At 32.8% G+C, this 72,089-nt stretch overlaps 1 protein-coding gene across 1 annotated transcript; it reads right to left on the bottom strand.

The window, feature by feature from the left end:
* Positions 1-19,167: 19,167 nt before the first annotated feature.
* Positions 19,168-58,040, bottom strand: IRX6 (Iroquois-class homeodomain protein IRX-6; the record flags this gene model as incomplete). The annotated part of the gene is made up of 4 exons (XM_012937891.2): positions 19,168-20,441; positions 23,680-24,779; positions 35,332-37,190; positions 57,987-58,040. The coding sequence occupies 4 exons, from the start codon at positions 58,038-58,040 to the stop codon at positions 19,168-19,170; spliced, it is 4,287 nt and encodes a 1,428-aa protein (XP_012793345.2).
* Between the last annotated feature and the right edge of the window lie 14,049 nt (positions 58,041-72,089).

Raw genomic sequence — 72,089 nt, 5'->3', positions numbered from 1 at the left:
CTCGTACGCTCACCCGCTTGCTTTTCGGCACTACTCTTTCATGCTTGTTTAACGTTCCTATAATTTTGATTATATGTGGGTAGTGCAATAGTAAACGTAATCAGCACTTCATATTGGCCTTCTCATTAATACACCATTGGAGCGTTATCTAGTGACCATTATCAGGACGAACTGTATACGAAGTTTAAAAATTATATTGAATACCGACCATCACATAGTACATAAATCTTATCCCCTTTCAACATACTTCCCATTAATTTTAAATTATTTGTCTGATTTTTATTTTCATCAATGTGATAAGTTCTCTACTTGAATGCTAGATTCAGTTCTTAACCTATTCTAGCAACAACCAGGCTTTATCTACACAACGAATTGAACACAAGAGAAAAGTCGTGGAATATAGAAAAAACACTGTATTTCAAAGGTTCGTTGATGTACAGAAAATGTAAGATATTTCTAGCATTTTAGATAGTCTTCGGTTTCCGGAAAATTCTGGAATGCTAATAAACATGGTAGGAGTATAGGTTACTATGACATCAGAAGCGCATCACGTGACTCTTCTTTTTCTAAATGTTTCTTGTAAGACTTCTATTGAATGTTGATTGGATAAGATATTTCTCGGCGTTTCGAGAGAGTTTTTTGGCTTTCTTTTTTCAAGGAGTTTTCTAGATCTCTTTAACACAATGATAATATTCCACGAAGTTCATACAAGTTACATTTACTAGCTACTTCATTGTTTCATATGATAGAAATTCAATGTTCAAAAGTTTTATTGAAATAAATAATGAATATTTCTTCAATATATAATGTTCTATTTCAATAATGAATAAAGGTTTTCATTTCTAATTCATGTATACTACTTGAATTCTATGATATTTCACTCAGTTCATTTATAAATTCTAAAGATATTCATAGAATAGATTTTCCTAAATTCTAAACTTCTTGGGAAAAAAGAAGAAACACGCATACAACAAGACTAAGACTAACTTATCGAGAATATGGAATCTAAGCGTTTTGTTCTATGTAGACGTCGCCCACTGTCTAAATTCTTCGTCTTGTATTTAGCATTAGTTCCGGGTTCCATAAATGACAGTTAATTTATAATTCATATAAGTTGGTGTGCTCGTCTGTGTGAGTGAATGTGTGTATGTGTCCATTTTTAGAAATATTTTCTTCACAAATAGTTCCGTTAGTCTGAATCGGAAATAAGTTTGGCTTGAAAATTGGGGCCGAATCACATATATATACTGTTGATAATGATTATATCAAGTATGTATGTTTATATATATAGAATGTATGTAAATCACTGATGTACCTACACATACATACACTATAGACCCACATTAGATTTTGTGGGTATGTTTGTAATTTCCGTTTAAGATTTTTAACTGCTCACACTAGTTAACTCCCTTTTACACTGAAAACAAATACATTATTGCTTCAACTTATATACTATTATTGCTACTAAGCTAAACCGGTATTAATAGTAATAGTAATAATAATAGCATGGTAGCACACCAGCATTATTTCCTACCTTTGGAATAAAAAGCAAATCATCCTGGAGGCTATAACTATATAGTTAAATTCATTTACTTACTCATAGACCTATGTATGTGTGCATCAGTGTGTGTGTAACTGATTGGCTGGTTGAAACTTTTAGTCTAAATGTTATTTCGTCTAGTTCTTTTCTATTCATGTCTACTAACTCCCTTGTTGCTTACTTCATCTTTAGTTCTGTTTGGTTCCTCCTGTCCCCTCACCTATTATTCCCTTAGAATAGTGATAATAATAATAATACAAATAAAGACAATAGTCAGGTAACCTTTCTCCTTAAAAAAATAAACCTTTATGGGTCAAACAGGAAATATTATTGCAATAGAAAATTTGTAAGCTTTGTAAAGGTCATTACAGTAAATAGGAACTAAAGAAACGTGTAACAGATTAATATTTCGTGCTGATGTAATAAACGTGTGTATTAATCATTCAATTCAATACTAGACATTTAATCAATTTGGAAATTATTTTCAGGAATTATATCAATCAACTAGTTAAATAATTATGTTAAACTGTATATGAAAGCATACAAATTAACATCAAAACTGGAAAATGATGAAGCTACCAGTTTAACTTAGAAAAATAATTCACCATAAATCTAATCATCATCATCATCATCATCATCTCATCATCATCATCATCATCATCATCATCATCATCATCATCATCATCATCATCATCATCATCATCATCATCATCATCATCATCATCATCATCATCATCATCATCATCATCATCATCATCATCATCATCATCATCATCATCATCATCATCATCATCATCATCATCATCATCATCATCATCATCATCATCATCATCATCATCATCATCATCATCATCATCATCATCATCATCATCATCATCATCATCATCATCATCATCATCATCGTATCGTTGAACAAGTATTGTATAGATATGCCACCCAAATGTTTAATAGGATTCAATAGAAAATTCTATTTAGTTTAAAGATTATGTATTTGTTGTTGCATTGCTACAGCCTCAAGGAAATTAAGGTATTAAAAATTTAAATTTATATCTCTCTGAGTTTCAAACATAAAAATATACTTGTAGACTGACTAAAGTGATTAGTACCTGAATGATTGTTGGCTCTGGTTTAAAGTTCTAGGGAACATATATTGGTATAAACGTGGGGTATATAACTTCAAGTACTTACTTACTTACTTACTTACTTACTTACTTACTTACTTACTTACTTACTTACTTACTTACTTACTTACTTACTTACTTACTTACTTACTTACTTACTTACTTACTTACTTACTTACTTACTTACGCCTGTTACTCCCAATGGAACATAGGCTGCCGACCAGCATTCTCCAACCCACTCTGTCCTGGGCCTTCCTTTGTAGTTCATCCAACTGCTGTTCATTCTTCTCATGTCTGTCTCTATTTATCGGCGTAATTTGTCCTTTGGTCTTCAGAATTCCATGTGAGGTCTTGCTATGTGACACAGTTGGATGCTTTCCTCAATATGTGTCCTATCCACTTCCAGAACTTCTTCCTAATTTTTTCTTCCGCTGAGATCTGATTTATTCTCTCCCACAGCAGGTTGTTGCTGACAGTGTCTGGTCAACAGATCCGAAGTAGTTTGCACAGACAACTGATAATAAACACTTGTATCTTGTGGATGATTGCTTTCGTAGTTCTCCAGGTTTCCGCCCCATACAGTAGAACTGTCTTGACATTTGTATTGAAAATCCTGACCTTGGCGTTGGTTGGTAGTTGTTTTGAGTTCCGGATGTTCTTCAGTTGTAAATATGCTGCTCTTGCATTGCCGATCTGTGCCATCACATCTGAATCAGATCCACCGTGTTTATCAATGATGCTGCTCAAATATGTAAAGGTTTTTACATCTTCCAAATCTTCTCTGTCAATTGTGATTGGATTGGTGCATGCTGTGTTGTATCGGAGAATCTTGCTTTTCCCTTTGTGTATAGAGACTTACTGCTACTGAGGATGCTGCTACACTGTTCGTCTTCTCCTGCATTTGTTGTTGCATGTGTGGTAGAAGAGCCAGATCATCCGTGAAGTCTAGATCGTCCAACTGCATCCTAGATTTCCACTGTATCCCGTGCTTCCCTTCAGACGTTGACGTCTTAATGATCCAGTCGATCACCAGGAGAAAAAGAAAGGGTGAGAGTAAGCAACCTTGCCTGACATCGATCTTTACTTCAAACAAGTTTGTCAACTGTCCTCCATGCACGATTTTGCAGTTTAACCCATCATATGAATTCTGTATGATATTGACTATCTTCTGATAACTTCAAGTAGGGTAGAGGTAATACATAATAATGAATATTATAACTTTTTTAACTAGTACAAATGTACTTAATTTTAAGTTACACTTTAAGTTTAACAGAAAGTGATATTATCGGGCTACTGAAACTAACACAACTGAGATAGGGTTCGAACCTGAAACTTGTACAATAGATGGATTGTTAGAATTAAGTATTCACGTTTGGTATAGTTTTGTTCTCTGAGCTGGATGATTTAATTGCGAAGTTTTTATTATTTTTTCTTAATGACAATATCAGTACAAATTTCAGATAGAAGTGAGTTAGTTGGACTTCTCCATGAGTGCCTAACAGCTTCTTCTAATAATAGTAAATTTTGTTCGCTGCTTTCAACACTTGTTCTATCATTATACACAAATGTTTTTTGTCCTTTTTACTGATCTGATAGTTGGAATTATAGTTATGATTTTGCCAAATGATAGATAAATCGGTTTTATATTTATTTGTTTACTGATTGATGACTGACCAAAGTGTCAAGCTTATGGAAATTCTCTGATCTTCATTATATCGCTAGTAAAATTTCGATGTTTTATCTGTCAGATATGTGTCTGTATGAAATGACATGAGCTAAGATATTTCGTGGATTTAGACAACTAAATGATGTTCATACAAACGAAGATGCGGCTACTTTGTCCAAAGTAATGTCTTTCTTTGTTGAAGCAGTTTATTTAGTGGATAACATTCAAATTTTCTTCTTTTAACCATTAGGTTTGTCGTTTTGTATAAAATCGACTGAAGTGACCTTACTACCGTGTGCGCCATAACTATTTCTAATGATTTCAATTACACGAATTTGGTTTCCGATATATTGATTATATATGGGACGACAATCAAGTTTTTGGTTTGCATTTCCGACTTCTTGGTTGTTAATGTGTTTAATAAGCATTTTTTTGATGAAGTTGTATCAGTAATCGTTCATAAAATATTTTTCCCAATTTCTATTTATAGTAAACATGGTACAGTGTATTTGCTGTTTTGAATGGAATTTATGTCTATTACTGTAAGCATATTTTAAGTTGATGAAATTTCCAGATGCTTTTTTAAGTTATATTATCAACAACCTGTCTATTTATGACTACAGTCAACATCAAATAACTTTCTTATCAATATAGGGTTGTGGAGATTATTAAGTTTTTGATTAAGATCATGAACCGATCGATATAGGACTCCTCAGCAGTGCGCAACCACGATCCTGCTCACGGGCTTCGAACCCAGGGCCCTCACAACCCTGTACTGATTACTACCAGTTCTAGTGAGAAGCCGTGATCAGTGGAGTTAATCAATGTCGGGTAGAGATAGGTATCTACCTCTGTAAAATGGAAGGTGGTCGCGAAATTTTGTGGATTGGTTGAGGTTAGACATTGATTGGCTCAGTGGTCTAGAGGTTAAGCATTCGCTCGTGAAACCGAACGCCATGGGTTTGATTCCCGCGAGTGGGATCATGGATGCTCACTGCTGAAGAGTCCCACGACAGGACGAGTTGGCCGTCCAGTGCTTCCAGGTTTTCTAAACTGAATAATTATGAATTTTTCATGAGCTATTTTAAAAAGATTACAAATGACTTTGATACTGAATATTGGAAAATACAAGCAAAAACACTACAAGTATTGACCAATTTTCTTCCACATCTATTTTTTGAGAATAAAAGAAAAACGAAAGAGGGATATACTGAATTTCGGATATCATTTATTCTAATGGATGGGAAAATAGTTGTAACAGTTAAATTGATAGGAAACTTTTGTGATTGAAGATGGATATCAGATACGGACTATAAGAAATCATTCATCAAAATGAGCTTTTAAATAGTTAGATTTTGAAAATCTGTTTAATAGAAATTTGTTGCAATATTATACAATTGGTGTTGAAAATCCTGTTACTTACTTACGCCTGTTACTCCTTGTGAAGAAGCATAGGCCGCTCATCAGCATTCTCCATCCAACACTGTCCCAAGCAATCTTTCCCAGCTCTTTCCAGTTGTTATTCATCCTTTTCATATCTGTTTCTATTTCCCGACCTAATGTGTTCTTTGGCTTTCCCGTTTTCCGCTTCCCTTCAGGATTCCAAGTTAGTGCTTGTCTCGTGATGCAGTTTGATGATTTGCGTAATGTATGTCCTATCCATTTCCATCGTCTTTTCCTAATTCCCTCTTCACTTGTAAGCTGGTTTGTTCTCTCCCACAAACAGCTGTTGCTGATGGTATCCGGTCAATGGATGTTAAGTATCTTGCTTAGACAACTATTTATAAATACTTGTACCTTCTTAATGGTGGTTGTAGTAGTCCTCTTAGTTTTCCATAGTGGTCTAGCTTCAATTGACTCATGATTTCAACTATACTCAATGTTAATTTATAATCGATATGTTATTATATTAATTATTACGTAACGTATCTACTCAATGAGTATTATTTCATTATTGTAAATCATATCGATATTTATTAGTGTAAAGGTATGATGAAAAACGAATTTTAAAAAAAATTTCTTCACTTGATTCATTCCTTCTTTATTTATCAAATATAGATTTTGTCTACTTTATAATGGTTACAATGATTTTTATCATAGAACAGACTTTATTGTGGAGAAGATCTGAAGTTTGTGCTGATAATGTCGTTCAGAAGAACTATGAAAGCTCCACGACCAAACCATCCAGCTTAGAGAACAAAACTCCATCAAAATAGACTTTATTGTCTATTCTATCAAATATTCGTTTCAAATATAAAGCTTTTTTTATTTTATTTATATTCATATTTCAATGATAATTGTATATTACCCTTTTTATATAAACTTTAAATATAACAGGAAATTACAATAGCAATACTACTACTAATAATTATAGTAATGTGTTGATTTCCTTTTGAAAACTTCTATAAAATGAAATTTATACACATAAAAGATAATTACATTGTATAGCGGTTAAATGTAATATGTCCCCCCCTTAAGTCTATATATATATATAGTTGTGTTGTTATCTTAGAAACCAAAATGTACACTGATCATTGCCTAATTATATGACGGACATGTGTCAATTAATTGTAAAAATAGGAATAAAATTATTATTTTTTTAAAAAAAAGATTTAAAAAACATAATATTAGATGCAAGAAAGAAAAAGAGAGATTAAAGAAAGAAATCGATAGGATTGATTGATTATGGTATGGTGTGTGCTACTAATGTCGACAGATATAAGTAGTATGTATCATCCATCATTTGAAAGTGAAATATCTAATGTGGTAGAAGATTAAAAAGATCAAAGAAAAGAGAACAATAACACAGAATGATTAGTGTGGAATGAAGTCTGAGATGATTGATTGATAATTTACAAAATGAAATATTTACTGTATAGTCCTCAGATTTTACTCATTTGTATTCAAATACATTCGGTTGTGATTAGATGGTGGTTGGAGGTAGTCAACAGGAAACCATTACATCTCAGTCCTACAGGAGGTTAGTCACGGCTCGGATAGCTCAGTGGTAACGTCTCTGACTGTGAAGCTGGGTGACACGAGATCGAATCCGCCAGGGAGCACCAGTTCTCTCAAGATTACAGGTACACCTTGCTGACGAGTGCCAAGTAGCACGAAACCCGGGTCCACGGTTTCCTGTTGACTACCTCCAACCACCATCTAATCTCAATACATAGTGCCCGCAGTGTCGAGTCACCTAGACTGGTGGCCACATTGCAACATGATCGATAGCATTCGATCTGCACTATTAAGGACTAGACAAGCATGAGATTGATCACCACCCAGTGATCAATCAATTGTGATTACATTCGGTTGTCCTCATTTGGTATTTTCGTTCACTACAATTTGACATTCCATAATCATAAAAATATTTGTCGAACAAATCTACTTCAGACGATAAACAATAACAGTAACTAGTTCTGATGAAGAGTGGATATAAACTAAGAATTTCAAACCATATCTAGAGACTAAAGATACAACTATGAAATGTGGTCACCCATATTCAAAGGAAATTCTGTTTGTTTTTTAAAAAACCATGGATCTAAAAATTAAACTATAGATGATATACTCCGAAAAATTAATATTGACGTTTCTAAATAAAACTTTTCGACCTATGCTCCATTTGCTGTAACAAGCGTAAGTAAGTAAGTAAGTAAGTAAGTAAGTAAGTAAGTAAGTAAGTAAGTAAGTAAGTAAGTAAGTGTGTAAGTAAGTAAGTGTGTAAGTAAGTAAGTAAGTAAGTAAGTAAGTAAGTAAGTGGAGACTTTAGCTCAGGTGGATGATTCTCAGAGAACAAAACTCCATAAAAATAAGTAAGTAAATACAACTTTTGAAGCTGATAACCTTCGAGTTATTTCTTCTTCTTCTTCTTCCTGACAACTTATCTATCAGTGTGTTAAAGATGAAAGCTAACTTCCTATCTGATTGGGTTCTTTTTAAGAAATATCCTGATGAATACTTTCTGAATTTAATTCCCCTTATATATAGTAGGTAACAAAAACTGAATGTATTCTATCTCAGTACTTATTATCAGGTATAATTATTCTACTCTTATAAACTAAGAAGTACGTTCACTTATAATAACAGAAAAACGAATGGTTATAATAATCAAATGATTAAAATAAAATTGAATTCATGACGGAAAATCAACTAATCGGTAAACGAAACTTTGTTTCATTAACATGATTCAGTATGACAAATCAAAAACTGAATGGACAATTGAATATAATCAGAAGGGGTTTTTGGAGATTTTAGAAATTTCACTGATTGAAATCATGAGTCAATTGAAGCTAGACCACCATGGAAAACCTGGAAGAACTGGATGACCGTTTCGTCCTAGTGTGGGACTCCTCGGCAGTGTGCATCCACGTTACCAGTGGAGTTCAACCAGGTCTGTTGTGAGTTATCAACTCACTGAAGACAATGGTGTACAGTGGTGCAACTTCGTGGACTCATTGAAGTTAGACATTAACACCACTGGATGCCGTCCAGCTCAATGGTCTAGTTGGTTGAGCGCCTGGCACGAGACTGATAGGTCCTGGGTTCGAATCTCACGGGGTGAGGGATCGTGGATGCGCACTGCTGAGGAGTTCCATACTAGGACGAAACGTCCGTCCAGTGCTTCCAGGTTTTCCATGGTGGTCTAGCTTCAATTGACTCATGATTTCAATCAGTGAAATTGAATATAAGTTGATTACTAACCAGTTTATCAATGCAATCTGACACAATATCCAATCAAACTATTAATAATAAATTAGGAAAAGGCTTGTCTACTTAACTAATGCATTATTAATCGAGAAGTTTTAATCTATTCTATTTGTTTCAAAGAGAAAAGCATGAAACTTTGTACTTACTATGGTTTGAAAATTTCGTCAATATTTTATTCAGGATCTATATTTAGACAGTATCTATCAATGGAATTCAGAGAGTTTTTTTCCCTCTTGAAACTTGTCGTTTGAATGTACCTGGAGATCAAAATTATACTATAACTATTAACTATGGCTGCGCATCAACGGCCCAATCATGAATCAGACCAAGTACCTGAGGTCAACGTTTAGAACAGTCGTCTATATTTCTAACTACAGACAACTCATGATACTGCGTGACCAACAATCATCTCCACTAATAATGTTAGTGGTCTAACTTTATGAACTGTTGATGTATAGGATAATTCTTTTGTTGAGATTAGTTGGTGGTTGGAGGTAGTCAACAGGAAACCCTGGACCCGAGTTTCGTGCTACTTGGCACTCGTCAGCAAGGTGTACTTGTAATCTTGAGGGAACCGGTGCTCCCTGGCGGATTCGATCTCGTGTCACCCAGCTTCACAGTCAGGGACATTACCACTGAGCTATCCGAGCCGCGACTGACCTCCTGTAGGACTGAGATGTAATCACAATTGATTGATCACTGGGTGGTGATCGATGTCATGCTTGTCTAGTCTATATTAATGCAGATCGAATACTATCGATCATGTTGCAATGTGGCCACCGCCAGGGAGCACCAGTTCTCTCAAGATTACAGGTACACCTTGCTGACGAGTGCCAAGTAGCACGAAACCCGGGTCCAGGGTTTCCTGTTGACTACCTCCAACCACCATCTAATCTCAATACATAGTGCCCGCAGTGTCGAGTCACCTAGACTGGTGGCCACATTGCAACATGGTCGATAGCATTCGATAGCATTCGATCTGCACTAATAAGGACTAGACAAACATGACATTGATCGCCACCCAGTGATCAATCAATTGTGATAATTCTTGTGTTTTCGCACATCAAAAAAAGCTCAGCATGTGTCTCAACCATATGGTTCAGTTCAAGTCAGCATTCCTATTAACCAAATAACCTTCTTTTCAATATATTTACATATTAGAAATACAGGATTATAAATATTACATCATTTAAGGTAGCTACATCAGTAAATTAATTATATTCACAGTAGAATTGAGTCCATTTTAGTAACTAATTTGAGTGGCTTAGCTGATAAAACAACACACCGAATTCATGTTTATATTCAAATAAAAACATATGTAGAAGTCGACCGATATCATCTTCAGAACCATTGAAAATCAAGTCACTAAAGTACATCTCACGTAAGCCAGTGATAATGCCTAGGATTGTGACACTGAACGATCTGAATTCGCATCGACTTGGAAGAATCATTTACTTCATTGCTGTAAATTTACCTTGCTGAAAAGACTTAACTAGCTAAAAAAAAATTAGGTTCAAGGTATCCTGACTACCAAGTTAAACCACCGTCTTAGTTTAAGACTCACTTCTTTAAGGTATATACTGGCAATCTTGAATTCAAAACACATGTAGTTCCCTTTTCATATCAGTCACATAATCACCTAACCAAATAAATACAAATATCTTTATATTCAATATTGTTTAAGAATTCTAAACCTTAATACAAATGCCTACTTTAAATAAACTAAATTCACGAAATCGTTGTTAAACTTTCATTAACCTGTTGAATCACCAGATTTTCTCTTGTTATTCAACATTCAATTATTTAGTTAAAACATGTTAATTATCAAAATGAATTATGTTTATATAATTAAACAAACAATTAATTTTCAATAATCAAAACATTCATTATATAAATTCCCTTGGTATTGTTTACTTGAATTTTGCCATTGATATTTAGGATTGCAATGGATAGATAGTGGCTATCAATGGAATTTAGGACACACTTTTCATCCTATTCGGGACTCGTCAATTGAATGTACCTGCATCTCAGAAATGATAAATATAACTTCATCCCATTGTACAAGCAGGTGATTAGTAGGACTGAGTAACTAAGTAGATAACGAGATGGTTTTTGAAGCAAACGGTACTGAGTTCGAGTCCCCGAGTGAATATTAACTCTGAGACGCAGATACATCCACTTGATCAGTCCCGAATAGGACAAAACACGCATCCTGGATTCTACTGTTAACCACTTTGCTTATAAAGCTTGCGACTTCAGACAATATCGAGGCAGTCCATGCAGGATGCATACATGCCAATAAAAGACTGATCAATTTCAGTCCTAAACATCAATGGGAAGATATAAGTAAAACAATACCAAGTGAATACTTAATCTATTTTGTTAAATCTGAATACTTTTATTCATTTATTTATCATAATAATCAATAAAGTGAAGTAATGAACTTTAGATTTCGTGCAATATCGTATATTCAAATTCCAATTAAAATCTAATATATTACTAATTGATTAATTATGTAATACAAATTCATCATACTTAATTCTACTTTGAATTGAACATAAACATTTTATTTCATTATACTTTTATTACTAAGTACCCCCTTTCTAGCATTCTCTTCATTATGATTATGATTATCATCATCATCATCATCATCATCATCATCCTTATGGTTCTTTCTCAATGTAATAGCAGTTATTTTTGTTGTGATGTTACCGTTATTGTTACTGCTTTTATCAATAGCGCTTAAAGTTTATGATTTTCGAATTTCCTTCCAACCTATACTTGTATATCTATAGACCAAACTAATTCATTCATCTAGTATATAGACAACAATACAAGGAATATTATATTCTACTAGGTAGACTTTTATGAAATAGATCAAACTTATAACGAAAAACAGAAAGAAAGAAAGAGAGAAATATAGAAAGAATGAGAATAAAAGTAAATAAGTGATTCAAATGAATTTCCTGTAAAGAAAAAACCAAAAAAAAATTATAACGGAAATAAATCTAAAAAAAAAAGAACTCATAGATGGTTGAGTATATTTTTGGTCGCTTATTGTTATTTTCAATTGTCGTTGTTACAAGAAAAGGTACATGTGAGTCTCTCACTCTCCCCCCCTTTCTTTCTCTATGTGTGTGTGTATCTATGTATGTATGTGCTTACATGTGAATGTACATTCTTCTTATATGCTTATCTATTTATTCTATTCGGCAATACAAAGAACCAACATAATCAAAATGGTATTTTTTTTTAAAAAAAAAAGAATCAAATGAAAACCATCTTTAGGTACACAATATTAAATTTGGATAGAAAACAACATAAAAAAAGGAAACCCAGAAAATAAAAATAAAAAGTAGAGAAAGATGCACAATGGATAGATAGATAGATAGGTAGATAGATAAATAAAATAACAAAAAGAAAACAGAATAGAGAAATATACATATATATATATTCCACTTGAAAATCAAAATTAGCGTGACAAAGTGATTGAATCCGATCGAAATTATTTAGTGATATAACAACAATAATTCCAGGATTCATTAAAACGCAAGTATCTATCGATGCGTATGTTTACCCCCCTCCCTTCCTCTCTCTCTCGCTCTCTCTGTGTGTGTGTTTAAGTGAAGTGCAGTGCAGTGGGTGAGTGAGTGAATGAGTGAGTGAGTGAGTGACATGAAGTTTGATTCTATCTAATAATGTACAGGAAATCAGTAAAACTTTCAACAGAATTTTTAAAATTAAAACACACAAAAAAAAAAGAAAAATTAGTTAAAAATTAATTGAAATAAGTTTTCCAGTTTGTTTTTCTTCTCTCTTTCTCTCTCTCTCTACAATGAATAGATGACATAAACTAATGAATAACTTTTCTTAACATTCTTTTTCTTTTATTTTTGTTCTATTAGTTTCTATTATAGACTCTCTCCCTCCCTCCCCCTCTCTCTCTCTCTCCATATATATATATATATATATATATATATGGCCCTCCTTGAAAACAATTTGTATAATTCATAACTAATTATGATTACTTTATAGTAGTCGATAATGATTCATTATGGTCAATAAGGAAGTGAATTGTCATATCACCGCATTTCCGTCTTAATATTAACAAACTTTTAATTTTTTTAAGAAGGGATTTTAATTGACAAAATTCCTTGTAGAATATGAATAGGATTTGTGATAGTCTAGAGAATATCAAGGGGTTAAAATACAAAATTCATTTCACGTAATAATCAATTAGTTGTGTGTGTTTTTTTGTAATTGAATTACATGTAAGATTACTATAATATTCATAAATCTTCATTTTTGATAATAATCATCATGGGTTCATTAATGATTGGCTTGAAGATAGGTTTCCTGGGATTCTAGTAAGAAGTCGTGATTAGTGGAGTTCAACTCGTGTTGGGTGGAGACAGTTATTTATTACAGACAATGGATGAAGTGTTGCACATGATCATGTGTTGATTTAACTTAGACATTACTAAGTTTAGATGCCAACTCAGTAGTCTAGGGTTAAGGTATTCGCATGCAAGACCAAAGGTCATGGGTTTGAGTTCCACGTGCGGGATTGTGGATGCGCACTTACGAGGAGCTTCTTCATGATTTCTTCCTCCGCTGGATTCTAATTTGTTGCTGACAGTGTCTGGCTAACGGATCGGAAGTATTTTGCACAGAAAACTGTTAATAAACACTTGTATCTTGTGGATGATGGCTTTCGTAGTTCTCCAGGTTTCCGCTCCATACGGTGGGACTATCTAGACATTTGTATTTAAAATTCTGACTTAAGTTTTGGTTGATAGTTGTTTTGAGTTGTAGATGTTCTTCAATTGTAGATATGCTGCTCTTGCTTTGCTGATTCGCGCCTTCATATCTGCATCAAATCCACTGTCTTCATCAATGATACTGCCCAAATATGTAAAGGTTTTTACATCTTTCAAAGCTTCTCCGCTAAGTGTGATTTGATTGGTGTATACTATGTTGTATCGGAGAATCTTGCTTTCCCTTTGGTGTATGTTGTGACCTACTGTTACTGAGGCTGCTGCTATACTGGTCGCTAACTAGAAAATTAATCTGAAATAGGTAGACATTCATAAAATTGTGACAATATTAAATTGAATATTTTAAGATTGAACTACAACTCTATACAGTAGGACGAAACGGTCGTCTAGTGCTCCCAGGTTTTCAATGGTGATCTAGCTTAGATCGACTCATGAATTCAATTATTAAAATTACATACAAGAAACAATCAATCATTATTTCTATATTGTATAACTTTGTAATGAATAAAGTACTTTATACGAAAAAACGATTCAATAAAATACATATCCGATAAGTTATTCTACATTCTTATTTGTCCATTTGAACATTTCTATGTCTGGTTGTTTTTTCCTGAATATGATTTACGAATAGGTTTCATTATAAAGTGATGTTTCAGTACATTTGTATCTGGGTAACTGTGGAATCCTGAAAGTTGGTTTTGTCCAGTTCCAAACTTATCAACTGTAAGTACCTACATTGCATTATTGATATTCATATTGAAACTCAAGCTCAGCACTTTTCACTTTAATCGCCCAAATGTGAATTACTGAGTTTAGATAGTCAATAACCTGTTTAGCGAGTAACCAATATTATTTGAGAATTCTAAAAAATATCCGTTGATAGGTTATATATTTCTACGTAATATGTCACGATTTACTGTCTTCATTTAGTTTGTCAACATTAGCATCCCAGTTAGACAATATGAATAAGTAAAGGGAAGAAAGTATAGGAACGAGAGCAATAGAAAGACCTCATTTACAGTTCTTATTATAGTTTTGTAAATGAGACATTTGTCTCTCATTTTCTGAGAGGAAAAAACTGATTGAGATCATGAACCAATTGATGTTTGACTATCATTAAAAACCTGGAAGCACTGGACGGCCGTTTTGTCCTAGTATGGGACTTCTCAGCAGTGCACATACACGACCCGCTCGTGGGATTTGGACCCAACACCTATCAGTCTCGCGCACAATCGCTTAACCACTAGACCACTGAACCGGCTACTGAGGAGTCACACATTGGGATGAAACAGCCGTCCAGTGCTTTCAGGTTTTCAATGGTGGTCTAACACCAATCGATTCACGATCTCAACCAAAAACTTAATAATCTTTACAACCCTATACTGAGAAAAAATTAGTTTGACTTCTCAGAGTTGTGCAAGAATATTCGAGTGTTCAAATTATAGACATTTTGTAACTAACTTTAAATAAACGATTATAATGTACAAAGATGTGAGCAAAACTCAGAACTATATACTTTTCTTATACACGTAACTAAGACTCATTCTTGTTGTTTAATGCCAAGTCAAAATCTTATTCATGTTCGAATACTTTTGTTTGAGTCCTTCTTGAAGACTTCAAGTTATTGATTATTATCTATTCACTTTATTGATTTTCCAGATAAAATGACTGAAGTTGAAACTCTCTTCATAGTGTGAAGTTCAGTTAAATAAAGGTTATTTATAATTAACTGATCAGTATGCAGTATTCAGTGTCATTTGTTAAGTCACTTAATGTTGATCGAATTCTATTAATCATGTTTTAATGTACCGACCAGTCCAAATGACTTTAAATAGCGTGACTTATGTTGAAATGCAAGGTTATTGTCAGATGTGGTAGATAGGAAACTCTGGACCTATGTTTCGTGATATTTCTCACTCATCATTGGGGTAGACATTTAATAAAAAGGGAACAGCTGCTCTCTAGAGGATTCAGTCTCTTGTCATCTAGCTTTACAATACAAGACGTTACTATCATAGAACAACTTGTTTACAAGTTATTTTGGTCAAAAAAATCTTTTATCAGCCAGTCATCTGTACTACTTTAGTGAGAACAAATTATTATTGAACCAGCTTTGGATATACATAAAATACTGTCAGTCAGGAAGTTATGTCTTAATTAAATCAAAACTGAAATTCATCATTCTTACTTAATACTACCACATATACAACTACAAGTTCTTTTAATCAACTTGGAGTGAATGTCAATCTTTTGAATCATATCCATAACTAGTCGGTAATGTTATATACATGGTTAATAAAAAATGCATTTGAATTTATATCCATATTCTTAAAAATAACAAACATTTATATCAGTCTACGATGCGTGTTTGACTATGTGTTTGGTACATTATCATTAAAGCTTTTCATGTAATGTGTTTTAATACAGAGTGATTTGTGGAGGATATATAATTTTCATAGGTTAAATCATGAACTGATTTTAGCTATACCCTCAGTTAAAACCAAGAAACATTAGATGACTACTTCACCTTAGTGTGCGATTCCTCAGAAGTTCATATCCACGACTCCGCCATGAGAAATGAGGCCGAAGATCTTTGGTCTCCATATCAAACGCTTAATCTCCAGATCATGGATCCGACATCTAATATTGTACATGTCTATTTTCAATAAATTCTTGATATTACTCAACCATTGTCTATTGTTTCCAGCTTTTCAGTGCTAGTTCATAATTTAAACTTTGGAAACTCTGCAATCTCTACAAATCTCTTTTTGTTAATAATAATCATGTCTTCATTAGTGACCAACCTCAAGACTCAACTTGTGAGGACTCTAGTGAGAAGTTATGACCGGTAAACTTCAACCACGTCGGGTATGAGACAGTTATTCACTGTAGACAATGGATAAAAGTTGAGCAATAAATGTTAGTTAGTTGAAAAAGGTTCGATGATTGTTCTTAATATTAAGCCATGGTGTTTAAAAGTAGATACTCACTTTCAATAAATAATTCCATAATGAAAACTCTCAGCATTCTAAGATTATAAAGTACCTCCCCTGTTTATTAAACTCCGCCTGTAGCTCTTCTAGAGTTACTGCCGGTCCCAAGCCCGGGTAAAGGAGGAGGGTTGGGCATGGGGTTAACGTCCCCATCCCGTAGAAAACTAACTCGCTAAAAAAAACGCTTACCAGAAAAAATAATTCAAACCTGTTTATTAGTGCATTATTTCCGTAATTGATAAAATTCTCAGTTAATATCGGTTAATATCTCTTCTATAAAATACAGTGTCCCCTCCCCCCCCAGCACACAGTTCTGAATGAAATTTTACTCATGAACATTGAGTTTAAAGGAGATAATTGTAGCAGAAATACTGAAGTATAAAGGATCAAGTTATCTGAGTAAGACCTTCTATTCAAAAGACTGAAATATTTTCTTTAGTAAGTACCTCATTTGAGAAAGTGTAAAAGGTGAACTGCTGCTTTAAATAACTTCATTATGGATTTATCAATCTTATTGGTCCTACAAAGTGTACATGAACCAGATACATGTTCGAAACAATACTTCCTATGATTATCTGAAGGAGAATCCAAGTCAGTTACAACTCATTCCATGAATTCATAATCAACTTTAATCACATTCCGCCATAGTAACTATTATTCAAGATTATCTATCAAGTCAAAAACCAGTAAATCCTTTAAAAATTCAGCCTGTTTTAAGTGTTCCTTTATGTGTTAATAAAGAGAGTTCACTAAATTAATTTTTTATGTCCATCAATATCAAACCTGACATCTATAGGAATTCTGAAAGTTCTTCCAATTAATATTTACTCATAAATACAATGAGGTCACTAGAAAACTGGCCATTTAGGCTGTAATATAATCATCAATATCCTAACATAATTCATTGTTGTCAAGAATTAACTGTATATAAGACATACTAGTTCATAATCATGATTCGAGACAGTATAAATGTGAGTCTTGGAGAGGGCATAAATGATATCATAAATACATTTTTGTTGTTAAGACTTATTAATACAGTGGAATCGAACAGTGATAACATCATGATTTTCTTAATTTCATACGCAAAAGAAACACAGAACAAGATGATTACGGTAGAAGGGACAATATATTTAATCGTGGACACAGATAGATGAATCAATGATACGAAACTGATTATCTAGAGGAGAAGCTCCTTGCATGGAGTGAACTGGGATAAATGCACATTACTTAACTAAGTGTTTTCAGCAAACAAACCAATATAAATGCCTAATATTCATTAAAATATTCACAGATTACGTTGGAAGTGGATAATATATACATTACGGAAACCATCAAACTGCATCGTGAGGCAAGTGCTAACTTGGAATCCTGAAAGAAAACAGAAAAGTGGAAGGCCAAAGAGCACACTACATCGACAATTGGAAGGAGATATGGAAAGGATGTCTAGAAACTGGAAACAACTGGAAAGGATTGTCAAGGACTGAGTTGGATGGAGAATGCTGGTAGGCAATCTATGCTCCTCGACAAAGTGTAATAGGCGTAAGTTAGTAAATAAGTAATATAACCTTTATATTGAACCTATTCAACGATATCCTATCAGAGTTTTTGTGGATATTATAGTAATTTCGATAGTCCAACCTAGACCATCATGAAAAACCTGGAAGCACTGAATGGTCGTTTCATCCTATTATGGAACTTCTCAGCAGTGAATATCCACGATCCTATCTCATGAGATTCGAATCCAAAACCTATCAATTCATCAACAAATGATTCCTCTCTTTTTACTTTCAATCTAAAACACAAATCAGAAAATCAATCATTTTATCTGGAAATTATTTTATTATTTCATTTCTGATAACCATTGTTAAAATACTTTATGTACAAGAAATAAATTATCATAGTAATAATAATAATAATAATCAATATTCATTTTTATTGATTAAATAAACTTTATTGGTTATTGATTGATTACAAACAAACAACAGACTCAACAAAACTAAACAAATAAAAAAATGGAATAAAATAAAGATACATTTGAAAGAAGAAGAAGAAAAAGGAGAAAAAGAAAATAAGAGAACTGAAAGAAAAAAAATAACAGTACAATGTGCAGTTACAATTGTTACTTAGTAGGAAAATTGACAATTTATTGATTAGCGTATCATGTTTTTTTGTTTTGTTTTTGTCTACATGGTACTATGGTTATATCACGATTGTTATTATTATTATTACTACTATTAGTAGTAGTAGTAGTGGTGGTGGTGGCAGTAGTAGTAGTAATAGTAGTAGTAGTCGTAGTAGTAGTAGTAGTAGTAATGAGTGGATATTAATAGAGGTATTAATAAGTTATACTCTTTAATAATATTTATCTTGTAGGCATAGTATGCATTGAATTACAGATTGGTTGATAAAATGCATTATGATTTAATTCTGTATTATAAGTATTATTATTTAATCGTTCATTTGACCATAGTGTAGATGATAATGTTTGTATATCATCTTGAGTAAAATGTCGACTTGAAATATTACTAATATGATTATCAGTAGTGGTAGTAGTAGTAGTAGTACTAGTAGTAGCAGTGGTGGTGGTAGTAGTAGTAATAATAGTTTCATTCGGTTGTAATTTGGATGACATATTATTGAGACCATTATTAATTGTAGTATAATTATTATTGTTATTATTATTATTACTATCACTTGTAGTAAATGGTATTGATAATGAAGAATTAATGAACTGTTGAAATGGAATAACACTGCCACCACCACTACTACTTACTATCTGATCTGAACTCATATCTAATCGACCTTCGTCTAAACGTGTTAACTGTTTTAATTGTGATGACCATAATGAATTGATTGTTGACAATGTCATAGTAGATGCTATGGTGATTGATGTTGTACTATTTTGATTATTGACCTTTGAAATAAATGGTAATCTTTGTTGATTATTATTATTATTATCTGTAATTGAGTCAATATTAGTTCCATAATGAAAATGATTAATTTTATTTAATGTACCTGTTAATAAATCATTTGAAGTTAATAAATTAGATGATGTAATTTGTTCATAATTATCATTATTACAATTCATTCTAGATGAAAATAATTCTTTATGATTGAATAGATTAGTAAATGATAATCTATCATGATTGTTAACAGTATTGATATGATTCATTAATTGTGAATTATTACTATGATTATTGTTGTTAAGGGGAAATGATTTAGACGTTAATAAATGCATTGTATTTGGAAAATTTGTATACATTGAATTGATTGTAGTTGTTATTGTTGAAGTTGTAGTTGTTGAAGTTATTAAAGATGATGATAATGGTGAACATGTTGACGGTGATGAAGATGATAATGTTGATGATGATGAAGATGATAACAATGAAATATCTTCTGATAAATGATTCAATTTTAAATTTGTTTTATTTGAATTTATAAAATTCGTAGTGGATGATATTGGATTAAATGATGAATATACTTTATTTGATGTATCAAATCCATGAATATAGGGTGAAACATGTAAGTTTTCTTGTATATAATATGGAAATGAAATATTCTGATATGATTGTTGTCCAAATGGTATTGAATCATATTTATTCATAGATAATGATGTTGGTATCATATCTGTCCAATCTGTGAAAAAGAAAATCAACATATATTACTTATACTCTACTCATTATATGTCTTTTTTTTATAGAAATTCACTTGCATTATTTTTTTCTGGTTAGCGTTTTTTTAGCGAGTTAGTTTTCTATGAGATGGGGTCGCTAAACCCATACCCAACCCTCCTCCTTTACTCGGGCTTGGGATCGGCAGTAACTCTGGAAGAGCTACTGGAGGAGGATCAGATGAGGACGTAAAGGCGAGAATTGGCAAAACAAGGACAGCATTCCTACAATTAAAGAATATCTGAAACTCAAAACAACAGTCTGTCAGTCAATATCAAAGTCACAATCTTCAATACCAACGTCACGGCAGTTCTACTGTATAGAGCTGAAACTTGGAGAACTACTACAACCACCATTAAGAAGGTACAAGTATTTATAAATAGTTGTCTAAGCAAGATACTCAACATCCATTGACCGGATACCATCAGCAACAGTATTCTCTGGGAGAAAACAAACCAGCTTCCAGCTGAAGAGGGAATTAGGAAAAGACGATGGAAATGGATAGAACATACATTACGCAAGTCATCAAAGTGCATCACGAGACAAGCCCTAACTTGGAATCCTGAAGGGGAGCGGAAAACGGGAAGGCCAAAGAACACATTAGGTCGGGAAATAGAAGCAGATATGAAAAGGATGAATAAAAACTGGAAGGGGCAGGAAAGGATTGCTTGGGACAGTGTTGGATGGAGAATGCTGGTTAGTGGCCTATACTCCTTCACGAAAAGTAACAGGCGTAAATAAGTAAGTAAGTCATTTCCATCATAGAATATTCTAGATTCAGGTACGTGATTTAAATAATAAGAAATTATTCTTAAATAAAAATGTAGTAGTAGAGTTCCATACGAGGACCGAATATTGATCCCATGCCTTTAGGTTTTTATTAGATGTTTAACTAAAATCAGTTTATGGTTAAAAATAAGGAACAGTATTTGTCTAAATTTTCCTTGTACAAAGACAGTTAAAAATGTCAATTAATCTATCAAAAATTATCAATGGAAAATTGATAATTAGTTGTATATTGGATGAAATTTTTTCCTATGATCATTCGTATTAACCAAAGTTTGTTGAGTTCAGTAAAATGATTTTCGTGGATTAATTGAAGTTAGACATTACCACGGTTGGATGCCAGCTTAATGATTTGGAGGTTAGCGTTCGAGCGCAAGACTGATGGGTCCTGGGTTCGAATCTCACAAGGCGGGATAATGGATGCGCACTGTTGAAGATTTCCGTACTAAGACGAAACGAGCGTCCAGTGCTTCCACGTTTCTATGATGTTCTAGCTTTAATTGACTCATGAATTCAACCATTGAAATGATTTTCGTTAATTGACATATGAAGATTTTACAAGTTGGATTTAAAATTCTTTTTATTTCCATATTCACAAAGGTTTTGTCTTCTGTTACTTCACAAACTGACTAGAACTGTAAATGTAAACGACTGGATTATGTCACAATAGTAGTCTTCCTTGAAAGCCGAATCTCCTGACTTCAATATTTAATGCAATAATGGGTATACGTTGCTCGACAGTCCTAAACTAAAACAAATTATCTATTCGGTGTTGCCTGAACTTTAACGATTATTCACTTGACATCAGTTTGTTATGAATATTACTTTCAAATACATATTTCTAATTGTTAATGACTTAAATTTGGATGATATTTCTCAAAAATGAATATCCGTAGAGGCCTTATGGAGAAATAGGGAACATTGGACTAGTGTTTTGTTTTAGTATGAAAATTTATAGTGTTAAGTATCTAAACCGCCAACAGTGTTCGGATTCAGAAATTTCAAGTTATGTGCCAAGTTTTTAGACAATAGAATACTAATTTTACATTCAAGAGTTCATATTTTCCAACCTCAGTTAATTATTTTTAAATACATCATGACATTCATGTAATATCATCTTGAAGTGAATAAGAACACCAATAGGGATAACCAAAAGTATTTGAACACAAAATTACAGAATTTCTTAGTAAAATCTAAGAACCATACAATAAATACTTCATTTGCAAAATATCCATCAATTGTCTTAGACTTTATTGTTTCTTTGTTTCCACACCAAACATTCCCTAGTCTTGTTCTCTTTTCTTCTATCTTCTTAACTTTCTACGGCAAGACTCTAATTTATGGACGACCTTTGAACGAATCTTACGTGACCTTGAGAAAAATAAGCCAATCAGCAAACAGTCAGTATAGAGTCAAAATATGTTATACAAAACCAAGGAAATAAAGTGGATACACTTCTTATACGTGGTTCAAAGACTTGTCAAGGTTAGAAAGAGCTTCAGAGGTTGTAAAATCTTAATGCATGCAGTAGAGGAAATCATCCATACGGCTACAGAATAGTCGGCCTCTGGAGCCATGATAAACTCTCGTAAATTCTTTCAGCCTCAACCACATAGCTTCAATATTGTTTATGTGCACTCCGGTTGTTGAGTGCACAAAATGCTACTTGTGGATAACGACACGATGCACATAACCAAGCCTATGTAGGAGTCTGTACGCTCTCCAAACATCCGTATATATTGTAGTACCTGGCTGCATCCGATGTTACTGGTGCTTTTATCATCCAGTTCACAATAATTGTCGTACTTTGCCTTAGTTAGGAATTATATATGGGGTTTTCATCACGAACGGACATCAGCTTTAATGCCTGAAATTTATGTAGCCAAATGGATGAAAGGCTTTCGCGTCGAAGTTCGAGATCTATTATCTTATGCCTGATTGATTCGTCCACAAGTTATAGTCTCGGCGTTCTATTTGTTATAGCCGCTCAATTATCACGTTTTGTACAAAATTCCCTGTGAACTGATCGTACGTTAGCATTAGGCACTGATGTTGGCGCCGTAACCTTGAAATCTCTAGAACACTTCTGATTGGCTCGTCCATAAATTAGAGTCTCGCCACCACAATCTGATAATGAATAATTTAATCCCTGTAGCATTTAATTTCAATAGATAACTATTCTGATTGAAATCATGAACCAATTGATGTTAGATTACCATTAGAAAACCTAGAAACACTAGACTGTCGTTTCGTTCTAATATGGGACTAGCGGGATTCAAACTCAGAGCCTTCAGTTTTACAAGTGAACACTTAACCTCTAGACCATTGAACCAGCCAGCAATCAATAATGTTAATGTCTAACCTTAATCAATCCACAAAACTATTCAATGAAATAAAAAGATTTCCACTAAACTTACTTGGTATATTAGATTCAGATAAATTGACTAATTTCGTTTCAGTTGAATACAATCCAATAGAATTATTCTTATCAATTTTATTACGAAATTCATTTAAATGATTTTCAATAGAATAATTCAATTGTGATAATGATGATGATGACGATGTTGGTAATTGTAATTTATTATATTCATGATTATGCTGTTGTTGCTGTTGTGGTGGTGGTAGTGGTAGTGGTGGTTGTTGGTGGTGGTGGTGTTGCAGTATATCATGGTGTTTATGGAATGAATTCAATGAATTCAATGTACAATTCATTTTATCATATTGATCATTCATGAATACATCAAACGATACACTCATATTTGGTTGAATTGGATTCATGAATGTTGTTTCAGAAGATGATGATGACGATGAAGATGGTGGTGGATTGAATATTGAATTATTTAATTGTTCATGTTTCTTTTTATAGATTAATTCATTATTTATATGGAATTGATTTTTATTATAAGAAGATTTTATTGGGAGTTTATTAATTTTCCCATTTTGATTTAATAAATAATTTTGATAATCATTATGATTTAGAGAATCTTTTAATATAGAATGATTTCTTGATTGATTTAATGATATATCCTCATCGTCATCATCATCATCATCATGATCAAATCCAGTTATTTCATCATCTTCATCAATATCATGATCATCATAAATACTTTCATTATTTGTTAATTTAGATCTTTCATTATGTTGTCCTTTATTATTACTTACACTGTTGTTTCTATTGTTCACCTCTTCATCATTATCATCATTATCATTATCATCATCATCATCGTCATCATCATCATTATCATCATCATGATCATCGTTATCATCATTTTGTTCTTCATTTCTATGTTTTGGTGTCCATGTCATTTTATTTTCTTTTTTTAAACGTCTTCTTGCATTTGCAAACCATGTAGAAACTTGTGTTAATGTCATTTTTGTTATAATAGCTAACATAATTTTTTCACCTTTAGTTGGATAAGGATTTTTAATATGTTCTTGTAACCAAGCTTTTAATGTTGTTGTACTTTCTTTTGTAGCATTTCTTCGTCTTGTTGTATTACCAAATTCATTTGAATATCTGAAAATTACAGTAAATATATAAAGTGTTAATTAATATATCATGTCCTGAGTTCGAGTCCTACATTCAGGATCGTGGATGCGCATTTCTGAGGAGTCCTACACTAGGATTAAACGGTTATTCAGTGTTTCCAGATTTTGAATGGTAATCTAGCTTAAATTGACTCATGAATTCAACTGTTTTAATTCATTTTAAGTCATACTAGTTAACTATATGAATATTTTTTTTATTTATTAACGTTACCTGTAAGCTTATAGTGTGGTGCGTGCTACTTATATTGATATAAGTAGTATATGACACGAGTCAGGAATGTAATTTCTGGTAGCAGAAGATGGGGAAGATCAAGAAAGGAAGAGAGTGAATAGAAAGCAATTAGTATGGAAATGCAAGAACAATGAAGTTCGAGACAATTATTGAACATTTTGCAAATTAAGTATTATAGTATGGTTTTTCTATTTTACCAAGTAACTATGATGTTTATGTTATGATACCGTTTTTAATCTAAACAGCCCAATGACAAACTGATTTAATTTCGAAATTTCTTATTTTTTGTAATTAAATTGTAGAAACCAAATTTAAATTCGATCATGTGTACAAAGGACAGGGAAGTAATCAGTGCAAGCTGATGACTTGCACTTACTAGGAATTCCTTGTTCATGGGGAATAATTGCAAACCCCGATCTCAATCACGACCGTGATGAAACAGTTAACCCAACCCTTTCGGTCCAGGTTTCCAGACTCGCTGGTACCGTCATTGTAAAAAGTGGCACCGCACCTTCCGGATCACGACCACACTACTTCATAAAGAAGTAATAGAAGCCACGCGCTAAACGAGCACAGAGGATCAGTCTACTATTTAGGAGGTTTAAGTCTCGTTCGTTATCGAAATTAACCGGACAAATCGCTCCACCAACTAAGAACGGCTATTACCGATTGAATGATTTAGTGAGGTCGTTGGATTGATATCGTTGTAGTGGCTTTGCCACTCGACGGATGCTGAGAAGATGACCTAATTTGACTATTTAGAGGAAGTAAAAGTCGTAACAAGGTTTCCGTAGGTGAACCAAAAATACATAATGAAGCATGCACCTGGCTTCATGCTGGATTGCATGTACCCTGGCTTAATGATATCTACCTTAGGCTTCAGCGGTTGAAATTTAAATTCAACATTCATTTTATTAAAATCCATTATATTTATATAATAATGAATAGAGAAAATGTTTCCCCAACAAATATCGGAAATAATTATAAACAAAAATGGATAATGACTAGCAGTGGAATTCAGGATGCGCGTTTCGTCTTCTTTTTGTGGACTCGTCAGCCGGATGTACCTGCACCACAGAGTTGATATTTACTCTAAGACTCAAACTTAGTACCGTTTGCTTTAAATGCAATTACAGTATTCACTTAGCTACCAAGTTCTAATATCGGAAATCTAATTTTTTTTAAAAACACACTCAAAACTCATTCAATGTATTTATGACAGGCAGATATAACTATCTAAAGACTAATTAAAACTTAAAATCTTTCATTGTTGTCATCTTATTCTGTTGTCAATACAAAGTAAACGTCTAATATGAAGTTTACAAATCACAATAACAATGTGTTCTCATTTTCTTTTTTATGACAGAATAGATTATCAATTATCTTTCTGTATATTAAATATGACAGTGGTTTCCGTAAACTAAACTAACTGTTAACATCTAATACTGTTAAAAGTAAATCATTGTTGACATGAAGTAACTTATAAAGTGAACATAGGATGCTGTAAATCTTCAATGATTTCTAAAATCACCATGAGGAAGTAAAGCCAATTGTCAGAATATATATGGTAAAAATGAATAGTTTGTTACATAGAACCCCCCCCCAAAAAAAAATATTTTAGCATTAGGATTTAAGATTGACGGTTAATAGTGGAGTGAAAGAATATTTTTAGCTTGTCGTCGAATAATTCTCTAATTAAATTCACTTGGTATTGTTTACTTGAATCTTTCCATTGATGTTTAGGATTGCAATTGAACAGTCTCTTATTGGTATAGGTACATATTGTGCGGATCGCCTCGACACTGCTTTAAGTCACAAACATTCTGAGCAAATATAGATGGTGGTTAGGAATGGAATCCATGAAGATTCAAACAAACAATTCAAAATGAATTTAAACTTCACCCCATTGCACAGGCTAGTGGCCAGTAGAACTCAGTAGCTAAGTAGATAACGTGTTGGCGTTTGAAGCGAACGTTACTAAGTTCGAGTCTAGAGTGAACCTGAATCTCTGAAATTCAGGTTTATCCATCTGATGAGTCCCAAATAGGTCGAAACGCGTATCATGGATTCCACTGTTAGCCACCATTCATCTTCGCTTATAATTCCCCAGTTAGTTTTTTTATTTGAAATATCGAGAACCTTAATCCTCAAAAAATCCATAAATCGTTCCTCCTGTCCTTCACCCATTGATGTTGTGACTTTATGGACATTCATCTAATATGAAGATTATACTCATCAAGCACTGACCCTAGTTATGATAACACTAAAATCCTGTTTACATTAGGTAGCTAATTCATCTAAAATTGGAACTAAAGATCCCACTGTAAATCCGAAACTCCCCATTCACATCTCAAGGTGAAAGTCTTACGTGTAAACTACTGAGTTGAAGCTGGGTACCATTAAATTTCAACCCATTAGTTTATTGACTAAACTCTCATTAGGATACATGCAGGTCATGAGTTTGATTTGTAGTACTGTTGAGAAGTCTCGCGCTAAGATAAAACAGCTCTTTATTGTTTTCTAATTTTTAGTGGTACCACAAATGATGCCAATCCGTGAAGAATAACACTTACATATGAAACCATTAACTCTACTCGTAATTTGTAAACTTTAAATCGTATGGAAATAATGATTCGACTAAATGAAACGTTGAATCATATCTATATGTCATTGTTTTAACTGTTATCACGATACGATCTTCTTTTGAACATATATGCATAAATATTAGATAGATTTCATCAAAAACAAAAAAGATGATACCGGCCGTAGAACTATAGAAAATCAAGGAATACTGAACAAATATTTTCATCCCGTTTTAGTAATGTTCTGGTCCACCAGAGTGCTTGGTACCTGTGTGGTTGCGCCACAGGATTGAGCTGTACTATTCAGATTGTAGCGTTAAAGCCTATACGGTGTCTGGTTCTCCTGTCTAACGGGGTTGAGCTGTTCTGTTTGGTTGTCACGTGAAAGTCCAGATGGTATCTGGTTCTCCTGAAAACCGATGTAAAATTACCCTAGCCCACAAGGGTATATTATATAACTTATAACTTTAGTAATGTTCGGCAGTATGCAATTACAGTTTCATATGAAGATCATATATTCGAGCATCAGTGAAAGTTTATTGATCCACCTACTATTAAACTCACATTGAAAGTGATTAGTTATTTCTTAAATTTAGAAAAACTGGTACAACAATTAAAATTTAATTCATTTGTAGTGGTTATTTGAATCTTGCAATTGATGTTTAATACTGTACTTGATCAATCTGATTTTGGTATATGGGCATTCTGTGAGGATCGACTAGTTATCGGCACTAAGTCACAAAGATTTTAAGCAGAAATGGATGATGGCTAGCAGTAGAATCCAGAATGTTAGTTTCATTCTATTTGAGAATCATCATCTGTATGTACCTGCACTCCACTGTTAAGGTTTACATTGGAACTTGAACACATTACTTCTCGTTTTAACTACTCCCACTCGTTATCCACCGACCCAATGAGTTCAGATAACCAGTAACTTGTTTGAATTAAGCAAGAGATGTATCAAATATACAAAAACTTGTAACGATCTCATGTTGAAACAATCCTCACTGAATGAACTTATGATAACAAAAACTAGTCATTTACACTTCTGAATATAAACAACATAGAATTACAAATTCCTTTTCTCTCAGTGTTTGAATTCTTTAGTTATCTTTTATTCACTCTCTGATTGATTTATTTATCTTTTCTAAAGTACTGTCTTCGAATCAATATGTTATGTTACAAAATTAATTATTTTATACATCGCTTTGGTTACAGTCAACCTGAGCCAGTTGTCACTTATCAGTAATTCTCGTTCTAACATTAATGTGATAATTATGAATCACCTGCTCACAAGTGATTGACTTCAAGAGATACTTCTGGAGTTCTAGTGAGAATCTGTGACCAGTCTAGTTCAACCAGGTCTGTTGTGAGAAATCAACTCACTGAAGCTAATGGTGTACGGTGGCTCAACTTTGTGCATTAGTTGAAGTTAGACATTAAAACCGTTGGATGTCGGCTCAGTGGTCTAGTTGGTTAAGCGCCTGACGCGAGACTGATAGGTCCTGGGTTCGAATCTCGCGGTGTGCGGGATCGTGGATGCGCACTACTGAGAAGTCCTATGGTAGGACGAAACGGCCATCCAGTGCTTCCAGGTTTTCCATGGTGGTCTAGCTTCAAGTGACTCATGATTTCAATCAGTGAAATTATGAATATATTTAAAATAATAAACTGTGACCTTTTAAAAATTCTTATCATCATATAGCGAATAACTACTATGTGTTTTTCATACTTTATTAACTTTGTAGATTATAATAAGATATATGTGTTTTTGAAGACCATAACATGAACTATACTATGAATACTACTACTGTAATGAACGAGAACACAAGTGGGGGACAATCAAATACATTTTAATCCAACATTATAGAATATCTCGGCAAAATCTAAGAATCATACAATGAATACATCATTTGCAAAATGTCAATCAATCGTCTCAGACTTTGTTATTCCTTTGTTTCTACATAAACCACTTTCCTCATTCTTTTCTTTTCGATTTTCTCAATCTTCTGCCGCCAGGCATTCCAATTTCGATTGGTAACACATACTACTAATATCTGTCGAAATAAGTAGCACATACCACACTACTACTAATAATAATACTACTAATACTAAATGACTTCTTTTATCTGTCATTAAATCCACACAAAATAACAATAATAGTAACTTCTTCCCAACCTCAAATTAACCTTAATCTACTTGCCAAAAAAGGCAATAATATAATATTTGTATTCAATCTATTTCCGGTACATCCCTTCAATAACAATGAAAAAAAAACATTCTAATCTTTCATAAACATTATCTTTTGCAAAGTTATTGCTATGAGGATATATAAGTGCGTGTGTGTGTGTGCAAGAGAGAGGGGGAGACAGAGAGATAGAGTTTTTCTTTATCAGATAGGAAATGTAAAAAAAAGAAAAGAAAACACAATTCCTTGTAAGATAGTTTTCTATTGTATGACAGAAATCTTTATAAATTAAACGAAGCAATATACATATCTCTTGAAATGTATATTGAAATGAATAAATAACCATGATATTGATTTCGTCATTGTAAAAGAAATAGATTAACTAAGATATAGATATACCTTATTGTTATTCAAAAGAATATTGTGATTTGTTTATTTTCACTATCATAGAATTTATGAATTATCCTGTCAATAAATGTTCTCTTATTTTGCCTGTTGACATCCCAGTTACTATATATATACAGTGATGTAAACTTCCTTAACATGATATTTCAAGTTGATCTGATATACTTCATCCCTCTTTCTTTCTTTTTAAAACAAAAAAAGACGTTTACATCGAAACAATGAGTTTTTTCAATTGTATCAAATGCCCTAGATTGTTTTGTTACAAGATGAAGAAAAAAAAAAGGATTATAGCTAATATTGACTCATGATCTGAACTGTTGAAATTACTACAATCTCTACAAAACCCCTTCTGATACTAATCAACATATGCTCACAAGTGACTGGTTTCAAGAGATATATCTTGGAGTTCTAGTGAGAAGTAGTGACTAGTGGAGTTAATCCGGGTCAGTTGTGAGGTAGCAAATCACTGATGACAATGGTGGATGTGTCGCTCAATTTTGTGGATTAATTGAAGTTAGACATTAACACAATTGGATGTCAGCTCAGTGGTCAAGTTGGTTAAGCGCCTGGTGCGAGACCGATAGGTCCTGGTTTCGAATGTTGCGAGGCGGGGTCGTGGATGTGCACTGCTGAGAAGTCTCACAATAGGACGAGACGGCTATCCAGTGCTTCTGAGTTTTCCATGGTGGTCTAGCTTCAATTGACTCATGACCTCAACTATTGAAGTTACTACAATCTCCACAAAACCCCTTCTGATACTAATACTGAAATGTAAAGCAAGTATTTCATCTTATTTGAGACTTATTGAAACTTGAACTTAATATATCTTTTACTTTAAACATTCATCCGCTATCCATATGGAAACCCTACTTGAACGTTTGGATTATCTGTTCTTGTTATCTAGATATTTCAACAAGTTATCTATTACTATTTGTTTTAATACTTCATTATGTTTATTAATTATATAAACTATTTAGGCGAATTTCTGAAAAGTGTACCATCTTACGTTGTACAAATTAGAAAAAGCCTAATCAAAGATTTCGTGGTTACTGATAATATACAGTGAAAAGAATGTACATTGTTTAAGTGTTGATTAACTGAACTGCTCATTGACTAAGAAGTAAGAAACGGAAACTTGTTGGAATACTTTGTGCTGAGATTCCAATATTGTACCAAAAAAAATATAATAGTGATAATGATAAAGTAATTAATATAAGATGACCACAAGACGCCTCTTGTTGATGTCACTTCCAGTCATAGTCAATTTATTTCATAAAAATTGTAACAGAAATAGCATATATTTTAACTGAAGACTGATCAAAACTCAGTTCACTTGGTATTGTTTGGCTTGTATCTTCCCATTGAGGTTTAAGACTGCAATTGATAAGTCTGTTATTGGCATATGTGCATACTGTGCGCATACCTCGATATTGGTTTAATTCACAAACTCTATGTAAGCAATGATGGATAGTGCCTAGCAGTGGAGGCATACGCACAGTATGCACATATGCCAATAACAGACTGGTCAATTGCAGTATTAAACCTCAATGGGAAGATACAAGTCAAACAATACCAAGTGAATTGAAATTCACCCCATTGCACAAGCAAGTGGCTATCAGGACTCAGTAGCTGAGTGGATAACACGATGGCGTTTGAAGCGAATGTTACTGGGTTCGAGTCCCAGAGTGAACATCAACTATGAGATGCAGGTACATCCAGTTGACGAGTCCCGAATAGGACGAAACGCGCGTCCTGGATTCCACTGCTAGTCACTATCCATCATTGATTAAAACTCACTTCCTAATATTATTCATAGGGTAATTTATATTCCTACCAATAATTACATTAAATCAATTTAGATGGTAGTTGGAGGTAGTCAACAGGAAACCCTGGACCCGGGTTTCGTGCTACTTGGAACTCGTCAGCAAGGTGTACCTGTAATCTTGACATGACAATGATCACCACCCAGTGATCAATCAATTGTGATTACATCTCAGTCCTACAGGAGGTCAGTCGCGGCTCGGATAGCTCAGTGGTAACGTCTCTGACTGTGAAGCTGGGTGACACGAGATCGAATCCGCCAGGGAGCACCGGTTCCCTTAAGATTACAAGTACACCTTGCTGACGAGTGCCAAGTAGCACGAAACCCGGGTCCACGGTTTCCTGTTGACTACCTCCAACTATCATCTAAATCTCAATACATAGTGCCCGCAGTGTCGAGTCACCTAGACTGGTGGCCACATTGCAACATGATCGATAGCATTCGATCTGCACTAATAAGGACTAGACAAGCATAACATTGATCACCACCCAGTGATCAATCAATTGTGATTACAATAAATCAATTCTGTTTTGAAAATAGTTCAAAATATAATGTTAAGTTGATTGATAAATCTATTGAATAACCTATAGGCTATCAAACTAGAATACAAATATTGTTCACTTATTCTCCTGAATCTACAGTAATGCTAACTACAATCATGCAACTATTATACTTACATAACATTATATACAAAGGTAAACAATCTAATGACTCTTTGGTATGGCCCATCCTATCCTGACCTAATGACCAATATTTCCTGGGTTATTTTTTTCAAAAACTACGTTTAGAAGCAAATAAAGGTTTATGTGACAAAGTCATATTTAATGGGGACAAGGAAAGAAAGAACAATTCAAACATGACATAACCAAGCTCGCAAATGTGCTATTTCCTTAAAATTTAGTTAACTATTTATATATATATATATTGGTTATTTTCTACCTTCGGAAGGTGGGGCTAGGAAAACAACTCACAATTTGAGAAATTGTCTTTATCAGTAGAGATATATTGAATGTCATTCAGTTACCTGGTTGGAATTCAGTGTTGTATTACTGAGTGTATGTATTAATCATAAATAGGGAATGAGCTTTATTTACTTGTTTTAGAAAAGTAATTCACATATAAATTATAGATCCCTGTGGTCTTTTAATCTAGTTGATATTACTAATTAAGAAAATGGAATCTACTAGTTAGAAATTCATAACATAACCCCTAAATGTTATGTAAATCAATCACAAATATCACAGTTATTAGTATGGAATATATAACTAAAATCGAAATAAGAACCGTATGTTTGGTAATATCTAAAACCTGAAAGACATTAGGGTAATCAGATTTTATATCAGATTGTATCAACTTTCGATATACTAATCTATAGTAATATTCTATCCACTAAAAATCAAAAATTGGTTCTTTATAAATAATATAGCATGTTTGTAATTTTCTTGTTTACTTCTCAAATGAACTTGTTTGTAATAATTTAATAGTTGAAACTATGAGTCAATTGAAGCTAGGCTACCATGGAAAACCTGGAAGCATTGGACGGCCAACTCGTCCTATTGTGGGACTCCTCAGTAGTGTGCATCCACGATCCCGTCCCCGAAACATTCGAAACCAGGACCTATCAGTCTCGCGCGCGCGACCGCTTAACCATTAGACCACTGAGCTGTCCGGCATCCAACGGTGTTAATGTCTAGCTTCAACTCATCCATGAAATTGAGCGACACATCCACCACTGTCATCAGTGATTTGCTAGCTCACAATGGACCCGGTTGAACTCCACTGGCCACTTCTCACCAGAGCTCGAGGAAATACGTCTTGGAGACCGTCATTAGTGAGCATATAGTCTTTTAATTTTATATTATACAATAGATTTGTTAATAAAATAGTCCAACTCTTAAGAATTAATTTATCAAACTGTATATTATAAATGATATTAAATAAAGAATCTAAAAAAAAGAATTTAATAATTGAACTCATGAGTCGATTAAAGCTAGACCACCATGAGAAACCTGAAACAATGATCTCATTCGAATCCCGTGAGCGAGAGCTTACTGTTGAAGAATCCCATACTAGGACGAAATAGCTGTCCAGTGCTTCCAAGTTACCCATCATTATTACTATTAAATTACTACAATTTCCACAAAACCCCTTTTGTGATAAAAAAAATGAATGTTTTGAATTTATTTCATGTAATCAACCTATACTTTCTTCGACTTATCTTTGAATATGAGGAAAAAGAAGCTTCATTGAAAGACCTACATACTTGACTTCTCATCAACAGATGAATCGGTATTATAAAAAAACATTGAATTAGTCTATCATAATAATTCATTATTTATATGAAGGAAAATAGGTTATGATAGGCTTTACAAAATTTCTCTAGAATTCACTTGGTATTATTTGGCTTGTATCTTCCTATTGAGGTTTAAGACTGCAATTGATCAGTCTGTTATTGGCATATGTGCATCCTGTGTGTATACCTCGATATTACCTTAATTCACAAACTCTATATAAGCAATGATGGATAGTAGCTAGCAGTAGAATCCAGGAAACGCGCGTCTTGGATTCCACTGCTAGCCACTATCCATCTTTGCATAAAAAGTCTCTCTAGAATTGTTCATGAATATTATTTCCTTACAGAATTATTCATTTAGTTTTTTTTCAAGAATGTTTATCAGATAGCAACTCTCCTACAATGAATTTCGATGATGGTTAAATCTTGTTAAACCTTTTTATTAACTCACTGAACAGACAATGTTATTCGAACAGTAACAATTCACATATTACTTTATATTATTATGATCACTATTATATCTATATGAATGTGTACTTTTGATCACATGTGACAGCCTACACATATATTTCGCTCTGGATTAAATGTTACTGAATATATATATATATATATATATATATATATATATGCTCGAAACCTACCAATTGCCTTTGCCTTACCTAGCTACTCCTTGATTCGATTTGATTATAAATTCGCCTCTGTATTCGCTAGCACACACACACACACACATGCATACATTCGCCTCTCTGCTTCAAGTTCACTTAATGTGTTTATAACTTTGTGATACATGTAATCCGTGAATAAACTATAGTTGCCGCTTCTCATTACCTTTTGATTTCAAACATCGTTTGAAACGGTTATCAAAGTGACTGATCAACGAAGTTAAGCCATTACAATCATGCATAATTATAAATTTAAATAAATGAAAGATTTATATAAAATATTATAAGAAGGTCATATCTGGAATGATCCTAGTTACAGTGTATACAATAACTTACCCTATTTGCCCTCTATAAGGATGAGATGATGTATTGTTTGATACCCAATTTAAATTACTTAATTTAGATATATTCTCTGCACAATCATTTAAATTTCTTGTATAAGATGACATTGTTAATGGACTTGTTTGATTTGATGATAAATTAGGTATTACAGAAGGAAATGTTATAGGATTATTATTATTTTCATTAATTGTAGTAAGAATAGATGAATGAAATGAAGGTATAGTATGTTGACCATTTAATAAATGTTCTCCAGTGACTGTTGCAATAGTATTATTATTATTACTGCTACTAATATGTGATGAATTCCTATGTGGATTAGTTAAACCATTATTATTAGTAGTATTAATAGTAGTAGTATTATTATTACTAAAATTATCACTACTATTATTCGATGAACTTGTATTCATATTTGATTTATGCAAATAATCAACAACATTTTCTCGATTTAATATTGAATGATGTAACATTTCATGTTCATTATTTGGATCAAATTGATCTGTAACTTTAGAATGAATATTCATATAATCATTATAACATGGCAAACGATTAAATGAAAATGATGGGAAATAATTATGTAAAGGTGATATAGACTGACAAGTAGTATCATTATGATTTAATTGTAAACTATTCAATTGACAGGAAGATTGATATTGATCAATAGTATTATTACTAGTATTATTATTATTACTTTGATAATTCAAATGATACTGATGAGGATATTGAAAACGAGGCCGAAATCCCGTAAATTTATGACTAGAATTATGTTGTAAATGAATATTATTATTTGATTCACTTATAGGGAAATTATTTTCTTGTTTTTTAATATGAAGAGCTTCATTTGATGTAAGTGTACTATTATTATTATTATTATTATTATTAATTCCAAATTCTATAGAATGAAATAATGATGTAGATGAAGTTGATATAGATGGTGTACACATAGATGTAGCAGTAGTAGTAGTAGTAGTCAATATAATTGTACTATCTATATGATGTAATTTAGATTGATTTAAATCATTATCTGATTTTTCTGTTAGTGAATTTATACAATTCAATTCATTTGAAGAAGAAATCCTAGATTTTTTTATTAATGGCATCATATCTGTTGATTCATGATTAGGTGAATAGTAAGTTGAGTTATCCTGATCATGATGTTGATGATGCTGCTGCTGTTGATGATGATGACGATGGGAATCCTGAGGAGGAGGAGGTGGCGGTGGTGGAGCAGAAGGATGATTTTTATCAGTTATCTCATTTAAATACAATGTATCACATTCTCTATTTTCATAATTCGATTGTCTATCAATAGGTTTATAAACAGTTAAATGTGAATAAGATTTTTCTGATATTTCAATTGGATTATAACATTTTGTTTGTTCCCTATTTTCATGATTCTCATCATCATCATTATTATCATCATCATGATCACTGTCAGTATCATCATGGATACAATGATTATCATGATCATTAACATTGGAAACAACTAGATTTAATTTGTTCTTTAATTCATATGATGATTTTATTGGATATAATTTATTGATAACATTATTCTCTATTAATTGTGTACAATATTCATTAGGATTTAATGAATCATTAAATAGAATACGATTTGTATCATCATATGTTGATAATGGTGATGAAGATTTCGGTCGATTAAATGATAATGATGGTGAAGATGATGAGGATGATGTTGAATGAATCATTAAATTACCTTTATTCTCATAAGAATCAATTGATTTTGTTGTTAATTTTAAATTATCTGAATGAATATCAGAACAATTGAATCCGGTGATTGTTAAATTAGTAGATTGTAATTGATTCTGCTTGAAGGATTCTTGTGGAATACAAGTGATCTAAATGAATAGAATTAAAGATTAAACTATAATAATATTGTTACTTATAAGTGATATTATACATGAAGTATCCTGTATATTCAATAAATTCTTCTTATTCATGTTTAGGGCGGCAATCGATCAGTCTCTTATTGATATAAGTGCATCCTGTGAGGATTGTCTCAATAAGTTACAAGCATTATAAGCAAATATGGATGATGGCCGAAATAGGATGAAACGCACATCCTCGATTCCACTACTAGTCACCAACCATCTTTGATTATCTGATGATCATATAGGGTCAGTAAAATGTCACTTGGTCGTAGTCAAATCATCCAGTAGTTGGGTCACTGAATATCAAACAAATTATCGATCCTCATCAAGGTCCAGTTAATCGTACGCCATAGACTTGCCCATGTGGCGATGGCGTTACTTCCGCTTATATCTACCTTAACTGATATATTTTTGTAATAACGTTTTCTATGTTATAGGGCCTTCAAAGCAACCATAGTACTTTGATACGTCGAAGGGATGATGCACGTCGGATGCTGATCGCGAGGTGTGACTTTGAAGTTAGTTGTTTCGTTACACCATTCCCGTCTAACTCGAGTAGGCCTTCAATCATTCGACATAGATCATCTACCTTGGTGAATTACAATTGGTTTATATAACTTTTAAACTCTGCTACTGATTTATCACAGTAACTTGACAAATGAAATTCGCTATTTTAACAGCTGGTTACAAAATCTGGATTTAAAGGATAAAATCAACAATGAATAAAAAGTCAAATGATTTGACTAGAATAAATCAAAGTCGATTTTCTGTTAAAGAAGCTTTGGAAGAAGTGGAACCCTTCACGTACTTGGATACCATAATCAATAAACAGGGGGGATCTGATGCAAACGTAAAGGAGAGGATTGGCAAAGTAAGGACAACATTCCTACAGTTCAAAAACATATGTAACTCGAAACAAACCGATATCAAGTTTACAATCTTCAAGACCAATGTCAACACAGTGAGTTCTGTTGTATGCAGCTGAAACTTCCAGAAATAATCCAACCCTCATCAAAAAGGTACAAGTGTTTATAAACAATTATCCATGCAAAATACTAAATATCCGTTAGTCAGATACCATCAACAACAACCTACTATATGAAAGAACAAACCAGCTTACAACTGTAGAGGAAATTAGGAAAAGACTTTGGATATAGACAGGAAATACATTGTGAAAATCAAACTTTATCAAAAGGCAAATGCTAATTTGGAATCCTGAATGGAAACGGGAAAGTGGGAGGCCAAAGAACACACTGTGTCGGGGAATAGAGAAAGACATCAGAGTAATGAATGACACTTGGAAACAACGGGGAAAGTTCGCTCGGGCCAGAGTTGGATGGTGATGAGCAGCCTCTGCTCTTTCAGGAGTAGTAATAGAAGTAAGTTAGTAAGTAATTAAATTTTCTGTGTTTTATTATTATTGTTAATCCCCTTAAAATATAGTCGCTTATATCGTACTTGTGTGAAGTAATCAGTAGTAAGAAGTTTAGTATAAAAGAATGAGCTTTATAAGTTCAAATGCTTTCGTCATATTATACAATTGTCCAACAACATGCATTTACGACCCTTTCATCGATCGAACACAATGTTCACAACTTATTTAGCGGGTTCCTAACAATTAAACTATCAGATTAACTACCTTATTCATGATAAATACTACTTATAGATTAAATTAATCTACTTAAAATCATTTCATCTAATTTGATTTCATTATATAAACTCATATTGATTGAAAACAAATGTTAAACGTGCTTAATCATGAATAATCTTATTATTTATTGCGTAATATATATTGTTATAATGAAAGTTTCCATTATGCTATGATGTAATGATATACATTTTGAACTGATAAACATCTATCCCATATATTATTATGAATAAATTTTAGTATAGAAACTAATCATTTACAATGTACCACCATTGAATTCAGTATGGTTTTAGTTAAACTATGAATTGAATGTTAAGAAGAATGAACTTCATCCCTAACAAAGATTATGTTTATGATAATTAGTATTATAATCAACTGTTAACTGGTATTTGGTTACATTATTTATAAATACCAATTCGATGTAAAGAGATCAAATATCAAAAGGGGGGTTCTGGATATGATAGTAAATTCAATAATTGAGATCATAAGTCAATTAAAGGTAGACCATCATGGAAAACCTGGAAGTACTGGATGGCCAACTCGTCCTATTATTGAACTCCTCAGTAATGCGTATCCACGATCCCGCCTCGTAAGATTTCAACTCAGGACCTATCAGTCTCGCGCGCATACGCTTAACCTTTAGACCACTGAGTCGGCCGACATCCAACGGTGTTAATGTCTAACTTCAACCAATGCACGAAATTGAGTGATACATCCATCATTGTCTTCAGTGAATCACTATCTCACAACGGACCTGGTTGAACTCCACTGGTCACGGCTTTTCGCTAGAACTCCAGGAAATACCTCTTGGAGACAGTCACTAGTGAGCATATGATGATTATAATCAGAGAGAGGTTTTGTGGATATTATAGTAATTTTAACAGTTGAGATATCATGAGTCAATTGAAACTAGACCACCATGGAAAGCCTGGAAGCATATATGTTTATGGAGCGCACCTCTGAGGAGTCCCACAATTGGACGAAACAGCCATCTAGTGCTTCCAGATTTTCAATGGTGATTTAGCTTTAATTGACTTATGATCTCAACTATTGAAATTACTAGGTACGAGCCTCACTCTTCCTACATCTGTAGGAGTAGTAAGATTACTAACCACCACATTTTTAGTGTGGTTTGAAGCCAAACATTCCAACACCTACCTGATGAACAAGTTGAATAAGTAAATGAGACTTGTAATTTCTACTTTTGAATTATGTCTTGGTCATGGATCCATAGAAGTTCCAATGGTTCACAAGCTGACGTTATACTTGTTAAAACTAATTCCTATTGTAAAACTACTAATTAATCTAATTTGTTTCCTATCCAGTAATAGATATCATAATTAATGTTGTATAGATAAGTATTGTAAAGCATGTATTGAATTAATGATGATACACTAGGTTCATGGAAAATATACACTCAATGTATATCTTCCTTTGAATCTGTGGATTCTTTTATTGTGAAAGTTTCTTTCTTCGATCTAATTTCTTCCTTTGAATGTATCACACATATTTAAATACCCATTAAATCTTAAATCAATTGCTTAGCTTTACCTTTTATCTTGTAAGTTTCGTCTCGTGTTGTGCCATCATAAATTGTGACAACTTGGACACATTTTCGTCAAGCCTAATTTTGATAACTCCCTCTCTAAGCCATCACGTACAAGTATGTATCATCAGACAGTGTCATCAGTGAATTATTTTCGTATTCCTGATATGGTTTCCGCCGAACAATGTGGCTTCTTAAAAAAATTATCTGGTCTAACGTATACGTCTTATCACTCTCATTCTGGATCATTTTCATCATGATCCGATATTCTGATGAAAAACATATATGTATTATACGAAATCTCCACGATAATCCTATTGGATTTATTTAACATACTAGAAAGATAGGTTATCATATGATTAAACCTTAGGTTAACTGAGACACCTAATCAAAGTAACTTGACCTAGGTTTTACTTTAAAGGAACGATTACATGTTAGTGACGGAAAGATGTTTAATAATAAAAGTGTATTTACCTACACCGCAATTTACACATTTCAACTTTCGTAGATTCATTTAATTCGTTGTTTTCAATCTAATGTTCATTTTTAATCAGTAGACAGACAATTATGTATTGTACACTTTCTATTATAGATTGACCTTCACTAGACAAACACTGGAAATTGGATATTACAAGACTATTGCTTTGTTTAGATATGAGATTCCTGGGCAGTGTATATTCACAAACTTGCCGGTGATTAGATCTAGAATCTTTATGTGTTAACCTTAATAAGTGACTTACAGACAACTGAATTGGCGTCTAAGTTAGAAATGTCAGTCATTCGATACTAACTAATGAGTTTGAAAATCTCACCCTTACAGTGAATTTTGAATATCGCTGGTTCGAACTGATGGATGATGGATAGTATCCTTCAACAAAACAATCATCCAGTGATTCTTCTTTTTCAGTGGTTGAGTAACTAAAATTAATCCGTGACATACACTCAAAAATGAATATTTCATTACTCTCTATTTGATTAGAGAGAATTATAACATCTATTTGAACTACACCTATTAATAAATCGAAACAGTAAGGAATAAGAATATAGTATGAAAGTGTTTTCCTTTTATAACATTCCAATCATAAACCAATCAATGTTAGACAACCAATAAGAACCTGGAAGAACGCAGGATATGCATTGCCGAAGAGTCCCATATTAAGACGAAACAGGTATCCAGTTCTTCCATGTTTCTAACGATTATCTAATATTGATCGGTTCATGATTTTAATGAAACTTAACAATTTCCACAATCCTATACTAAAACGAAACAATGTAGTTCCATATCATTCTGACTCTGTTCTTTTAAAAACAATTTCTGACACAATAACACTAGTTACTTAAACAGGAGTTAATTGTCGAAAATGTATATAAAACTAAGATAAAAATCTGATGTTATTTTTGAATGATTTTCTCATTAATTATTAAACTCTAATAAATAAGTCGTTCAGTACTACTATACTGATAAGCTTGAAATGTCCAAGAAGGTTAACTGCGGTAGTACAGGAAAAAAACGATTCAATATCTATTTTCTCCTACATTGGGAAATAGAAGCAGGTATGGAAAGAATGAATAGCAACTGGAGACAACTAGAAAGGATCCTCCCCCCAAAAAAAAACAGTGTTAGATGGAGAGTGCTGATAGGTGGTCTATGCTCCTCCACAAAGAGTAACAGGCGTTGGTAAACAAGTAAGTAATCTATTTTCACATATTATTCCATTATTTTCATTCCCTGGATTTTTTTTATAAATTTTGGTTTGATTAATATGGTTCACTGTTTCTTTATACATGATTGCAGTGTTTCATCTTATTAAGATCCATTTTCTAACTGTATTCAAATGAAGTATGACAACGTGTGTCCAATATATATGTGTACCAGGTCTTACACAGTTAATATCTCAATTGATTGATCACTGGGTGGTGATCAACCATGTAGCGTTCGATCTACACTAAATAAGGGCTTGATACGCATGACATTGATCACCACTCAGTGATCAATCAATTGTGATTACATCTCAGTCCTACAGGAGGTCAGTCGCGGCTCGGATAGCTCAGTGGTAACGTCTCTGACTGTGAAGCTGGGTGACACGGGATCGAATCCGTCAGAGAGCACCAGTTCCCTTAAGATTACAGGTACACCTTGCTGACGAGTGCCAAGTAGCACGAAACTCGGGTCCAGAGTTTCCTGTTGACTACCTCCAACCGCCATCTAATCTCACTGTTAATATCTAGCAGAGATCATTTTGAATGAATGATATCATTTGATGATTATAATAAATAATGTTTGGTAATATTGAGGGACATCTCTTATCTCTTTTATAACTTGATTTATTATTTCTTCTTCAGTGATATTTTCTATACCTAGTATTTCTACTACAAGTGATACTATTACTACTTCTACTACTCTGGGATTTATCTTACTGATTTCATCTGGCTTTGTTAGTACTTTAGCATAACATGAATCGATATACATAAATCCTAGTTTCTACTTTATTCAAAACTGATTGACTAATTTCATTTAATAATTAAATAGTGATTTAGTGATATTCATCTCTTGTACGAATGATGATTTATTCTTAGAGTATAACCGATAACCACAAATAATAATCATGTTATTTTAGGTTTGGGTACATTTACATTTAATAGTTGAATTCATGATTTCATTCAAGTTAAACCAACATGGAAACACTTGGAAATACTGAACGGTTGTTTCGTTATGTCAGAATGACAATAACAGTTTCTTAATTACAATTTCCAGTTCAGAGAATTGAATATCATCAAATGTAATAAGAAGTATTTAAACATCCATGCAAGGAAGGGATAATTATATACGTCAGTTAGTAATAAAATATAAGGTATAACTTTATCTCAAATATCTAAGTATTTACAATTGAGCGAATGAAACTTTATGGTAGAAATTATATAGAATATTTAACCCCTTAATACATTGTGATTAACAAGTCGTTTAACGTAAATTTATTTATATCATTGTTTAAAGCTACAAATCATTGGGTACTGATACTGTTTTATTCCTTAAAAATGTTGTTGAATGGTTATAGTTTGTCTGAAAGAAACTCTACTTGACCCAAGTTTTGTACTAGTTGGTTCCCATCAACAAAGTATATCAGTTATCTTCATAGAAGTAATGCTCCCTGTGGGAATTGAAGACGCGTTACTGTTATGTCCTTTGGTCTGTCTATCCACTTTTGGTGCTGAGGATACTTATCTAATCCAGATTAAGACCTTGACGCGATAGGCTGACCGACCTAAACTTGAGGCTAGTACGCGTGAGTTCAAAGTGGGGTAAAGAGAAGAAAACTTTTCTATCACCTGACTGGCTGACAAGCACGCGAATGAGAGAAGACAAGACAACTGGAACACTATTCGATCTACTCCCGATATCCTGATTTTCATGAATAAATAGGTGACTAACCCGACCACAACATACAATAATTAGAAAAAATACAAATATGTCCAAAGCCATGAATTATCGTAGAAAATAGGGTGCAAATTATTATGTTTCAATTGCAATAGCTTCAGAACAGAAATGGGTACAGCAATGAATCATACATCGAACGAAAGCTTATGTTTTGTAGAATAGATTAGGAACAAAAATAAATGTTAGTGTTTTACAAGCTTTGAATAAAATGAAATAACGTCCCGAAAAATAACTTTCGTAGTTTGTCAGGGCTTTTTGTTTCCCTGTTCACATCACTTACCCAGTTCCATAGTCTGAAATTTTACCTTTGAATTAATCGAACTGTGATCGACCTCTTACAAAGCTTGTATCTAAATATTTATTTTTCCTCTAAGACTTACTTTGTAGTAATAAATAGGCAAATTTTCATTGATTAAGTGTTTACATAGATATCAAAATATATTTACCATGTTAGAAGTTTCTAAAATCATCAAAGTACATTTACATTTATTTCCATTAGGAAAATCAATGTCAAAGCCAATATGGAAACAATAAAAAAATGCACTTTATATTAATGTCTACATTCTAATCGGTCACTAGGTAACAACTCATGTTATTTTACTTATCTAGTTCTTAGTATCAAACGAATTGTAACTAATTACTCTGTGATTAACTTATCAAGTAACTTGACATTATAGTGCACTTTGTTCAGTGTTAATTGAATACTGGCAATTGAAAAAAAAATTATTCGTATCTTGATTTTAGATAATTATTTAATCGGGGTTTTTCTTGTCTCAACGCCAAGATACTTTTGCAACTAGATACTTTGGATTTTGCTGACCACTTAGCTATTCTATCCTATACACATGGACAAATGTAGGTCAAGATAACCAATGTAGCAGAAGTCTCTGCATCAGTAGGCCTCAACATACACAAGGGAAAAATCAAGATCTCTCTCTCTCTCATATGTTATTTATATTAGGTAATTAAATAATATCAGAAGAGGTTTTGTGGATATTATAGTAATTTTAATAGTTGAAATCATGAGTAGTCAATTGAAGCTAGACCACCATGAAAAACCTGGAAGCAGTGAACGGCTGTTTCGTCCTAATGTGAGACTCCTCAGAAATACGCATCCACGAACCTACACGCGGGAAACCAATTCAGGACATTCGATCTCGCATGCGAAATCTGAACCTCTAAACCACTAAGCCGGTATCCGATGGTGTTAATATATTGCTTTAGCCAATCTATGGCATTGCATGACCACCTTCCGTTGTTGTCAATGGTAGTCTAAATTGAATCTATTCATGATTTTAATGAAATTCAACAACCTCTACAACCCCAAATTAAAAACATAGTTATATATTAGTTATAATGGTGTCATCATATAGACAAGAATACATCAACAAACTTTGCTAATCTCTATCATACATAATGTTCAATAACAAAATCCAATGCTTTGTTATGTTAGTTTTGTGATGTTTTAGTCAAATGATATCAGGGTAAAATATTTATTACAAACATAAGGATAGATTTGGGAGCATTGGAACAATTTATAAAAACTATTCAATTAATTATGAGATTAAACAATCAAATTTTAATTCACTTCAGTAACAAAGTAGAATTATTAATTTTTAAATCATAGAATGTAGCTCAAACTTGAGCTCATGAAGTTGTTTACAGCTAATGAATTAAATTATATTACAGTAATATCAGTCAGTCAGTCAGTCAGCTACAATGTAGGACCAGGCACATATATGCATCGGTCCAAGTTGCCATACCTCATTAGCACAACAAGATGAACACCAAATTCATAAAAGTAGTCACTTCAATGGTAGTCATATATAAAAGAAAGATTGCATATAAGGATACAGTACAATAAGAAGGGAGAGAGTATACACCGACGCCATTGTGATCGATTTTGGGCCATGTCACCCAGAGTCTACAACCATTGATTACGATCGTCACGCGAACCCCAACCGAATAGTTTGCATCTACCAACATGGCCCAGACTAGAAATTAGTGACTTTAAGCACTGATACCACGTTTTGGTTTGGCCGCCCCAACTTTCTTCCAACCATCCCCTACATTAGTCAGCATTGCACGTTGTGGTAATCAGTGTTCAAGTATACGTAAAACGTGGACCGATCATGTCAGTCAATGAAGATTCACAAGTTGCAGTAATATATACTAATGTTACATAGTAGATTTTAACAAAAAAACCTTTGTTTAAGTGTTATTATACTTGTAATCTACCAATTTATTTGACATTAATAAGCATTAGATATCAATAAAACTTAAGAAAATAAACACTTGTAAATGAAGCTATCCGAATGAACTGCAAAACTCACTTACACACTATAACACAGCTGATGATATTGTCTAGAACATCTATGATAACTTTGCGATTAATCCATCTAGATCAAAGAACTCAACAATATCAAATTATTCACCTGAGCTACAGATTTTCATTATCATTTCAAGATATGGGTTATAACAATAACTAAATATCAGAAGGGGTTTTTATGGATATCATAGTAATTTTAATAGTTGAAATCATGAGTCAATTGAAGTTAAATTACTATGGAAAACCTGGAAGCAGTAGATGACCGTTTCGTCCTAATGTGGGACTCCTCAGCAGTGCATATCCACGATCCCATCTTGCGAGATTCCAGCCTAGCACCTATCGGTCTCGTGCGCGAGCACTTAACCATTAGACCCGCATCCAACGGTGTTAATTTCTAACTTCAACTAAATAATCATGAAAAATTGTTAAAGGATAATAACAATGACTGATTATGGTTTAAAATTACAGAACACTAATTATTCAGTTATTAATATGAGGTATGCTTTAACTCCTGATTATTCTACAAACTTAAAATTTTCTGAAACAATATTTTTACAGTTAACCATTGAAAATCAACAAATGTTAGATAGATGTTTCGTCCAAGTATAGAACTCATCAGCAAAGCACATCCACCATCCTACCGCGAATTGGTTGCATGATTTTCTACAAATTATAAAGGCCAATGATCTTCTATTCAACCGTTTGTATACATATAATTATCAAGTATAGAAATGGAAACTGATAATAAGTTGATATGTGAGGTTTATAGTTTAAGAATAGGATTTGGATAATAATGAGTTCTCTGAATTGACTAGTTTAATTATCGACATTTAACCCAATGAATGTAGCACCTTCAATTTAATTATATCAGTTATGTGTTCCACCAAAAACAAAAACCGTACTTCTAAAGATATAATATCTAAATTAAGTCTAAAATTATCAAGTTTAATACTGGATTTATATAAATGAACCAGCAATGTACACACATTGAATATCTCAAAGACTTCAACAACAACAACAACAAAAAAGAATATTGATTCATCCATGAAATCTAGGACAATCGTTTTACCTTATTTGGTACTCATCACCTAGGTGTAACAGTGTCAATGTTCATACTAACATTCGAACTGTTAGCAACTAACTAACATGACTAGAAACTTATAACACAAATGGGAAAATCAAAATAAACTGCACAATATATGTATATATATATTCAAAAAGACTAGTCAATTATAAATCTTAATATTAACGAAGGTAAAATACAAATTTGAACAACTTGTTTTTCCAGTTGGGTTTTTTGGATATTATAGTAATTTCAATGGATAAGATCAACCAGGTCTGTAGTGAGATAGTAACTCACTAAAGACAATGGTGGATGTGTCGCTCAATTTTGTGGATTAGTTAAAGTTAGACATTAACACCGTTAGATGCCAGCTCAGTGGTCTAGTGATTAAGTGCTCGCGCGCGAAACTAGTAGGTCCTGGGTTCGAATCTCGCAGAGGGCGAGGTCGTGGATGCGCACTACTGAGGAGTCCCACAATAGGACGAAACGGCCGTCCAGTGCTTTCAGTTTTTCCCTGATGGTCTAGCCTCAACTGAATCATGATCTTAACCATGGAAACTTTTTTGTTTTGTTTTGAAAAACTCTTTTTCATTTTATTTAAGATACAAATAAAATAGTAATAAACATCTATATTGTAGATATATATATCTTATTCATAGCACCAAGATAATAACTTCATATGTATATTGTATGTATACAAGATCAAACTTATTTTGGAAAATGAAAGGTAAAAGAAGTGAGCAATGATACCGGAACTGTTGACATTATTATTATTATTATTATTATTACTATTATTAGTGGTATGATTTTGATCATTATCCCTTTCTTTAACGTGTAAAATAAACAGTGTGTTGACTTCACCTCATTTTTCATTGTCATGACAGTTGAATTTTATTGAAAGTAAAAAAATAAAAACAAACAAACAAACGAAAGAAGGAAGGAAGGAAAGAAAAAAATATCTGACATTAGATAAAAGTAAACTTATTTACAGATATGTAATTGTGTACGTACAAATTACTTATCCTATTTATTTATCATGGTATCTATATTTACATATATACACATATGTACACCAAAGGGCTAATAAACTTTCATATCTGATTAGGGATTTTCTTTATCCCAATCAAAGAAATTCCCAAGTATTATTTTGAAATGTTTGTTATAAATGTATAAATGTCCCCATTTTCATCTCCTTTACAAAGTATAATAATAATAGTAATAATAATAATAATGTTGTAATAGTTACTTATTTATTATTAATCAGTAGTAGTTTACTTTTCATTTATTTATATATCCAAGCCTATTTCCATGTATGTGTGTGTGTGTGAATGTGTCGCGTATAGGCATGGATACACAAAAGTGTATAGATAACATTATATCTCTCTGAAAGTTACTTTACATACTTTAGCATACAACTTTATCTTAAAGATATCAAATGCGTAAAAATAGACCGGAGAATAAGTCATTTAAATATTTTTAGAAAAATAGAGAAAAAAAAGAAAAGAATTCTTTTAATGTATCGATTGTTATTTAGAGAGAGGAAAATATACAATGAGATTAATGTTGGTGGTCATTCATGCCTTGGATCTAGATTTCATGAATATCAAGAGTTGCCCGTTTATTGTTCCAAGTGAGATTTAGATTTTTATCTCTCAGAGTCTTAATATCATAACGTCTATGAGTGAATTATTCGAACAGCAGATAATTTCCTTTCATAATAAATAATTTAAAATGTCAGGAGGAGTTTCTGCGAATATTATAGTAATTATAACAGTTGAGATCATGTGTAGTCAATTAAAGCTAGACCACTATGGAAAACTTGGAAGCACTGGACAGCCGTTTTGTCCCAGTATTGGACTCCTCAGCAGTGCGCATCCACGATCCCGCCCCGTGAGATTCGAACTCAGGATCTATCGGTCTTGCGCGCGAACGCTTAACCTCTAAACTCTACACTATGGAATACAAACGGATCACTCTAAATTCTATATAATCTCTGTTATAAGAATGAAAACTGAAAGCATTATTTCATTAAATTTTACTCATGAATTAACATACCTTTTTTCAAAGAAAAAAAATTTCGTTTAAGTTTGTTTACAGTACAGTTGTACTTTAAACTGTACAGAACAATGAATTATTCAATATACAAATATTACAATATGTCTACTTAGATCAAATTATGTCATTTGTAAACTTTCCATTCTATGACCTAAATAGATTTCATTTGATAGTTATGATATCAAATGTCTCAGAATAGTATATTAGTCCCTATGGAAATGGAATGAACCCATAACGTTCACAGACTTAGTAATGATATGGTTTTTATACTTATATATGTCAATTAATTATAATCTATTATATAATACATTTTTTCCAGGTTATATCAGTAGGGATAATCTCATGACTTATTTATTTTGTATAAGAAATATTAACAACATCATCAACTCACTAGGACAGTTTGAAAGATTTCTACCAACTAAAGAACATAAAGACTGAATGACTTATAGTCTCAAAATGGGTTGAACGAATCAAGAATAGATATGATAGACTTTGTCATATTTTGTCGAACTGTGATGTAATTTCTTAAATACTAAGATCTAATAATAAATGTAGTAAAAGTAAGGCTTTTTATAACCATAGAAAGCCATTAATAAGTTAATGATTCTCACTTTCAACTTAGGTGACTATATGAGATTTATACAAGATCTAGTAAGATGTTGTAATCTGTACGTTGTTAGAAAGTGAGAATATAACCCACTAATGTCAGGATGATGTTATCATACTAATTGACTGAAATCCAATACTGGATTAGAACTCTTGTTTTATTTTTGTTTTAACACATAGATATTGGTACAAAGAGGTACCAAATACATATGCACCACGAAGATCTCATTTGATATGTGTGAGGACTATGATACTGCCCGGGTGCCCATACCGAAGCAGGTGGTTTTCCTAGGGGACCACACTCGGAGCCTTCGACCTGAAGGTTTAACCTGTAAGGCAGTGGAGCATCGTAAGGAGATGCAGTCCCATGATAGATGGTGACCAATAATTGGTTCATGCGCCATTTGTTCCCTCAGGGTACTGGAGCCCATATACACCATTGGTTTGGAATCAGGGTTTTCCAACTCCCCTAGGTGGACTCACCGTGTCCACCAACTCCGTTAAAGCGCCGGACATTCGCTTTTCGTCCTCTCAATTTCGCAAACAGCACCCGTGGGGCGAGAATTCAGTGTGTAGGACTTCCCTGACAGAGGCTATATACGCGTGGCCATGTGTTCAATTACATGTATTAACACAACAACTAGTTGTTAGAATCCTATATGAAAGTTATTTCTTTCAATATTCACAGTTACTATTTAAAGAATATATTTGATAAAGTAACTTTAACTACATATCATGGTTACTGTACATTAATAGAGTGTTTAAATAATAATTTTACGTATATTATTATTGTTATATCTGGTGATCTACTCAGATAGTTCTATGAAGATTTTATATGGTTTAAAGATACTTTTCAATACCAAATTACATATTTGGTAGAATAAATAGATTATGAACAGTAGCAGGATTTAGAATGTTCCCTTTGTCCTGTTTGAAGCTCATTCATTGGATATACTTATCTCTCAGTGTTAATATTTACAAGGGAATCTGAACTTAGTACATATTACTCCAAACACATAACATGTTATCCGATGAGCTATTGAGTCTAAATAACCATGAGGTTGTTCTACGAGTACAATATTTATATCCATGTAAGACGCTCGGTTATCACGAAGTGATCCAAATCAGTATGATTTATTTCTTCAAATCTCTCAATAATATTTCAGTTTGACATATCATAAAATATAGCGAAATACTGATGTAATAACTTTTGGATTAAAATAATCGTACTACTTATATATTACTGTATGTAAAATGTAAGGTCGAGGAAAACTTGAATCACACATAGGTATTTACGTTCACAGGTTTTGGTTTAACAATCAAAAACTAATAACCATGCAATGGGAAGATATTGTGGAATTAGTCCACTTGTTATGTTTAATAATCACTTGGTATCTTTCTTCTTATCTAGTAAAAGTTTACTGATAAATATATTTTAATAGTTGAGATCATGAGTCAATTGAAACTAGATCATCATGGAAAATCTGGAAGCACTGGACGACCATTTGGTCTTATTGTGGGACCCTCAGCAATGCGTATCCCGTGGGATTCGAACCTAGGATCTATAAGTTATGAACTCAACTATTAAATTACCATAATATCCACAAAATCCCTTTTCTGAAAGTAATCCCTAAATGTCAAAACAGACTTTTAAAAAATTAACCATCACCAATTCGGAATTAATCCTGATGAAGTCGACTGGTCTCATAATGACAAATCTGAAACCGTAATTATATTAAATCTAAGGTTAAACCAAAGTATAATTTTCTTAGGAAATTAATTTCTTCTGCGATTAAAATTATTTGTAGAACTAGGAAAATTCATAGGACATCAATTGGATGCCTCGATTTCGTTTATGACCAGTAAGCGATGAGTGCCAAGAATATAATCCACAGAACAGAATGTTGAACTTTCAAATCCCATAATGACGTGTTACATTTAAATCAGTTAATTAGAATAAAAATGGTCTATACTATCATCCTTGATTCACTTACAATATAGCTCGATAATTAGAAGTTTTATCAGTTACTTCCTTATTCCTCTCTGAATTGAACTATTCGATCGTAAAGTTTCCACTATCTTTCTAAACAATAGCATAACCATACACTTATTTCTAAAGTATAACTTTTCAAAAAAAATCATACTTCCTCATTAGAACTTTAAGTTTGATCTCTTGTGAGGTCATCTATGTACATTACTGAATAGTCTTATACTAAGACAAAACAACTGTCCAATACTTCTTGATTTTCAATATTTATCTAATTAACGTGGGTTAGAGATATAAAGTATAATCAGAAGGGGTTTGTGAAGATTTTAGAAATTTCACAGATTGAAATCATGAGTTAATTGAAGTTAGACCACCATGGAAAACCTGGAAACACTGGATGGTCGTTTCGTACTAGTATGGGACTCTTCAGCAGTGCGCATCCACGATCCCGCACACCGCGAGATTCGAACACAGGACCTATCAGTTTCGCGTCAGGCGCTTAACCAACTAGACCACTGAGCCGGCCCGCATCCAACGGTGTTAATGTCTAACTTCAACCAATCCACGAAGTTGCCCCACCGTATATCATTGTCTTCAGTGAGTCACTATTTCACAACAGATTTGGTTGAACTCCACTGGTAACGACTTCTCACTAGAACTCCAGAAGTATCTTTTGAAGTTAGTCACTAGTGAGCAGATGATTATTTAATTATTATATAAAGTATATATAAATTTAAATATGTTTTAAGAAGTAGTTCACCTTGGTGATAAATTTATTGAATCATTGTCAATGAAGCACTAATAGAATAAATTGTTTTACGTGTATAATTCCATGGATAAATAGTAAGTCAATATTATCAATAGGATACTTGATTCATTTAAATTGTATTCTTATAAGAGGTATTTGTATAGATTGTTGATTATTATCTAACTCAGGTCAATTCAAGATGTAAACCTTTTTATTTATTCCCTTCATCAATTTCTACTTCTCTACTTTCACTCATTAGGTCACTTTAATATTATTGGCATTGAAATAACAGACAGATGTAAAAAGACAATGGAAACTTTTCCAAAAAGAAATAAAAGGTCAAGTTAAGGGAATAGAAAGTTAATTCCTTCAAAGAAACTATTATAATCTAATATAAAAATTAAAATTATTAATGTTAAACACCCATAAATGACTAATTAAATGTTAGTTTATAGTTGAGATCATGAATTCATTGAAGTCATGATAATCTAGTTTCAATGGACTTATGATTTCAACGACTGAAATTACTATAATATTTACAAAACCTCTTCTGATATTAGTTTATGTGTTTATTAAAATCAATTGATCATTCAATAGTAACCAGTTGATCAATGATCATTAATTACAACTACTTATTACTTATTTTATGTAATGGATATTTAGATCATAAGTATTGTGGTGTGTGCTATTTATATTGACATAAGTAGTATATGATGTTAGACGTGAACAGAAGGTCTGGCAGCAGAGAGACAAGAGGATCGAACAGTAAAGAATGGAAACAGAATGCATTTTGTATGAAAGTGCAAGAACAATGAAGTCTGAGTCATTATGAGACAATTGGCGGACATTTTGCAAATTAAGCACTTACTTTATGATTATTAGATTTTATTAACAAGTCCTGTAATTTTGTGTTAAATACATTCGATTGTCTCCACTGGTGTTCTTGTTCACTACAGTATCAATTAGAAGATATAATTTCATTGTTGATCGGTTCAAAATAACCAACATATCAATATTACTGATGATGTTTTATTAAAAGACATAAGTTAATTCAAGATATTTTACTTATTGTGTTAGACTAATGAATCAAATGTTGAATGGTTATAGTGTAAGCTTAAAATTTAGAACGATTTATTTATATAGAATTATATCTTCTCATCAAAATGAACCCCGTGAGCGGGATCGTGGATGCGCACTGCTGTCGAGTCCCACAACAGGACGAAACGGCCATTCAGTGCTTTCAGGTTTCCAATGATGGTCTAACATCAGTAGGTTCATGACCTCAATCAAAAACTTGATAAACTCCACAACCCCTATACTGATAATTAACATGTGCTCACTAGTGACTAGCTTTGTGAGGGAATTCTCGGAGTTCTAGTGAGAAACCATGACCAGTGAAGCTAATCTGTGTCAGATTTAAAGCGAAAGATTTTAGGTTTAAGTTTCGATATGGATATTAATCATGAAGTGCATATACATTCAACTGATGAGTCACATGTTAAACAAATACAAACTTTCTATTGCATAAGTCTATAATAAATTACTTAGATATTTGTTCATTTAGAAAATTATGTAATAATCCAAAGAGAACAACTTGCATCGGAGGTGAAATACTAGCTCAAGTAAAGTACATCTTATCATTCCTAGTCAAATTGACTCAATAGAACTGTCATTCAAAATAACTTCAAAATCCAAATGAACACCAGTCAAAGCTGTAAAGTTTTAAACAATCCAGAAATTTTAAGCCTAAACTTTACATTTAAAAGCATATTATGTAATCAGTCATTCTTTCATGTCTTTAACTCTCCTTCCAATCTGTTTTCTTATTTAAGAATCATTCATCGTTTATGATTACACTCTTACAATTGTTGATAGTTATTACTTATATTACTATTGTTTCCATATATTTCTGAAATACAAAATTGTCTCTCTTGTTTCTGAACTGCAAAACTATTTTTCACTTTAATGTTTCATATAATTCTTTGATTTGTTTTGTAATTTTTTTCTTGAAAGACTTGAGAAACATATTCAATCACAATGGTGTAGGTGTATACACTCTTTGTCTTCCTTTAAACTATGAGATTAAAATCACTTCATATCTTTCTTTCTACCAACTAATCCCTTCTTACTGTACTATATCCTTATATGCAATCATTCTTTTATATATTGCCATCATTGAATTAACTACTATGAATTTGGTGTTTATCTTGTTGTGCTAATGCGGTATGACAACTTGGACCGATGCATATATGTGGCTGGTCCTACATTGTAGCTGAGTGACTGATTGACTTTTGAAATTATGTAATATCCATCTACTTTATCATAGATATTTATATACCAAACATGATCGTACACCATTAGCAGGTGAAATCAATAAGAAAAAAATTTTTTCACCTTAAATTATCTTTTACTAGAAAAGGCCCAAGACAGAGTGGGTTGGAGGCTTATGCTACATTAGGAGTAACAGGCGTAAGTAAGTAAGTAAATTATCTTTGTATTATTTTTAATTACAAATGAATTATGTATAACTTAGACTAACCTCTTAAATATTTCATTGTTATATGAGTAATATCATGTACTATTTAAGTAGATAGTGACATTAACTAACACCGTCAAATCATCCTTAAAATATTTAGAAATAATTGGTAGAAAACTTTGCTTTCATTTTAAAATTATTATTGTACATTTACATGACTGAAATATATCTTGATTCATATAAAAGTAACCATTCCATCAGAGATTGGAATCTAATTCACTGGTGTAGGAGTAGGTTGGAAGAAAGCTAGAGGCGGCCAAACCAAAACATGGCAAAAGTTCATGAAGTCACTGACAAGTGAACTGAACCATGTTGGTAGGTGTAGACTACCTGGTTGGAGACCGCGAGATGATAGCAACCGATGGTTAGAAACCCTGAATGACATGGTTCAAAATCATTTGCAATGGCTCAAGTGCATCCACTCTTTGCGTTCTCCCAAATTCTAGTCTTCTGAATTCTTTGTGTCCCTTTTTTTTCTCTTTCCAAATTTATTTCACTGGATTATACTCCTTGAATAACATCTTCAAACCCTAATCTTTCGGATTACTGCTTATACTTTTACCGCCTCTACCACTACAGAATTCGAATCGACAACTGCATCTCTGTGCTAATGTGGTGTGGCAACTCGAACTGATATACGTACGTACGAAGTTCTACGTTGTTACTGACTGACTGAATACCAAAATCAATCATACTCATTCAAATTATTACCATATTGTGTTTACTATAAACTCTGAGAACTCTCAACTCAACTTTGTATAGGATTGTGTTAGGATACTACTAATAAATCTCAAATATAAATAATATAACTATGAGAAAAGTTGAACAACATTTGTTTATTATCTAATATAGATATTTGTTTCAGACTATTTTACTTAGCACCGGTCTATATAACTTGCTTTCATTCACAATTTTTTGTGTACCATACAAATGTTCAAAACAAAATAGTCGTTTAAAGCAATTAATCCCTTTGATAAATTTCGATAATGTAATAAGAAGACAAAGATTATCAAAACTATGTGATGATATATTAGTACAATACATTTGTTTGTTCTCACCTTAAACCTAGCAGGGTAATATTGACTTATTATCCAGAGTGATTAGGTTTCAATTTGTGTTCACATGATTATTATTACACTTGCTATTATCCTTGTCTCCTCTTACCCCATTTCCAGTCTAGTTGACCTTCTATATATAAATATTCTTAACAAGTATATGTGTGATCAGATTGTTGAAAATGTATTGCGCTAATATATCATCATATAATTCTGATAATCTTCGTCTTCTTATTACATTATCGAAAATAGTCGTTGTCGCATTCTAACTAACAGTCTAATTGTTAAAATCTAAATGTTTTAAACATTAATCTTTCACTTCATTATTAATTATACCTATCCTGTTAACTAAATACATTTTCAACTTACTAATAATCAGGGTACTTAATATCTAGATGATTCAAAGATTATATTACTGACAAATAAATGATAGGATTATGATAGGAAAATGGTATTTACAATTGACTGATTACTGAATGGTGATCAATGTTATGTATGTTAGGTCCTTCTTAATACATATCGAATCCTGTCGACTAAGTTGTAATGTAGCCACCAGTCTAGGTGACTCAACACTTTTTACAACAACAAGAAAAATAACATTTTCAATATGAAGTAATTAAAATCCATCATTTAACAATTGAAGATATAATGTTTAAATGGTTTCAAATAAACTGTAATAATTATTACTTCTTAGTACATCAAATGAATAAAGCTTTACAGCTGCTAGTACATTAGTAATAATAATAATAATAATTTATGTGCAACATCCAACATTCAAATCAGAAATTTCAATACGAATGTCAACACAATTCAACTGTATGGGGTGGAAACTTGCAGAACTACGAAAGCTATCATTCACAAGATACAAGTGTTTATTAACAGTTGTATACGCAAAATACTTAAGATTTGTTGAGCAGACACTATTAGCAACAACCTACTATGGGAGAGAACAAAACAGATTTCAGTGGAGGAAGAAATCAGGAAGAATTTCTCGGAGTGGATAGGACACATATTGAGGAAAGCACTAGACTGTGTCACATGGCAAGCCTTCACATGGAATCCTCGATGCCAAAGGAGGAGAGAAATGGAGACAGACATGAGAAGGATGAACAAAAATCGGCGTAAGTAAGTAAGTAATATCCGAATGATTAAAAAAATTGATTTGTTCATATTATATAACAAAGTATGTTGATTTTTCAAAGTACAAATGATCAAATCCAGTAACTTATTTTCTAAAGAGGAGACTTACTATAAATTACAAAACACTAACTATTCAAACTCACTATGTTTTGAACATTACAAATATAATAATATCATAAATATTTTACTCAAATACTTAATTGATTTGAAATGATCAAATTGAATCGTGATAATGAATAATAATTTTAATGGGGTTTTGTTCTCTGATCTGGATGGTTTGGTCGTGGAGTTTTCATCGTTCTTCTGAACGACATCATCAACACAAACTTAAAATAGAATTGAAATGTTCGAATTTCTCCACATGTGGTTCACAGTTTGTCCTATACACTTTGATGTTCACAAGCTATGAACCACATCTACAGAAATTCGAACATTTCAATTCTATTTAAAGTTTGTACTGATGATGTCGTTCAGAAGAACGATGAAAGCTCCATGACCAAATCATCCAGCTCAGACAAAAAAACTTCATCAAAATCATTCACCTGAGCTACAAATCTTCACCATCTCGAAATGAACAATAATAATAATAATAATAATAATAATAATGTACTTACTGTACAATCTGTTTTCCACTCTGATTTCATCGATTGTATATCAGTAGTATTCATTCTATTGTTATAATAATATTCTTATTCAAGAAGTAAAACAATAATATATTTCATTCAATGATATTTCAAGTGAATATAATACTTCCTTATGAATGATCTTTTATAGTAATATCATTGAATATAATTAGTAAGTATGTTGATCAAATATAAAACTATAGTTACAGTATAATTTCATATGTAGAAGAAGAAGATGAAGAAAAAGAACAAAAATTGTATCTCTATATTCAATTTCATTCATAAATATAAATAAGTCATAGAATTATTATTAATATTTATTCACCAATCCATAATCGTCATGACAATCTGTATAAATTTTTTTAACCTATAATAATTTTTATAAAAAATTTTCCTATTCGGATGAATAGAAAGAAAAGTAGGTTCATTTATAAGAAGAAGAGAGGGGGGCCCCACTTCATTCGCAATAGTTATATATTCGTATACTAATACTTATTTATGTGTGTATATGTGTGTATGTGTATAAATATATATATATATATGTGTATACGAACACACAAATGTAAACATTTTTGTATAGTCAGTTTGTTCTATTCGATCGGTAAAAATAAGAATAATAGGTGGGTGGGTGGGTGGTATGTTAGTACTAATGTTGTATACTTATATATATATATTCATATTGTTTTGTATATAACAAACAATAAAGTGTAGAAAATTTCTCAGAAATAAGATTGGTTCATTTTAATAGATAAATGAAAGTCTCATTTTGATTGGTTCGCTTTTTAACTTAAATTAGTTCATAATAGAAAATTCTTCTTTCAAACTTATATGTGGGTGTGTGTAACATAGGTGGATACAGGAATTACACAGGAAATGTATACATAAATACACAACAAAACCCATTTCATAAGAGGACAATGATAATAGCGACTTATTTAGTGCGAATATATATATGTATATATACTTTTTAACACTGTTATTGTTAAGTATTAGAAGGGAGTTTAAATCGATTTTTCCAATTATTTTTACCCGTTATACTTGTCGTTATTGTTACTGTCTATATTTATCTCTCTCTCAATTCTTTTCTAGTTGAATTAATTCGAAAATCTATTCACCAGAAGATATATATAATGAAAATATGGTGTTATTGAAGAAGAATTAAAGACAATTCAGAAAAGAAAAAATATATATTTATATTAGAAGGGATTTTGTGGAGATTATAGTAATTTCAATAGTTGAGATCATGAATAGTCAATTGAAGCTAAACCACCATGGAAAACCTAGAAGCATTGGACAGCCTTTTCGTCCTAGTATGAGATTCCTCAGTAGTTCGCATCCACGATTTCGCCTTGCAAGATATGAACCCAGGACCTATCAGTCCCGCGCATGAGCGAGGGCTTAAACACTGGACCACTGAGCCGGTCGTGTTAATGTCTAACTTCAACTAATCCACGAAATTGAGTAACGCATCCATCATTGTCTTCAGTGAGTTACTATCTAACACTACTGCGGAGTCCCACAAAAGGACAAAACGGCTGTCCAATGCTTCCAGGTTTTCCATAATGGTCTAGATTCAATTGACTAATGATCTCAACTATTGAAATATATACCATATTACATAATTGTTACAATATTTCCTCTTTATTTATGAGTTCGATTTCTAACAAAGTTATGAATAGGAACTAGTAAGGAACTAATGAAACAGTTATTGAATGTTCCTTAGTATTTGATAATTGAACTCAGTCTATAATCCAAACTAAAATTACCTAACTTGACTAAAACAAATTAGATTCACTACAAAAAGGTTAATACTTAAAAAAAATAAAACAACAAGTATTGTTGTACAAATCGAGAAATAATTTTAAATTCATCAAGTGTTCGTCGAGACTATAATTTATGGGTGAACCAATCAGGTACAAGATAACAGGTCTCGGATTTTGGCGCGAAATTCATTCATACATTTGAGTAAGTGAAGTTTTGGCATTATAGCTGATGCCAGTTCGTGATGAAAACCCTAAATCTAATTCTTAACCCTAATCATCAACTATAAAACGTACTTCTATTCTGTCACACTAGTTTATAACCATCATTTCGTCCTGCTTATTAAGTGGATACTCTCAAGGTCACTTTGGCGTCGCTCAAAGGTCATCCATAAATTATAGTTACACCACTGTGGTAAATTTTCTTGAATTATAGAGACATATTAAAGTTGAAGATATAGTCAGTTAGAATAGATAATGTTAGATAATTTGATTTATTCGCTCCACGTAATGCCATAAATATGTTAAGTATATAATGAAGTTATCGTTCAATGATTTAAATACTCATATTTTCTGTCAATAATTTGTTGACGGAAATGTATAGTGTTTGCTACGATTTAAGCAGTCATGTTACATTTCCAGATATCAAAAAATAAACTTGACATAAGCATAATACACAAATTCGTAGTTCATGACAGAGTTGTAAACTTTTATTTGGATTCATAAACGACAGTCAAAGATCTATTAAAAAGAACAGTTACACTCAACTGACGAGTCTTGAATAGTGTAAAATACACTCCCGGTTTAATACTGTAGCCATGTACCAATTATACTTGGTTATTTATGACTGTTGCCTCTCATGGAGGAGCATAGACTGCCCACTACCATCCTCTATCCAACTCTGTCCTGAACAATCCTCTTTAGTTCTTTCTACTTGCTATTCATCCTTTCCATATCTTCTTCTAATTCTCAACATAGAGTGTTCTTTGGCCTTCCACTTTTCCGTCTCCATTCGGGATTCCATATTAGTATTTGTCTCGCGATACAGTTTGATAAGTTTTTCAATGTATGTTCTATACACATCCATCGTCTTTTCCTGATTTCCTCCTCATTTAGAAGTTGGTTTGTTCTCTCACAGAGTAGGTTGTTGCTGATTATTTCCGACCAACGAACATTAAGTATTTTGCGCAGACAATTGTTTATAAATAATTATACCTTTTTGATGATGGTTGTAGTAATTCTGGAAGTTTCGGCTTCATTCATTAGAACTCACTGTGTTGACGTTCATCTTGAAGATTGTGAACCTGATATTGGTTTGTAGAAAGTTGTTTCAAGTTTCATATGTTTTTCAACAACCACCAGAACTAGACTACTTGTTACTCGACTATATACGCAATTACTCAGCAAGCATTTAAACATGTAACATTTCATTACGATCATCATTGAAAGCATCCCTACACAAACTATGTTCATCATTAAAAAATTTTAGTAATCAAGAAAACATAAAAAAATACTGTTTTTCATTACGCATTATTATTTTATTGATCAAGGTGAACAAATGATATGAAAACTAAATTAATTTACAGCCAGGGAGCACCAGTTCTCTCAAGATTACAGGTACACCTTGCTGACGAGTGCCAAATAGCACGAAACCCGGGTCCACGGTTTCCTGTTGACTACCTCCAACCACCATCTAATCTCAATATATAGTGCCCGCAGTGTCAAGTCACCTAAATTGGTGGCCACATTGAAACATGATCGATAGAATTCGGTCTGCACTAATAAGGACTAGACAAGCATGACATTGATCGCCACCCAGTGATCAATCAATTGTGATTACATCTCAGTCCTATAGGAGGTCAGTCGCGGCTCGGATAGCTCAGTGGCAACGTCTCTGACTGTGAAGCTGGGTGACACGAGTTCGAATCCGTCAGGGAGCATCAGTTCCCTCAAGATTACAAGTACACCTTGCTGACGAGTGCCAAGTAGCACGAAACCCAGGTCCAGAGTTTCCTGTCGACTACCTCCAACCACCATCTAATCTCATTTGATGTTAGTTAAGAAAGAACTATATATATACATATATATATATATATATATATATATATAAATTATATCAAGAAATCATTTTACTTAGACAGCTCTTTGAATCTGAAAAGCATTTAACAGGTTGTTGTTGTTGTTTTTATTATCTCAGTGCACAACTATTCAGTAGCATGCACGCATGACCATATCAATGATTAAATCCAGAACCTTCAGCTTTCACAATAATTATTCATTCTTTAGATCAATGATTTAGTAACCAATGGTTCATATTTTTAACTTCAGTCATGAGTTAGTGTAACCTATAAAATTTAACAAACTTCACAATCCTCCTACATGGATCTGAAATTTTCGCTAATAGGATTAGTTGAAAGCTCATTAACTTTTTATACAGCTTAATAGTTTTATTTATTACCTTCTAAACATTTACAGAAATTACTTTCTTGAGAGAGAGAGAGAGAGAGAGGGAATATGTGTATGTTATATTTAAATACCATGGACATAATAGGAATAATGTTAACAAAAAAAGGAATCAATAATATTATTATAAAGGAAACGATTAAATTATAATTAACATGAAGATGACGATTATAAACTAACCTTGTTACATAATATTTCACCACTAACTTCATTTTTCATTTTATTCAATGGATTTAAATTTTGGTTTCTATCACCGTGTTCCATATGGAAACACACATATACACACACAAAGAGAGAGAGAGAGACTTATACCAACATTGACACTTATGTATAGATGTATTACAGACTCATTAATAATGTACACAAATGTATAATATGTAATAGGAGTTGACTTAATCATTGAAGAAATTTGTTTTATTCATCGTTAATGTACAGAAAAAGAATGCGGGTTCCATGTTTTTTTTTTAGAAACTAGACGTCATCATCAGACATTAATCTTTACTGATTTAACCAATATGATAATTTATCATTTGAAATATAACTAAAGTAACCAAAATAGAATGATTAAAAACTAAAATTTCCTTAAGTTAAATATTTAAAAAAATCAACCATTTCAATCTATACTACTATCATATACTGACAGTATTGGTCATTTCAATAAAGAATCCTATGTCTGTAGTATGTTATATGTAGTTATGTATAGTTTAACACTAACGGTGGTCACTTTCTTTTATGTAAATAAGAAAAAAAGTAGCCATAGACTCATCAATAACAGGAAAACCCGCAGAAATAGTTTTATTATTATTAATGATGATGATGATGATGTTGACAATTGAAACAGGGTTAAATTATCAGTAAAGATCAGAGCTTATTTCATAATTTCCATGCATATACATTTGTATGTCATTTTTATTTATTATTGTTACTGTGTACACATATGTCCAAAAGTTGGACATTGAATGCTGGCTGCTGGTTTGAAACTTAATTCTCCAATAGTAATAATAATAATAATAATAATATAATTTCACTTGATTAAAAGATAAAATGAAATTCCAATTCGATTTAATTCAATAATGTCATCAATCAAAATTTATCGCTTAAACTAGATATGTTATTTGATATTTTTCTTTAAAGAAAATAGTGAGTGGAAACTATTTTTTGGATAAAGAACTGATCATAGTATAGTCATAATTCCAGCTGTAACTATTCTAGAGTTACTGTCGATCGTAAGATCGGGTAAAAGAGGAGGGTTGGGCTTGGGGTCAGTAACTCCATGTCATAGAAAACAACCTTGGTAAAAAAAAACGCAAACCAGAATAAACAATTTAAATCATTTAAACTCAGTCTTCTCCAGTTAAAGAACATTCTTTCAGAAGAATTATGACGCCTCATGATGAAAATCGAGATTCTTAGGAAGTCACTAGAACGATGCCCCTTCTAACAACCACAGCAACAACTAATGTAATTACATGGAATGTCCGGACAACGTGAAAAACCGAGAGGACCAGTTAAATAGCTGAGAAAATAATAAGATACAACTTGATGTTGCTCTGAATCAGTGAAACCCATTAGACACAAGCTAGACATAAAAGACTAGATGCGAGAGAGATGCTGCATAACATAAGTTTTGTGAGAGGCTGAAATCGATCATAGTGAAGTGCTCAAGAAACGACCTGACCGTCGGAATGGACAACACTGGGTATGAAGATATCATGGGACGACATGAACTGGGGATTAGGAGAAAGGAACGAGAATGGTGAGAGATTTGCTAATCTTTGTGGATTCAACGAATTGGTTACGGCGGCACAATATTCACACACAAACACATACACAAAGCTACATAGGTCTCATTGGATCACACCACACAAAACCAGATAGATCATATCTGTATCACTGAAAGATTCAGAAGGTCAATGGAAAACATGAGAACCAGGAGAGGAGCTAACATAACTTCAGATCACCACTAGCTTGTGGTTGAAGCACTGAAGTCATACATAGAATTAACTGCAAATATGCTTCACGTTCTTTTCAGGAAGATTTGGAAGGAAGAACAGATGCCGACGAACTGAAAAGGAGGATATCTCATCAAGATACTGAAGAAGGGAGATCTGAGTAAGTGTGAGAACTACAGATGAATAACACTATTATCGATACCGGGAAAAGTTTTAAAGTGTTGCTCAACCGAATGAAAGATTCAGTAGACACTCAACTTCAAGATCAAGATAGCGGATTAAATAGGGATCGGTCATGCACAGACCAAATCGTAACACTATGGGTTATCGTTGAATAATCACCATACATCAAATTCCTTGATATATGAGAAATCGTTTGACGGTGTGGATAATATAACCTTAGGGAACCTTCTTCGACACTTAGGTGTACCTGAGAAAATCGTTAACATCATTCCAAAATCATACGATGGACTACAGTGCAAAGTGGTGCATGGAGGACAGCTGACAGACGCATTCCAACTGAAGAGCGGTGTCAGGCAAGTTTGCTTACTGTCACCCCCTCTCTTTCTTCTGATGGTTAACTGGATTACGAAGACCTCGACATCTGAGGGGAAGTACGGAATATAATGAACAGGTTGGATGCAACTAGACGATTTGGACTTCACATACTTCCCATACTAGGATGAAACGGCTGTCCAGTGCTCCCAGGTTTTTAATAGTGGTCTAGCTTAAACCGATTTGCGAATTCAATTGTTAAAACAAAAATTTCATAATCACTTAAGCTTAGTGATGTGACTTACTCACCAAGTAAAGGTTTTTTATCTGAACCCTTGAATCACAATGTTTATACAAGAGCTAATAATACAACTAAGTTAAACAAACCAAAGTAGATGGCTACTGTTTTAAACTTGTTATCTAATATAATATATGGCTTAGCGCTTTATTCATTTAGAAAATTTCCCATGTCTGAGTTTCATACTGCTTCTAGTGAGAAGCAGCTACCAGTGGAGTTCAACCGGGTCAATTGTGAGGTAGTAACTCACTGATGACAATGGTAGATGTATCGCTCAACTTCGTGGATTAGTTGAAGTTAGACACTAACACCGTTGGATGACGGCTTAGTGGTCTAGTTGGTTAAGCACCTGGCGCAAGACTGATAGGTCCTGGGCTCGAATGTTGCGAGGCGGGATCGTGGATGCGCGCTGCTGAGGAGTCCCAAAATAGGACGAAACGGCCGTCCAGTGCTTCCAGGTTTTGCATGTCGGTTTAGCTTCAACTGACTCAATCTCAACTGTTTAAATAACATAAACCTTCGGAAAAAACTGTACCACCATTTGCATTTTTGTGAAAATTCCAATTAGATCTTGTATGGAAGTTCAAACCAACATAAAATCTCGGTTTACCAATAAATAGAATTGAATTGGAACTGATGAACTAAACAATGTGATATCAATTATTAGCTACTGAGTGTTTAATTTTGTAAAACGTTAATTATCCTCATACCTTTTATTACCATTGTAGGGGTTTGTATTTTCTTGTTATTGATGTTACCCAATTAAATTGACTAATCTCCATAAATATACATTCATTATGAGTGAACTGCTCCTCCATTACCAGTTAGTCACAAGTTTTTATCCCAGTTCAACTAACTGATTACTATCTCAATTCAACAGCTCAGTACATAATATGTTGGTGTTTAAGATGAACGGTATTGTGTGTTCAATATTCAATGTAAACAACAAAGTTGAGATGCAAGTACATCCAGTTGATATGTCACAAACAGGAGAAAAAATCACTCTCTAACTATTATTCAACTTTTATTTCTATACTATTTTATTCGGTTAATGGGTCGACCTTACATTATCTTTTTTTTTAATGCATACAGTTGAACATATTAGTTCAACAATCATATCTATTTTTTTTCAACATTCATTAGGACCTATAGTTCTTTAGTTCAATGAATTACTGTTTAATATCAGATGGGTTTTGCGGATATTATAGTAATTCCAATGGTTAAGATCATGAGTTAGTTGAAGCTAGACTGACTCATGATCTTAACCATTGGAATTACTGTTTAGTTAGAACTATAAGAAGTAACAATTAGATCTTCGAACATAATTGATAGACCAATAAGTCTATTACTTAGATATCAGTATTTTGAATCTGATTATTCTCAGATCTTGTAATAACTTCTTTGTGCATCAATAAAGTAGCAGAATTAAGAAAATTATTTAGTTTAGAATGGACTTTTTTTAGATGAATGAACATCAGCCCTAAGATTTAATGATATCACAAGACATCAGAAGATTTCAAAACGATCTATATTATAGCTATGAACTATTAAGAAAATTAAAATAGCTATCTAATAGTATAATATTTCAGGGTATTGGATGTAGTCAACAGGAAATCGTGAATATAAGTTTCATGCTAGTTAAAATTTATCAGTTAAATATAATTATACTCTTATGAGTTCTAATGCTTTATGGATGTATTATCATCATTATCACATAGTTTTATAATTTAAGATTTTACCATTAAACTATCCGAGCTCATCATACTGAAACTTCGATAGAATTAAGATCTGGAAGCATTGGACGGCCGTTCCGTCCTAGTGTGAGACTCGTCAGCAGTGCGCATCCACGATCCCGCACCATGCGAAAATTTCTAAAATCTCTACAAAACCCCTTCTGATAATAATCATCTACTCACTAGTGACTGACTTCACTAGGTATTTCCTGGAATTCTAGTGAAAAGCAGTGACCATTAGAGTTCAACCTGGTCTGTTGTGAGATATTAGCTCACCGAAGACAATGGTGGATGTGTTGTTCAATTTCGTGGATTAGTTTAAGTTAGACATTAACACCGTTGGGTGACGGACGGCTCAGTAGTCTAAAGGTTAAGCGTTCACGCGCGAGACTGACAGGTCCTGGGTTCGAATCTCGAGGGGTGTGGGATCGTGAATGCGCAATGCTGAGGAGTCCCATACTAGGACGAGTTGGCCGTCCAATGCTTTCAGGTTTTCCATGTTGGTCTAGCTTCAATTGACTCATGATTTCAATCTGTGAAATTTCTAAAATCTCCACAAAACCCCTTTCTGAGAATTAAGATCTTTATATTGATTGATTACTGAATATTACGCATTCAGTTTAAAGTATTAATTATAATTCATTTATTGACAAGATAATTATATTGATTTAAATGATGAAAAAGAAGAAGAAAAGAAAATATGTACTTTATTATGTTTATTCAGTAAACATCAAACAAAACACACGCAAAAAAAGAAAAAAGAAAGGAAAAGTAAAGAAAAATACACAAAATCGATTCATTCAAATCCATCTGTTTCATCATTATTTTTTATCTATTTTTAATACCTTTTTTTAAGATGATCCTTATCAGTAAATACTTTTAAATAGTAACATTTGTGTACTTTTCTAGGAAAAGAAAAACGACAACAACGACAACACCAACAGCAATAACAACTAAGTAAATAACCAACTTATTTATATATTTTTAAATGACCTTTATTATTACTTATCCAACTGATATCATCATGTGTACGTGAAATATATTACAATATTGATATCAGTGAACTGATATCTCATCTGTTTATTATATAATTCATACTATAATTAAGTCAAGTCCATTGTATTCAATATGTAAAATAATACTAGTAGTAATAATAACTCTATTTCTATAATTAACTAACAATACACGTGTCTATGAATAGTATATAAATGTATATATATATATATATATATATACCCAGATACATACATAATCCACTTATATGATGTAATATACATGTAATCATTTGAATAACATTGATAAATAAATATGTAACAACTATTTTGATTACCGGTTTTTTTGTGCGCGCGCGCGCGTGTGTGTGTGTGTGAATAGTTACTCTGGTGACTGGAATTAGTTTTTACTTTTTTTTTTCAATTTATTTTTGTTGTATAAAATAAATAAATGATTAACCAACTTGAAAATAAAAAAATATGAACATGTTCACATTTCCATCTAAATGATCATAGTGATGATTAGGGTGTTTAATCTAATCTTTATAATCATTGTTCATAGTTAAAATAATTCTTTTTTTTTTTGTATTTTTACAATAATAATGGATATTATATTAGTCATAGTGATTATGGTTTTTTAACTGAAACAAACTGTTCATTTAACAGGTTTCATGTTGATGAAAGGCTATAGCTGAAGTGTTATATAATGAGTGTATATTGAAATTTGTTTAAATTAGGTTAAATGGACAATATATATATGTATTTTTGTAAAAAGTTCATAATATCAAAGGTTATTATAAAATTACTAAAATTAAAACAAAACAAAAAAAAAAAGAACACAACTGAATATATAGTAAACGGTTAGTTTAGATATTTCAAAGTGTAACATTAATTAAAACTAAATATTTTAAGCAATGATGTACAGTGGCTAGTAATGGAATCCAGGAAACGCGTTTCATCTTATTTCGGACTCATTAGCTGGATGTATCTGCATCTCAGAGTTGGTGTACAGGACTTAGTAGCTGAGTGGGTAACGCGATGGCGTTTGAAGCGAATGTTACTGAGTTCGAATCCCAGAATGAACATCAACTCTGAGATTCAGGTACATCCAGCTAACTTTTAGCCACTGTTCATCATTGCTTACAAAAAGCTTGTGAATTAAGGCAATATCGAGGCATACTCACAGTATGCACATATACCAATAACAAATTGATCAATTGCAGTCTTAAATCTCAATGGGAAGATACAAGCAAAACAATACCAAGTGAATTTAAATATTATAAATTTAATAGTAGAGGTCGTGAGTAGTCAATTGAAGTTAGACTACCAATGGAAAATCTGGAAGCACTAGACGGCTGTTTCATCTTATTGCGGAACTCCTCAGCAGTGTGCATCCACGATTTCACCTTGCGAGATTCCAATCCAGAACTTATTGGTCACGTACACGAACGCTTAACCTTAAGACCACTGAGTCGGCCGACACCTAACGGTGTTAATGTCTAAATTCAATTAATTCACGATATTGAGTGATACATCCATCATTGTCTTCAGTGAGTTACTATTTCACAACAGACCTGGTTGAACTCGACTGGTCACGGCTTCTAACTAGAACTCCAGGAAATGCCTCTTGAAGTCAGTCACTAGTGAGCAGATGATTATTATTAGATGGGTTTTTTTGGAAGATTTTAGTATTCTCATTAGTTGGAATCATGAGTCAATTGAAGCTAGACCACCACGGAAAAGCTGGTAAGCCTGATTATTAAGAATGAGATATGTTTTCAAAGTAGATTTATCGTACCAGATTTCATTTGAAAAATTACTGAAAATTTGATATCATTAGACAGTTATTTCGCCCTTAATTTAAAACTTCTTATCACTGCTTGTTTATGACCCCACTAGGATTCATGTCCAGGATATTCACCTTTTCTGGTTAATTACTGACCTTTAATCTTTTGACAAAATAGAGTTGATTGGTCAATATTTTAACTTCTGTCAATTCCTGATTTAAATCCATGGTCATAGTGATAAATATCTAACTGTTGACATGTTTGAACGTCACTCATTACAACTTGTCATAAGAACTTTATAAATAGATCTCTAAGCTGCTCACTTTTGAGGACGCTATTACTGAAATGTCAGGTGGTTAAAGGTAGTCTTCAGGAAACATTGAAACGAAGTATAATTGTAGTCAGTACTTATCACAGAGGTGCACTTGCAACCTCTCCGGTGATTCGAGCCCTTATCACTAAGCTTTACATTCAAAGATGTTACCACTAAGTTATTTGCGTCGATAATGACCTTGTGTCGCATCAGTCCACTTAAGATTGAGAGTACTCCAAGCTGATGTGTGTTAACTAGCACAAAACCAAGTTTAAGTGTTTCCTGAAGACTATCTTCAACCATTTAACACCTCAACATAATGCATGAAATATCATCTTACTTAGACTATTGTCCACATCATAACTTAATCGATAGGATTTGATCACCGTTAAGAAATAGACGATTATGACGTTGATTATATCTCAGTGATTAATCAATTGTACACGATTATTATTTCATTAAGCGACTTAGACAGACCAATTTAGTTCTATAATGGTTTTTCATTATGGAATCATATGACAAATCGGTGAAAATCAGGTGACACTAGACGATTATTTCCATCATGAATTTATCTACAATTAATTCATTTAGATTACTCTTAAATCTATTCACTTTGTACTTTGACTCTGAAGGGTTAATTTACAAGAAATTGAAATAAGTAGTGTAGATGTATCCACGCTTATTATTCTTTTCATTATGACTTGTAATTAGTTCCCGATCAGGGTTTTCAATACTTTCTTTATGGACTCACTTTCATTCTTACCTTTTTGTAGAAATATTATCTCCATATGAAGACTGTAAATTTAGTTTTACTGATAAATGTTCAACTACTCAATCATCAAGCTTCTTTATGTACGCTCTTTAATTAAGTGTCCAGATGATATAGTCTTATGTTGTTGAAGGTAATAAGATAATGAGAAATCATCTGAATTTCTTAAGTAGTACAGGAAATCAATATAGAATGATTTGATGGCTGTAAAATGTATATCAATAAATTATATCATTATTAATAAAGGTTTGGAGCAAGCGGTACTGGGTTCGCGTCCTAATGTTAACATCAACAGTTAGATACAAGTATATCTAACTGACAAGTCCTTAATAGGACAAAACGTATATCCTCAATTCCATCGCTAACTACGATTTATCTGTCCTAAAAAATGTCAGTAAATCAGTTTATTAAATCAAAAATATTCTACTCAAAATTGTAGTTAAGTTTAGATGTGTCTTTTTTTCATGAAAACACGTCTATTGTTTTCCTTGTCATCATTAGCATGATTCATTTCTTTGCATTTTACCAGTTGAATTCACAAATCAATTTAAACAAGACCCCCACTGAAAACCTTGGAGCACTGGATGGCCACTTATTCCAAGTATGGAACCCCTCAGTATTCCACAACCACCAACTTGCATATGGGATTTGAACCTAGGACCTTCAGTCTTTCACGCGAACACTCAGCCTCTAGACCATTTAGTCGACATTCAACGTCCGAGCGCGGGATCATGGATGCACATTGTTGAGAAGTCCCATACTAGAACAAAACGACCATCTAGTTCTTCGAGGTCTTAATGATGCTCTTCCTTCCTTCCTTCCTTCCTCCCTTACTTACTTACTTACTTACTTACTTACTTACTTACGCCTGTTACCCCCCCTAGTGGAGCATAGGCCGCCGACCAGCATTCTCCAACACACTCTGTTCTCCACCTTCCTTTCCAGTTCTAACCGATTTTTGTTCATTTTTCTCATGTCCATCTCCGTTTCTCGGCGTAATGAGTTCCTTGGTCTTCCTCTGCTCCTTTGACATTGAGGATTCCATGTGAGGGATTGTCCTGTGACGCAGTTGGGTGATTTTCTCAATGTATTTCCTATCCACTTCCAGAACTTTTTCCTAATATTTTCTTCCGCTGAGATCTGATTTGTTCCCTCCCATAGTAGGTTGTTGCTGACAGTGTCTGGTCAACAGATCCGAAGTATTTTGCACAGACAACTGTTAATAAACACTTGTATCTTGTGGATGATGGCTTTCATAGTTCTCCAGGTTTCCGCCCCATACAATAGAACTGTCTTGACATTTGTATTGAAACCTCTGACTTTAGTGTTGGTTGGTAGTTGTTTTGAGTTGCAGATGTTCTTCAGTTGTAAATGTACTGTTCTTGCTTTCCTGATTCGTGCATTCACATTTGCATAAGATCCACCACATTCATCAATCATGCTGTCCAGATATGTAAATATTTTTACATCTTCCAAATCTTCTCCGTCAATTGTGATTGCATTGTTGCATACCGTATTGTATCGTACAATCT

The sequence above is a fragment of the Schistosoma haematobium genome, chromosome 4, assembly GCF_000699445.3.
Source record: "Schistosoma haematobium chromosome 4, whole genome shotgun sequence".
In the NCBI taxonomy this organism is placed as follows: Eukaryota; Metazoa; Platyhelminthes; class Trematoda; order Strigeidida; family Schistosomatidae; genus Schistosoma; species Schistosoma haematobium.
This window is presented reverse-complemented; position numbering and strand designations above follow the sequence as displayed.